The sequence below is a fragment of the Balaenoptera physalus genome (genome assembly GCF_965194825.1).
Source record: "Balaenoptera physalus genome assembly, chromosome: 13".
Taxonomy (NCBI): Eukaryota; Metazoa; Chordata; class Mammalia; order Artiodactyla; family Balaenopteridae; genus Balaenoptera; species Balaenoptera physalus.
In genome coordinates, this window is record NC_138892.1 from 65055485 (window position 1) to 65124111 (window position 68627).

A 68627-nucleotide genomic window follows, 5' to 3' on the forward strand; every position below is an offset into this window, starting at 1 on the left:
ACCCTGCATTATCACTTATTGGAATCTAGCCTTATAAAAACAAAAAGCACCAATACACATATTTAAAGATATTTATTGTAGCATCGCTCATGTTGGAAAAATAGAAACTGCTCATCAGTAGTTCCCGTTTGAATAAATTAAAATATATTTTTATAACAAAAACTCATAAGAAAATTTGAGAACAGTAAAATAATTTTCCAAATCAAGTAAAACCTCAATCACTCTTTTGTCTCTTTTTCCTTATAGACTATTTTTAATACATTTACATTTTGCAGATGTAGTACTACATATCATGTTAATAAATTATTAATTAATAGCTTATGAAAATGTCTCATTAAAATTTTGTAGTACTACATTTTGCAGATGTAGTACTACATATCATGTTAATAAATTACTAATTAATAGACTATGAAAATGCCACATGATAATTTGACAAATTATGTTCTTCAAAGGAAATATATATAAATTTCTGACAACTTTAAAAAGGTGTGACATTGTAAATTAACTATACTTCAATTTAAAAATACTGACAAAAAAACAAAAATAACTTGATATGATGAAACATTTGAGTAAATTAATAGTAAAAAAAAAAAAGTGTGAAAGTTAATTTGGTCTTTTTTTTTTTGTGGCTGCGCCGGGATTGCGGCATGCAGGATCTAGCTCCCTGACCAGGGATCAAACCAAGGCCCCCTGCATTGGGAGCACGGAGTATTAATCACTGGACCTCCAGGGAAGTCCCTAATTTGGTCTTAAAATCATGGTATATAAATTCATTGGCAAATTTTTTTAATATATAGATGCAAAAAAAAACACATCTACAAATTTCATTCCTCTCAATTGATCTGACCATTTTTTTTAATCAGTAGGGAAAACTAGTCAAAATAATTTTACTTTTTAAGAATACATATACTGGGGCTTCCCTGGTGGCCCAGTGGTTAAGAATCCGCCTGCCAATGCAGGGCACACGGGTTCGAGCCCTGGTCCGGGGAGATCCCACCTGCCGCGGAGCAACTAAGCCCGTGCGCCACAGCTACTGAGCCTGCGCTCTAGAGCCTGTGAGCCACAACTACTAAGCCGCGTGCCACAACTAATGAAGCCCGCGCGCCTAGAGTGCATGCTCCCGAACAAGAGAAGCCACCGCAATGAGAAGCCTGCGCACCACAACGAAGAGTAGACCCCGCTCGCCACAACTAGAGAAAGCCCACGCACAGCAACGAAGACCCAACGCAGCCAAAAATAAACAAATAAAATAAATTTAAAAAAGAATACATATACCACTCAGAGTTAACTTCCAGAAAAAAAGAAAAGAAAAAGACTGAGGGTTGTACACACAAATAAAGAAAAGCAAGAAAGCTGGAGTAAGTGTACATAATTTTAACATCGCGTTCCTGGTCTCCAGTCTTACTCTGCAAACTGAGGCATCCTGGGCTGTTCCTTCCACACTTGGGAATTAAATAAGGCCCCCTTGAGATGCTCAAGTTATTGGTTCCCTAGGGTTTCCCCAAAGTCCCCATAAAGGCATATGAGATACAAAATCATGAATTTTCCCATGAGTCCCCATAAAACAGTGTCATCTGTTCCTTCTGCAATTTTCTAATGCATTCTATTTACATCTCTTAGGACACAGTTCAGAACACTGAATGAGGCAGACTTTGATATCTGTACCTGTGTTATTATCCCCCACTGGACTGTAAACAACTAGGGAGCAAGGTGTGTAGCTCAGAATCAAATCCCAAGTTTCAGGAAGACCTGACAATTCAGCCAGTCTAACCACCCGTGTAGAGTTTGAGGGCTCTCCACAATACACCAAGCAGAAGAGTCTGTGATGGGGGATTACACCCTACCCCCCTACCCCACAGCAGCTTGTTCCTTCTTGGGAAAAGTATAGCTCCTAAAAAGTTCTCCTATAAATGGAATTAAAATATTTTTCTGAAATTTTGAAACTTAACCCCAGTCTTACCCCTTGGTAGCCCACAGAATAGATCAAATCCCTCTTGTCACAGGACACCTTGTCGAATATTGGAACCCTTATATTTTTCTTCAATCACCTAACTCAGTGCTTTGCACATTAAAAAAAAAAAAATTGTTAAGTAAAATTCCTCCATCAACCTTCAATGTACCAGGGGTGAAATAATGTGGTATAGACTCTAAAAGATATTTTATTGGTTTTATAATATGTCTTTCATTGCATTATCTCATTTTAAGAAAAAATAATCAGGAATATGATAGCCAAGAATTCAGAAATTCAAAACATAAATACATTCTTCTACCACAAAAGCTTTCTCACCCCTTTAAGATTTTCTCATCTCCACTGCAAGTGACAGTTTCTTTAACACTGCTGGGATACCTCATGTGGGCAAAGCTGGGCTGGGACAAGCTGCCCAGCTGTGCCAGGAAGAGTCCATCCTCAAAGGGAAGTTTCTTCTCACCCGCAGGATCCTCTTGGCTTCCTGGGCTGACTCAGGACTTCATACGCAGCCTGGATCTCCAGAAAGTGCCTCTGAGCTTCCTCCGCCTGGTGCCAATTGTGGTCTTCACTAGCTCCAGGTATCTGCAATGTATTTCTTCATTTGTTGCCCCCTCTGAGAGACCCAAAACCTTAGGGAGACACAAGCTAACAAATTAGAACCTCATAAGTTGTCAGGGCTCCTGAGCCTCTCCTTGCTCCCTTCCTAAATCAGGCTGGAATTGGCTTCCACTTGCTGGTGGGAAAGGCACAGAGCCTTACATTAGAATTCCAGCCTTTTGAAACATGGACAACCTCTGGATCTCATGGCAAGAAACAGGATTTGCTTTTAATCACAGATGCTCATATTCCAACCTGGAACTTGGCATCCCTGACAAGATCTCCTCCTTGCAAGAGAAATAAGCATATATGTCCACCAAAGACATGTACAAGAATGTTTGTAACAGCTTTATTCAGAATAGCCCCAAACTGGAAACCACCCAAATGTTCATTGACAAAAGTGGATAGATGAACTGTGGTATATTCATACAATGGGATACTATACAACAATGAAAACAAACAGTTTATAATCCCATGCAACAGTATGAATAAATCTCACAAACATAATGTTGAATGAAAGAACTCAGACACAAAAGAGTACACACTGAATGATTCCATTTATATGAAGCCCAAGAATAGACAAAACTAATCTATGGTAATAGAAGTCAGAATAGAGGTTTTTTCCCAGGAAAGGAGTATAGATTGGGAAGGGGTATGAGGGAACCTTCTTTGTGCTAGAAATATTCCATATCTTCATTGGAGTGGTGGTTACCTAGGTATCTACATAAAATTATTGTACTCTATATATGTTATACCTCAATAAAAAGTAAATAATATACATGTATCTTTCCCCACTCCCTATTAGAGCCTCTGAACCTTCACCCATTGCACACAGAAGCCCAAAGAAGCCAGGACACCCTTCTGGGGGCTGACCCAGCAGACATGAAAACAGTACTTCCACATTAGGGGTACCAGCTCCAATAAGGCTTAGCCTAGGGCTTCCCTGGTGGCACAGTGGTTAAGAATTCACCTGCCAATGCAGGGGACACGGGTTCGAGCCCTGGTCTGGGAAGATCCCACATGCCGCGGAGCAACTAAGCCCGGGTGCTACAACTACTGAAGCCCGCGAGCCTAGAGCCCCTGCTCCACAACAAGAGAAGCCACTGCAATGAGAAGCCCGTGCACCGCAACTAAGAGTAGCCCCCACTCACTGCAACTAAAGAAAGCCCGCGCGCAGCAACGAAGACCTAAGGCATCCAAAAGTAAATAAATAAATTTATTTTTTAAAAAAAGGCTTAGCCTAACTTCCGGAGCCATTCCAGACAGGAATGAGAGGGAAGAAAACTTACCTGGTAAGCCAGCTGACACTTCTAATCCTGAAAACTGTGAACAAACTCATAGAGCTTTTTACCACTCTTGGAAGTAGCCGCTGCTGAAGCCATGATCTCCCACCAGCAGCTTCTAGACCCAGCAAGGCAGAAGGAGGACAGACTCCATCAGGCGCCCAAGGAGGGGGAAGAAGCTGAACCAACTGAAGAAGGAGCCGAGGGCCTCTGCCACATAGCTAAGGGTGGCCGCTGTGTTGCAGAGGGCACTGTACACTAGCGGGCATGTGAAAGCAAGGTAAGCCAAGCCCAAGCAGTAGAGCCTCACACTGAGCATCTCTGACCCAACTGAAGCTTTGTAGAGGCGATGCTTCTGGGCTGTGATGCCAGCAGCCAAGATGATGGGCAGGATGGCTATGGGGCGGCCAAAGAAAATAGGGGAAGTAAGAAATGCTGCTCCTAGAGTGTTCTTAAAGTCTGAGGTCAGGTTACCAACAGCAGCCATCAGCAAAACCCCTAAGCCAACTGCCAGTGGGAGGCACACAATATAGAAGCTGCCCATGAAGGAGAGGCTAATGAGAGACACAAGGCCAAAATAAATGCCCACTATCATCTGGGCAGCAAAGTGAATGGGACTCAAAGAGCGTGTCCCCCCTCCTGAGCTCTGCCTCTGCCCCTGGGGTCTGTTGGCCTGAGCAACAAAGCTTGTGAGCTTCCAGAATTCCCAGAGCCAGCCTAGGCCACCCCCCCACCCCGCCCCCCAGGGTAAGCATTCAGAGCAGTGCGTGGCTGTCCCGCCCCAGGTACAGGTGATGGAGCCCCGCAAGGCCCCCTACAGCCCAGAGGGCATAGGTCATCAGGAGCCCCTTGGCCATCCTCTAGGAAAAGGGTCTCAGAACAAGTCCAGTGGCACCTGCCATTGCTCAGAATGCCAAAATCTGGGATCATCTGTGAGAATCATGGCAGTCATGGCCCCAGAGTTATCCTTAGACCCTAAGACATGGAAAAAAGCAGTCATAAGATTATATCCAGGTCCCCACACAGTAACCATTTCTCCTTCCAATATTAGTCAAGTCCAGATCTTCCTGAGTGTCCCTGAAATTGTGGTTCTCCCATACCCTTAAGTCTAGCACCTCATCTCTATTTTTTACAACCACAGTGACTCCAAATTTAGGGGAGAAGAATGTTTGAAATGCTTTCAGTTGAGTAACTGAGAACTCAGCACACGGACAAAAAAAAGCAGAAGCTTAAATTTCAGACCTCCCCTCAGACCACTGATCTCCTGGAATGATTCGTGGGGTTGGGGGGGAGAGGTGGAATGAATCGGAGTGAATACAATGTCCCCGAAAGTTCCTACACATTTTTAAAGTCCCCTGCCACACAGCCCGCTCCACCGGGCCCCAGCTCCGACTGTGGCCGCCCTCAAGACACTTGGCCGAGATTTCAGCCGCTCTCCAGCCTCCCATCTCTCCAGACCAGGACATCTTCCCACAAGTCAACCTTGAAAGAAGTCCTGAGTTCCCTCCAGCTCTGAAAAACTACATTTTGACCTAGACCCTGGCACCCCGCAATTCAACCACCTCCTTCCAGGGCAAACTTGTAAAGTCTCTCCACAGCGGCCCGATGAATCCCCAGAATATCAAACCAGATGTAAGTGCCCCAGCTAGTCTCTCGCCTCTACACAGAACGGGCCTCCTGACCACCAGCCAGTACCCGCTAGTCCCAGGGAGAGCAGCGGTACCTGGGCACCTCGGCTCCCAGAACCCATCAGATCAGTCATTTCCTTTGACCACAGAGTCAAAATGGCCCCTCTCTTTCCGCTCCCACTTCCATCCAAATGGACTTTGTCTTTCTGTGTTTGCTGTGTCACGGAAGTCCGGCCGTCCTGGCCAGGCCCCTCCCCAAGGCCCTCCCTGGCCCCTTAGGGATCACCTTTCAGGCTGGGGCTCTTCTCGCCCGCCCTCTCGGGTAAACTCGGTTTAAGGTGTTCCCGGCGTATTCCGCCTTCCCAGGCTCACCCCGGCTGGCGCAGGGCCCACTCCAGGCCGAGAGCGCCTACACAGTGACACCACGACCGCCAGGTGGCGCTGCCGCCTGCGGATGGGAGGTGCCGGGCGGGTCCCCGGACTCACCTTGTCCAGATGCCCGGGCAAAGCAGCCCAGGGCGGTCCCCTATAAAAGCAAAAACAAGCCCTTGATCTCCCCTTTCCACCCCCGCAAATGGGAGGGTGACTCCTCCCTCACCTCAGGCTGCAGTCCTCTCTCCCTGTTCCACTGCCGTTCAAGGCTGTCTTGGATGGCTCCACTTCAATCCCCTTAAGGCAGAGACACCAGTGGACAGGCTGCAGAGAGGGGCTCTCCCCCTGAGTTTGCCTCACTGCCCCGCCTCCAGGCCTGCCAGTCAGGGGCACTACGTCTAGATCTGAGCCTGAGACCTGAGGAGCCTCCCGTTCCCCCAGGAACCCTAAGTCAGCTGCATCTCGCCGACTTTGGCGAGAGGGAGAACCAGGAGCAAAAAGGGATGGGGGTGAGGGCCTCCCCACGAGGAGAATAGTCTGCGTCCTCACGCCTCGATGCTGGAATGGCCTTCGTTTGCAAGATGCCTTCGTTTTAATGTCGTGGGCTCCAACACTGCTACGTGACCTCGGTCAAGTCTTGCCGCTTCTTTGGGCCTGTTTCCTCCTCTGTAAAGGAAAAGCGTGGATCTCCAAGGTCCCCCAGCTTTGACTTGGGGTTGCGGTGGGCCTCACCCATGTTGCCTCCCCGCAGTCGGCCGAGTGCTTCTGTCCCCTCCTACATTCCCAGCCCCTTCAGTCCTTATCCCCGCCCGGCGAGGGAACGCGGCTCCCCACGTTGCCCCCTAGGGCTCACTGAGGGGCCAGGGCTGGGAGGGGCCTCAAAGCGACACTGGAGCCGCCAGCTGGGGGGCGGGGGCGGACGGGGGCGCTGAATAATGAATGAGACTTAATTGGGCAGGCACTGCGCAGCAGCGCGCTAAGCTCGGCAAATAGCTCCAGCGGCGGCAGGCGCCGCTGGACAAACAAACTGACTCCGGGCGCAGCGAGAGGGGTGGGAGAGGCAGCGGCGGGAGGGGGAGAGAAAACGCAGGCCGCCTGGGTCCCTGGGCCGCCGCGCGCCCCTGGCTGTGAGGCAGGAGGAACCCCCGTGTGCCCAGCTGCGCTGGCCTCCCAGAAAGTGAGGACCGGGGAGGAGGCTCAGGGCTAGACATCGGGAAGCCGGAACTGGGGCGGGAGAGAAGCGGATTGTGCGGTGGGAGCCAGGGCCCCAAGGGCTACTGAGCACGAGGAGAGGATGGAGAAACAAGTGAAGGGCGGAGGAGAGAGGGAGACGTGAGAGAGGAAAAAGCGCACCGGGGGAGGGGCTGCGGCGGGGCAGGGGCGGGAGAAAAGCCGTTACCCAGAGGAAAGGGAAGAGCGATGGAGGAACAAGCGAAGGGAGGCGAGGGGAGCCGAGAGAAAAAGAACTGGAGAAGAGTCAAGGAGAGGGATGGGAGATGACTGGAATGAGAACGAGAGGGCGGCAGGGCGAGCTGGCGGCGCCCCTACCTCCGCCTCGCCCCGCTGCGCTCCCGCCCTAGCGCTCTCTCCAGCCGCCCGCACTCACTTTGTCACAATTACGGGGCCGTCACTCGGCCCGGATTGTTTTCCCCAAATTGTTGTTCTATAAACTGGAGCAGGATCTGACAAGCTGAAGCGGGAAGGAAGGGTCTGAGCTGCGGTGGGGACGTGGTGGTGTATTTACCCAGGTGGACCCGGGGCGGGCAGGTGAATCCAGAGACCCACGCGGGAATTCTGGTTGCTGCCCCAGCCTCGTCGCTGACATTGCTTTTAACCTTCCTGGCCCTTCTCAGCCTCGGCTGCCTCTGTTTCCCCAAGAGAGAACTGAGAGGCTTGGAGGGCAGGAGCGGCGGAGGAGGCTGTAGGTGGGGCCCGAACTTGCCTTCTCACCCCATTCTCTTTTGTTCTCTGCTACCCTGGTGACATGAAGAGGGGGTCTATCCAGCTCGGCCTCCCCAGAGCGCCCTCGGGTGCCTGCTCATCCCCGCTGGATGGCCAGACTCTCAGCTCCGACAGGTCTGGGCCGCACCCCGCCCCGCCCGCGCCTGCAGCCCCGGCTCCGCGCCGCTCGGTGCCCACGCCACCTTGCTGTCCCTCAATTCCGCAAACATCTGTTGCGCGCCCACTGTGAGCCAGATCCGCGCCAGCCTTTCCCCTACCTCTCCCCCGCCACCCTCCCCTTCCCGGCCGGCCTGGCCTGTCGGCTTCGTGACAGCCGCCGCCGAAGCCCAGGCCCCGCGGGAGCGGCCGGAGAGGAGCCGCCGCATGGCTGGCTCCGACACCGGCCTCCCCGGCGGCTCCAGGGGCAACGGAGGGTGACGGCCGCTGAAGCGAGACCAGAGCCGGCCCGCAGAGCTAGAGCTGCGCTGGGGAGGAGGGAGCCCAAGGGCGGGCTTGTCTCTCGGTCTCTAAGGTCTGTCGGTCTCCTCATTCCATTGCCCTGGGGTTGGGCCGGGCCGGGACCTCGCCTAGCTCCGAAAGCCTGGGAAGCAATTGGCTCCCGCGCCCCCTCCCCCAGTTCGGGTGATTTACACTCCGGCTCCGCTCAGCGGCCGCTTCCCAATCAGGAATATCGACCCCGGGCGGGGCCCCCGGGCCGCATCGATCCCTCTAAGGCTCGGGATTTAAAAATGTCAAATTTGCCTTTTCCAGGCGGGTGGAGGGGGCGGGGGCTTGGAGGAGGGCTGCTTGGGAGTGTGTGGGGGGGTGGGGGTGGGAAGGCGGACAGCAGGACATCGACCAGGTGCCTGTGCCCTGAATGAGAAGCTACTAGGCCCAGGCCGTGGCCAGGCCCTGACATTACCTAGCCATCCTTAGGTTGCATTCCCCTCTGGATGGGGGCAGTAAGGAAGCCCTACGTGGCCTTCCCCATCCCCATGGGCCTCGCTGTTGTGCTGGGGTATTCCCAGAGGGAGAAGCCCCAGAGGAACAAAGAGAGACCCCTAAATGTAGGGAGACAAATTTGGAAGAGATTCCTAAACGTGGAGACATACAGATACAAGGAGGGGTGCAGAGACAAAGATATAGAGGCTCCAAGAGATACCCTATGTTTAAAGAAGAGCGAGGCAAAGGGAAGGTGGCTCAAAGACACACTGAACAAAACAGGGGACCAGAGACCCAGAATCACCTCAACTCCCTGACCTATAGACCCAGGAGATTCAGGACTGGGAAGGTCCCCCTTTGGTGTGTTTGAGAGTGGGGAAGGAGAGTGGAGACAAAGCCAGGTGAAGAAAGAGAGTTATTAGGGAAAGGAATTAGAATATAATTAGCATTATCCTCCCAAGGTGTCCACTAGTAACTGGACCTGAAATCCAAAAGGTAAGGGTCCTAGAAGCAATAGCCCAGGCCCCAAAGAGGTGGGCTCTCTGAGAGGTCTAATGGTCTGCCCTTTCCTGTCCTGAGATCTACCTCTTCCTCTCTGTCCACCACCAGCCTGGGGAAGCCAGATGGGTTGTGGCTCACATCTTATATTGGAGACTGTATATGTGATGGCAACTGCGTATATGTATGTGGACTGCAGAAAACTCTGTTGGTAACCACTTCCTTCCCCAGGACTTAGCAACTGGGTCTCCAGACTTTGGAAGAAACCATCCACTACTTTCAGGAAGCTTGGGAAAGGGATGATGTTGGGGTGGAGGTGGTGGAAGGGAGCAGTTGTGCAAACCAGCATCCTCACAGTTAACATCTATCCCCCCCGCCCCCCCTGCAGCACACCTCAGCTGTCACCGTGCACACTGCTGTTTCCTACAGAACTGGAGACAGAGGGCTGACAGCAAATGTGTGTGTGGGGGGGGGCACAGTCATGCAGGGAGAGGTGGCAGCTCATCCTCAGACACACGCAGCACACACCTCCACTGACAAAATCAGGCCGACACGTCCCTAACACTGACACACACAATCACTGACCCCCACACGCGACCCACACCCATCAATCCCTGTCACAACACACCACCTCTGCGTGCACAGTTATGCACGGTTCCTCCTAGGTCAGGTACAAGCGCCTAGTCTTAAAGCCTGTCTACACCCTGTCTTGACATCTTAGATCTTCAATCGCCTAACCTAAGCAGAGGGCTTAGGTCCCCGTCCTCGCTCCCCAAATTCTTCAACCATGGCCAGCTCCAACAGGTAAAAGGCTGAGCTTAAGGAAGTCAAGTACCAGGGTCGAGGTGAAGAACCGGGAGCTGACCGGGCAGTGGGGCTGCTATACGCCTCCCTTATTCTCCTTCCTGCCACTGCCTCTTTCCCGGCACGTCCACTCGCGGCCCGCCCGGCCCGCCGCCCGCCTGTCAGTCGAGTAATGAATGCGCGCTCGGGGCCCCGGGCCCCCCCCCCCCGAGTCGTTCATCACTGCCAGCACCGCCCACCTCTCTGCCGCCCGCAGGGAGGGCTAAGCGGCCCAGGCGGCGAAAGCCCGTCTCCCCCCACCTCGACTAATAATTGTCAGATTGAGATGTTGATTTGTCAGCGGGGAGCTAGCGCCAAAGAACCCGCAGTAAAAACCGGACTCCTTGAACTTCCTCTGGCTCCATTCGGACTCGCCCAGCCTTGCAGCTTTTTTGGATTTGATGTGCATGGGTTGGATTTCACTTAAGAGATCCGGGAATAGAAGCGCAGTATCATTTTATTCCAACAGGAGGCGCACCAGGCTACAGACCCTAGGGAGCTCGTCCTGGGCTCGGTTCCACTTCTTCAGACCCGAGGCCCTAGGGCTTCGTCCCGCAGCCTCCCAGCAGGGGGCGCGTTGGCCACCATCTTCCTCTCTCCCGTAGCTGAAGTCCCCGCTTCTGTACAGGAAGCCCCCAAGCAGCAGTCCCCCAGTCCGCCTTCAGGGATCGTGTGGGGCCATGTCCTGCCCTCTCTCTCCTCCAGGTACCTCCGGCCTCCCGCAGTCCTCCATTCTCCAGCAGGAGGCGCCCCTGTTGCAGGTCCGCCTTCGCCATGCCCTAGGCACCTAGGCTGCAGTCCCGCCCTCGCCCTCCCCCAGCCCCGGCCCCGGAGCTCCCCGGGAGGCCGGCTGAGTGACGGGCGGCCGGTGATTATGCGGAGGGGGAGCGGGGTGCGCCGCGGGCGGCAGCGCTGACCCTTCACATTTCCGATCCGCCGGGACCCTCATCCATCCGAAGCTGCTCTTTGTCTGGCCGCCTAATTGCCGGCGGACAGGATGGATGGCGGGACCGACAGCCGCGGAATCCCTAATAAAGGCCGCGGCCGCCGGGGAGGAAGCTCGGGAAGGAGGGGGAGAACGAAAGAAGAGATGGAAGGAGGTGGGAGGAAGCACCGGGCCGCGGCCGCCGGCTCAGAGCCGCTATGCGCAGAGCACAAGGGGGGCCAGATCCTCCTAGGGTGCGGGACCAGGAGTCCCGGGTCGACGCGGATCAGGGCGCCGTGGCTGTGGGGTGTGTGAAGTCTCCTGCTTGATGGAGAAAAGGAAAGAGCTAGGGGCCCCGGGCAGAAAGCATGCTACGGCCGACCTCGTTTCGCAGAGCCTTCGAAGATTCCAGCTTGGCGCTGCCCCCTGCGCTCCGGGCTCCCACCAGCCGGAGCCCAGCCCTCGGTTCCCCGCACCACCTCTCCTGTGCTCACCTGTCGGTCTCCCAGGGCAGGATCCAATATCCTGGAGGAGAAATGATGGGTCTGACAGCTGTCTGTGCGGCCGCTCGCCACATTTCATTAACTGGAGGCTGGAGTTGGTGGACGGCGCGGGGAGAGGGGAGCAAAAGGAGGTGGAGAGAGAGGCTACGGCGAGGAGCCACACCTGGCCAGGGGTCAAGGGCTGGCCTGACAGATACCTTGGAAGCAATCTCTAGCCCCTCCTTGTGGAGCCAAGAGCCTGTTCTCAGCCCCGTGGGCTCTGGCGGCGGCCCTTAGAACCTAAGGCTGCACTGAGCTGCGGTGCCAGGGAATCCGTGCGGCGGATGAGTAGAAGCCCTAGGCCCGGCGGCATATTTGCTCTCTCGCCCCTCGCTGAGGCCTGTCAACCCTCTGCGCCAGAGGGCAAAGTGTGCGCAGGCTCTTGGGCTGCTACTCTTTTCCCACCGGTGGTGAGTGGAGAAAGGTCCTCAGCACTCTGGCCAGCTTTTCTGCCTTTTGCCTCTTGAGCACATTTTTCTGCAGTTCGCTTCGTTTCCTTCTCCCTCCCTTTTCTCTTCCCTCTCCTCTTCGGACTGAACAGCTTTTCTCCGCAGCTGACTTCGGCCGACATCCTTTAGCTAACAACCGAGCACCTGTTGTGTGTCAGCGCTGGGGGTGGGGGATGGGGGACACCCTGAGCCAAGGCCCTGCCCTGTTGGCCTCACACACATAGGTCTCCCCTGAGACCAATCCAAATCTCTCTCCCCACTCCTGTCCTGCTTCTCTCACCCTTCCACTGCCTTGGGTGTCATTTCTCTTCTCCAAGGCAGTGAGAAGGAAGCCAGGAGATCGGAACTCCAGTTCTAGGGCTGCCACTTACAAGGTGATACAGGACAAGCCATTTCTCATTTCCAGGCCTCAGTTTCCTCATCTGTAAAATGGAGACAATACATCCTCTCAGGGATGCATTGAGGATGCAGTAACTCTCAAGTAAAAGCTCTAAAATACTGTAAGCACTCAATAATGTTATTTCCCTATCCATGTTATTCCTTGTCCTCTCAGGTGGGCATTTTTCCTTTCTCTTCATACCAGGGGTCTGGTACCAGGCAACCCAGGTTGCTTCCAGTTCTGTGTGATCTTACATATAGGAGTTGGGAGCCAGAGTGTGTGTATGGGTGGAGTGGAGGGAAGTGGAGAAGAACCACACTATGGATGGCCCTGAGAGGTGAGGAAGGAGAGAGTGCGGGGTGTGGCGGGGGGTGGAGTGCATTTCCTTAGATCTTAATGTAACATCAGCCAGCTGGTTCCTCTGCTCTTATGGATGAGGAAACTGAGGCTTGTGGAAGTTATACTGCAAGTGACAGGGGTAGATCACACTACCAGGATCTTTCCTCCCATGAGTTTTCTACTGCTCATTTCCTCACCCCCTTTCTCCCCTTGAAGGGGTCTGGGTCAGTGACAAGGAGTGTGGGAGAAGGAACAAAAAGAGAAAAACTCCAAGGAACCAGGACCTTTCCGCTAGACTTCATAAAATTTTAACAAGAAAACTTCCTCAGAGTAGAAGGCACATATCATATGCAAATCATATGCTAATCACATGCTAATCTAAAGTCTGGTCCTCAGAACTCTGACACACACCTGGCCCTAAGCCCTGGGGGAAATTCTTGGGAGACCCCTAGGTTCCAGGACAGGACAGGTGGGGATGGGTTCTATTTAGAGTCAGGTTATGGAGTTAGGATTCATTTTAGGATTGGAGAGGAGTCAAGTGTATACTTTGGGATTAGGGTCAGGGTTAGTGCAGAGTCAAGGGCAGAGGGTAAGGCAGGATTCAGACTGGGCTGTGCTTTTAAATAGAGGAGCCTAGGGAACTCAAAGTCTTCCTCTCCTCTCCCCTCCTCCACTGCGCATTCTATGTCCTGCAGCACACCTCTCTGCTTACATCCCATTCCCTACCACACAACCTCCCTGGGGCCTCCCAGTCTGGCTGCCCAAGGAGCTCTGGGTAGGTTGTCCCAGACCCCAGCCTGGGCTCCAGTATTTCCTCTTGAGCCCAGACACTTGGCTTCTGGCCCCAGGGGCACTAGCTGGCCTTGACCCTACCCAGGTCCCTTCTCGGCCGAATGTTGACAGCTGCAGGGGAAGCAGTAAGGACCTGGTGAGCTGGCAGCTTCATTCCAGAGCGTGGGGAAAGAGCAACAGAACATGAATAAATTCATGGAGCTGGCCCCTCGGCTCCCTGTGAGCTAAGCCTGCTTCCTCCACCATACACACCCGCTGCCGCCTGCAGCCCTGCTGGTCACCGAAGCTCACAGCCTGAGCTGGGGATGGGAGGAGAAGGGAAGCTCAGAGAGAAGAGGGCTAGGACCTGAAAGGGGCTGAGGTGAGGGGCTCAAAAAGAGGGGCTTGGTTAGTAGGAGAGAGGGGTGGGGAGCGGGGCTGAGCAGAGAGGGCCTTTAGTGAGTGGGTGGCGGGAGAGGGGGAAGGAGGAGGGAGAGGGATGGCAGGACCTGGGGCCGATGAGGCTTGAGGATCGGGTGGGGAGGTCAGTGTGAGCCCTGGCCTGCTCTCTCCTCTCTGATCCATCCATCATCCAGCCTAGGGGAGCAGATTCGGAATTAGACATGCACGGGCCGACATGGCCCTCAGCCCCCCGAGGAAGACAAATGGCAACAAAGACCTTGAATAAAATTTGTATTTATGGTTGGAGGAGGCCCCTCCCCCACTGACTGCCAATCTTTTCTCTCCCAACCCTTTCAAGCATGTAGGGGCCTCCCTCCACACAGGCCCATCCTCAGCAACCTCCTTCTTCCTGTACCATTATGGGCTGGGAGGGGCAGGGAAGGAGTACAGGAAACAAGAGATGAGGAAATCATCTTCCACCCAATAATTATGCCCTGATGTGCCCTGTGCTCTCCATTTTACATAATGTACTCTTATACATTACAGTACTGGCTTACCCTAGTCTCTAAGAGATCCTTTGCAGTTGTCCACCTCCAGGGCCTCCAAATACCCCACTTTTGCAGGTCCTGGAACCTCTTCTCCAGGCCTCTGGCCCTGGAGTCCCTGTGAGCAAGAAATTTCTCCCAGAGGGGCAAGACCCTGAGGAAGGATGCAGACCCCTCACAGAGACGGACCTATCAAAGCTTGTGTTTCCTCTTGGTCACCCGAATGACAGACACAGCCACCTCTCACAGGTGGGTGCCTAGCACCGAAACTGCGTATTACTTATATTACTTTGCATAAGCAGTTTCAAGTTTCAAATCCCTCCCCCAAACGTTTATTATGTGGGGTCCAACTTCTCTGAGTTTCCATCTAACCACAGCCCTTTGTGGAAGGGTGAAGGAGCAGAGATCCTGGGGCTGGACAAAGTCTGGGACCAGGGCAGGGGTGGGACTGGGCTGGGCTGCCAGGGCAAGAGCTGCCTTCTGACTCTTTCTCCCCAGTAAACTCTCTACTCTTCAGTCCTGAGATAAGAAAGATGACATTCATGGGGTTCCACATTTAGGGACTAAGAGGAAGACAAATATAAAACCTCCCTTCAAATAGCCCTCACGCATACACACACAAAGGCAATCCACAATCCACAATCCCACTCACCCAGGGACACACAAGGCCAGGGTCCCAGGGACACATCCACACTTGCCAGCACACTGTCACAATGCACAGGCCCAGAACCTACCACACTGCTCCAAGAAGCGCCCCGCCTCCGCGTCGTCCCTACAGTTGATATGTCACATTGGAGTCCGAACACGGACCTGGGTGTCTCTCTGCAGCGCGCCATTTACATTTCTCTCTCGATCTGTCAACCTGTCTTGGCTCCTGTCTCTCTCTCTCCGTCTCTGTCTCTCCTTCTCCCCCTCTGGGGCTGTCATTTAGTCTCTTTTTCAAGCTTTGTCTCTGTCTCTGCATCTCTATCTGGCTTTCCAGCCCTTTGATTTCTCTGTAGCTCCTCTGCTTTCCTGTCGGTTTCCTGATCGCTTTCCCAGGCTGGTCTGTTTTCTGACTCTTTCTGTTCCCTCACTCTCTCGATTGCTCTGCGGCCCCCTCCCCCAACACTGGGGGTCGAGGGTAGAGGTGCCTGGAGATTTGCCTTTTCCAGTTCAGGCCGACCCGTACCCGTTGAACCCTTTACCATATGTTATTCGGTCACGGGCACTGAGTGGCGAATTTCTATTTTTTTCTAGTCCTTTTTGTTTGCTCGTGGGCTTTTTTCTTTTTCTTTTTTCTTTTTTTGAGGTGGGGGGAGTCGGGGAGGGCTCTTTTTAGCTCTGGAATCCACCTCTGTATTCTGTGTGTGTGCATCTCCACCGCTTTTTATCCCATCCTCGTTTCTGGCCTCCTCCGGGCTCTGGGAATACCAAACTCAGGGTAGAGGGTGAAAGTAAGGATAGGGTAAGGGCAGTGAATCCCTGCAGAATTGGTTTAGAGCCGGTCAGGAACCGAGAGGCTGGGGGGACGCGGGTGGGGGCCGTGGCCTGCCGCGCCTCCACGCTTCCCTCTCTGGGCGCCAGGGGTCGCTCCGCCACCCCACCCCCACCCTCCGCCCCCCGGCCTCTTAGAGCGGCTCCCGCCGCGTCGCGGCTCACACCACCCGCACTGCCGCTCCGGGAGGGAGGGGAGGAAGGTTAGGGACGCAGAGAGGGAGAGCGCTAGCTGGAGAGAGACGCGGGGCCAGGGCTTCAGCAAGGGCTGGGGCCGCGGCTAGGGTAGAAAGGTGGGTCAAGGCTCGCCAAGAGCCAGAGCGCAAACCTGCGAGGAGGTCGCGTCCGGTGGGCGCCACCCGCGGCGCAGAGCCCCGGACGTCCAGAGCGCGGAGAGTAGTCCCATCTCCGGCCGGGAGCTATCCGTCTGGGTAGCCGGGGACCTAGGCGCCGTCATCCTCGAGAAAGCAGCTGTCCGGAGGGCAGGCATCCTAGATCCGTAAGAAACCAGCCGTCCGAGAAGCCACCGATTTCAGGCGCCCGGGAACGTTAGACTGAACAAGTGGGTAACAGAGGACCACGGACTCTGAACTGTCTGGAGCTGTCCCTGGTCCAACCAACGGGGGGGACCTCCGCCTTGACGGAAGGTTTGGGGAACGGCACCACTGAGGCGGGAGCCCATAGGGGCGGGGGGGCCGGGCGCAGCCGTCGGGGGTATCCCGACCCAGGCCCGAGCCCGGTCACCACCTCTGGGGCCCGCGGAAAGCCCCGGGCCTCCGCCACCATTGCACCCAAGAGTGAGGAGGATCTGCTGGCCCTGGCCGCGTCGCGGCTGAGCCGCCGCAAGAGGGTGGCGGGCGCGGCCGTCGGGGTGGCCATGGTGCTGCTGTTGCTGGTGGCCATTCCGCTGCTAGTGCACAGCTCCCGCGGGCCGGCGCACTACGAGATGCTGGGTCGTTGCCGCATGGTGTGCGACCCCCACGGGCCGCGAGGCCCAGGACCCGACGGCGCGCCTGCCTCCGTACCCCCCTTCCCTCAGGGTGCCAAGGGAGAGGTGGGCCGGCGCGGGAAGGCAGGTCTGCGAGGGCCCCCGGGACCACCAGGTCCCAGAGGACCTCCAGGAGAGCCGGGCAGGCCAGGTCTCCCGGGCCCTCCAGGCCCAGGCCCCGGCGGGGTGGCGCCCCCTCCCGGCTACGTGCCTCGAATTGCCTTCTATGCTGGCCTGCGGCGGCCACACGAGGGTTACGAAGTGCTGCGCTTCGACGACGTGGTGACCAACGTGGGCAACGCTTACGAGGCAGCCAGTGGCAAGTTCACCTGCCCCATGCCGGGTGTCTACTTCTTCGCTTACCATGTGCTTATGCGCGGCGGTGACGGCACCAGCATGTGGGCGGACTTGATGAAGAATGGACAGGTGAGCTGCCCCTCTCCCACCCAGCCCCAGACAGGGTAGCTTTCTAATTCTCCCTGCATTCATTACGCAACCCGAACCTCTTCCCCAAACACCGTCACTAAATCCAAGAAGGCCACGTTGCCAAGAACTTAGAAATCGCTTCATTTAGTCCAAAAGGAATTGGGGGGCCAGAGAAAGAAAACGACCTGCCCAGGGTCTCATGGGGCGTTAGGAATGGTGTTAGAATTAAAACTCAGAGCCTCACACTCCAACTATAGGCAACTATACACCAAACCTCTTTGGTATCTCACCCTGCCTCTTAGCCTCTTTTCTCCTGTCTTGGGCAGCCCTCCTGGCCTTTGGGTTACCCAGCCACTTGATGGGCGAGTTACCGGAGTCTGGCTCCTTTGATTTAGAATGGAATCCGGGTATCACGCCGTGGGCAGTTGGTAGCTGTTCCCGTGTGGGGGGCATTAAGCTTGGATTTTCAACGATAAGGTAAAAAAAGAAAGAAAACACTGTCTCATTTTCCAGGCAACTCTATTACTAGTCCCAGGGCCTGAGGTCAATTCTAGAGTGGGCCTTACCCTCAGCTAATACTGAGTCCGTAGGCAGATGTGGAAAATGAGGCAGCACAGGGGCCAGCCAGGAGGCTTGCAGGAACGAATTTGGGAGAAGGAAAGAGGCGAAGGACAGATAAAGCAGAAGCCTTGGACCCCGGCCTGGTCCCTGCTCCTGTGGTCGGAGTCGGAGTCACTGCTGCCTTAGCTTGGAAGAAAAGTCCCAAAGACTCAGCTCAAGGTCTAGGACACGCTTAGGGGGAGCCAGAGGCCACAGGGGAGGGGCTGGGGAAATGTGCCTGGGCCGCGCAAGCCGCAGGGTGTAAGGTTAGGGCTGAGCTGTGACCTCCGAATGCCCTGTGCGCGATGGGGTGATTTGACCGTGGCGCATCAGGCCTTCTTATCCCACCTGTCCGAACCCCAGGTCTTGCTACCGCTGCAGCACCCTTCCGCTTCAAGAACCAAAGGCACTACACTGAGGTCTCCTCCCAGCAGGGCCGCCCCAGGAACCCAGAAAAAGGGAGTGAGAGTGTACGTGTGTAAGACTGTAGCGCGTGTGTGCGTGATGCAAGTGTGTCTGTGGGTGCGGGGTGCGAAGGTGTGAGAGTAGAGCGGTGTCTGCTTGCCTGTGGCACTGAGTAGGTGCGTGTGGTCTGTGCGGGGTGTCTGTGAGGGGTGGAGGGGGTGAGTGTGTATCTAGAGTGTGTCGGTTCCCGAGGGGGCGGGGGCCGCGCGGCTCCCACTCTGTATTCCGCGGTGCGGGCGCTGCGGCTTTGGGGACGGTAAATAGTGATTAGAATAATGATGAATAATTAATCAGTTAATAACCAGCCCCCGCGGGACAGGAAGAGGGGGGCTGGGGAGGGGGCTGGCTGCGACGCTGAGGCGTCGCTGAGGCGACGTGCAGCAGCGAGGCCAGAGGGGAAGAGGCGCTATCTGTTGGGGCAGAAGACGACCCCCACGTCGGGGCGCCCGCGGGCACTAGGAGGGACAATCTAGGAGGGGCGAGAATACATCATGGCACCTTCCCACGGCCTGCACCCTTGCTTGCACACGCACAGACACACCTGTGCCCTATCTCTGGGGGAAGGGAGCACAAGTTTAGAAGGTCCGAGTGGGTTCAGAATCTTAGAAATTATCCTACGGTCTAATTTTATTTTTAAAATAATAATAATAGCAAAACCTATATAGCGTTTTCTTTGTGCAAAGCACTGTTCTGTAACACACTTCACACGTAGTAACTCATTTAATCCTAACAACCTGAGGAGGTAGGTTCTATTACTACCTCCTACCTTATAGCTCAAATTAAGGACCAGAGAAGGCGTGAAACTTGCCCGAGTCCCAGCAGCTAGTGAAGGGCAGTGCCTGCGAAGCACCTTGTCCTTCCCAAACCCTGCAGCCTGCTACCCTCGCGCCACCGTCACAGGCCCAGCTGCATCTCCTCCGCCGACCCCTCGTCACCCCAGCTCCACACAGGGCGTGAGTGGTTGTTCTGTTCCCCCTCGCTAGGTCCGGGCCAGCGCCATCGCTCAGGACGCGGACCAGAACTACGACTACGCCAGCAACAGCGTCATCCTGCACCTGGACGTGGGAGATGAAGTCTTCATCAAGCTGGACGGCGGGAAGGTGCACGGCGGTAACACCAACAAGTACAGCACCTTCTCTGGCTTCATCATCTACCCGGACTGAGTCGGGCCCCATCCCCCGCCCCCCCCTCCCCTCCTCACCCACCTTCAGCTTGCCCCACCCAAGGCGCCACCCCATCCTTTGAGAGACTGGGGGTGGGGCGGACCCTCCCCCTCCCGGAGGTGGCCTTTAATGGGCGGACTCTTGGTGCCCCGGGGTATACCTAAGTGGCTGGGGAGCTGAGGAAACCGGCCGGAGGAGCAGAGCGGCTCTGGAAGGGACCAGCAGCATCCGTGCACGCGCCTGTGAAAGCCGGGGCAGGAGCGGGGCGCAGGTCGTGGCCCTCTCTTCTGTCGGGAGCTAGGAAACAGTTTCACTAACTGCAGCACAGAGGCACGGAAAGCAGAAAACAGAAGGGAAGCCCTGGCTTTTGGGGAGGGAGAGAACAGAAACAGAAGGAGCCCTTCTAGGCGGGAGGAGAGGAGACATTAGGGCGGGTAGGCGCTGGTCCTCTGTCATGACAACTTCACTGCCATCCCCTCCTCCCCTCATCTCCATTTTCAGGCTTCAGGCTCCAGCCTTGGCAGCCTCCCTGTGAACTGGAGGAACCAGTGAATTCTTTCCTAGCATTTAAAACTCATCCTGCAGTCCCCATTTCACCCCCATCGGGGTTAGGCCCTGGGGCTACAGCTGCTGTTGCCTCTTCCAATAAAGTGAAGTGGGAGAATGTGTGTGCCTCTTAACTTGGTGCAGAGTGGGGGAAAGTGGCTGACCCTTTCCTCACTCCTCTCAAGGACCCCTACCCTATCACTCTCTGCCAGAGGCAAAGGTTGCATTATTCCTGGCAAGGCCTGCCTCTGGGGAAGCAGAGGAGGGGAGTAGCCCAGGGTTTCTACTCTGATACGGGGAAGGGTATCAGCTTCAGGAGAGCTTTGAGGCCTTACACTGTAGGGAGACACCAACCAGAGTGACACTAACAAGGGAGGATTCCCGAGATATGGGTCTGGTGCTTCTGTTTTCTGCTGATGCAGGGGGAGAGTTCTAGGGAACTCCAGGTGATGAAGGAGTTGCCGACGGCTCCTGGGAGCGGCCAAGATCTCAGGGAGCAAGGAGAAAAGCAGCTCCCCAAAGGCTCACATTCGCGCCCCCCCCAAAAAAAAACACTCACTCATAGTGCTTGCTGGGAGGGTGGGGTGGGCAGCAGTGGGATGACTTGGACAGCTTCTAGGTGAGGGAGCCTGGGGAAGCCTGAGAACCCAGGGCTGGCCTCCAAGCTGGAGGACACTGCCCCCATGTGGACAAGTGAGGAGCAACAGCAGTAGCTGGCCTAGGTAGGACCAGAGGAAAACAGACATTTGGACATTTTAGAAACTTTATTGAAGGACAAAAGGGTGTCAGCTCCCAGTCCATGGTGTGGAAAATAAATAAGGGTTAAAAGGAAGGTACAAGTCAGGACAGGAGTGGGTGGAGGCGTATGCCTCATGACGGAGAGTCCTGTGGGGCAGCAGAACCGACTGGAATAAAACACTGGGGAGAGAGAAGACGTCGTCACAGCCCAGCCGTCCTTGAACTGTAACCAGCTCTTCCCCCTGACCTCTTTAAAGGAGCCGAGGATGGGCCCCTGCCCCACTGCCTACTTCCCACAGGCATAGCTGGCTGTGGACCGGAGGCTCACCAGGGCATCCTGCCGTTCGAGCAATGTGGCCACAGGGTTGGTGCAGACCCGGGTGAGGCCTGAGGGAGGGGCTCGGCTGGTGTAGAAGGCACACTCGTCGTCCAGGCGGACCTCGTGGAAGTGGTGGATGGCGGTCAGACATGCTTTGAGGCGCTGCCTCAGGGCCAGGGTTCGAGGGGCCAGATTGCTGGGGCCTGAGGGCCAGAGGCCACAGAGATATCAGGGCAGACTCTGGAGTCCTAGACTCCCACCATATACTGCCCTTTCCCACTCCCCGACCAAGGGCCAAGCCAATTCGGAGCACAGGGCTGAAGGCGCAGCCCCCCACTTCTTCCTGCGGGAGAGCCAGACTGGGGCAAGGTAGGTAGGGGAAAGAAAGCGTAGGATCACCTGGTGCAGGGCAGGCCCTGCTCCCAGCGAAAGATGAGGACCTCCTTTGTTCACAACCCCTTCCAACCAACTCCTTACCTGCCTGGCCTGTTGGGGGCTTCAGAGGCTGGAGTGAGTGGATAGGGGGGCTGGCACAAAGTGGGCGTTGGGAGGAGAAGGTCAGGCTGGTGGTCGCTGGAGCCCACTGACTGCAGCAGGGCCATGGGCTGGACTCTGGACTTCTGGGTTCCAGGGAGCAGGCCTCTGATACCCCAGGCTCTACCCTAGGGGAGGGCTCTGGGAGTCCTCTCTGCCCCTGGGGGCAGGCCTGAAGGGGTCCAGGCTCTCCCAGAGGGCAGGGCTCTGATGCCTCAGGCTGTTCCTGGGTGGAGAGCTCTGATATTTCAGGCCCCCTCCTATGGTAGGACTCTGGGGGCCCTGGTTCTGCTGGAGGGCAGGGCAGAGATACCTCGGGCTCTGCTCCAGGGCAGGGCTCTGGTTCCCCACACCCCTCTGGAAGGTAGGGTTTTGGCAGCCCAGAGTGCTGTAACATTCCAGAAAGATGAAAAGCCCCAGATTTATTCTCTGGGACATTCAGAGTTCTAGAAATCTCAGCCAGCAGGGGCTGAAGTTCAACCATATCCAGAGAGGAGCCTCCATTAAGGGGGGCACACTTGCCCTCCGCCAGCCCCTCTACCTCCTGTCGCAAAAGCTGTTGCAGGATACTGATGCGCTGTGGGTGGGAGAGTGTGATGTCAAGAAGTGGGTGCAAGTCTTGTACCCACACTGTCCTATTTCCATGCCCCGCCCCCCCCGCCCATTTCTCGCTTTCCCAGCCCTGTCACTGCCCATCAGGCATCAAAGCTGTTGCCCACACCAGCCCACCTGCATCTTCATCTCCTGGAGGTTGGGGGTTCTACTGCAGTGGGGTCCATAAGGAGTTGACACAGGTGGCTTCCCAGGACCCTCCTGCAACCTTATACAACTCTCCTGGTCAAATAACCGGACTGCAATCTGCTCCTGCCACATGGGAGGAGAGGGGCCACATGAGGAAGCCAGGCTGGAGTAGGAGGAAGACTAGTTTGAGTCCCACCCTCATGAGGAAGGGATCAGGTCCTTAACTGAGTGGCCCTAGACTTGGATTAGGAGGGGCAGCAGAGAAGCAGGGAGAGTTGGAGAGTTAGGCAGCTTTTCCAAAGAGCCCACCTGCTTCAAAGCTGCTGGGCCTCAGGCCAACAGGACAGAGCGAGGAATCTCAGCATGGGAAGGTTTCAGATACTTACCCAGGGCAGGGCAGGCTCTTCGGGGCAAGGCTGAGGGGAGAGGCCACTCAACCACTGGGCCTGGGACAGAAGTGAGATGCCATGACTTTCCCTGTACCCATCCATCCTCTTCCTCCCCCAGCCCTGGCCTATGCCAGCTACCTCCCCTGCCCTCTCTTACCTGCTGAACTCTGGGGGCCGATGAGAGGGGTGTGAACTGGGTTTTGGGGCGGATGGCGAGACGCCGCAACACTGAATATGAGGTCTGGGGAGAGATGGGGGTGGCTGAGCAGGGACTAAACCGAGACCTAGCAGGCATCCCAGCCGGACTGTTCGGCCCCTGCCCAGCCCCCAGGAGTTGTGGATACAAACTGGAGCTGAGGGGCCAGGGGAAGGTACACGTTGAGCCCGTCCAAAGGGTGATGGCCGGGTGATGGCAGGTGGCATCACTTGGCCAGGGGAGCGCATCAGGCAGGAGTCACGGCCGTCCTGTGGAGAACGAGGTGGAAGAGTGATCCCTCCCGCTCGGCACTGCTCTTTCTTGTCCTCACTTCAGCAGCCAGTGTGATTCTTTTAAGATCTAATCAAATCATGTCCCTCCCTTGTTCATCCCCCCTCCCCATGGCTTTGCACTCATTCCAAGTAATAGCCAAAATCTTACACTGGTTTATAAATCCTTACCCAACCTGATCCTGTCATTGCTCTAACCTCTCACTTCCTTTCCTTCTTACTCTGCTTCAGCCTCGCTTTTTAGCTGATCCTTAAACACAGCAGGTACATGCCATCTTTGCACCTGCAGTTCTTGTGGCCTGGAACGTTCTTCCCCCAGATTATCTACGTGGCTCACTCCCTCAACTCTTTCTGCTCTTCACTTAGCCGCACCTCAGTGAGATTCCCCTGACCGATCTACCTGAAACTACAATACCAATCACCCCCTTCCACTTCTCCTTCCCTTTCAGTGCCTTATTTTCTTTTTTTTAAACAGATAACTTATCACCATCTGACCTACCATATATTTTACGCGTGTGTTTATTTTTTGTCTCCCTCTTCTAGAATGTGAACTTATTTCCTACTGTATATCCAGAACCTAGAACATTGCTTGGCACACAGTAGCTGGTCAATAAACCCTTGTGGAGTGAATGAATGAACTCTCAGATCTGTCTTTCTCTCAGCACTGATCTGATGGTGATACAAATGTATACCAGACTGTGACCTCTCACTCGCAGGCCCCGGACACCTGGTAAACAGAGGCCAGTACCACTCTGGAGAGGGCTTGGGTCCATCTGGGGCAAACCAGGACCCAGTTAACATGCTGAGATCCAGGCTGGGACTGCCTGGCTCTACCCACAATCCTCAGCACCGCTGCTGCTGGGGAATCCCCCCATGCATCTCCTCTGTGACCTTCCCCCAGCACAGAGGAGGAAGGTCCCAGCTCACCTTGGTGTGTGTTATCTCTCGGGTTTCTTTTAATGGTACTCGCTGAGCCAGACCGAGGGGGCCCCCTCCTCTTTCATCTGAGTGAGTGACAACTTCATATTCTCCTTCAGGGAGAGAGGAAGCTAGGAGGAAATAGAAAATTTGCTGCAGTGTCTGGAACACACATCAAAGTCTGGCACAGGGCTTTGCAACCCTAGTCGGAGGTTGCAACCTCCGAATAGGGTATGCCAGTTTGACAGCCCCCACTGCACCGTCAGGGGTGGGGACCCATCCAGCATCCCTTTGAAGCCCAGCACTATTCCAGTAGTAAATCATTAATCTGAATACCCTGAGTGGGCTAGGGGTGTGGTGATGGCTCTTAGGGGCTGAGGACAGAACAGTGAGTGGAAGGTAAATCCTACAGGAAGTGGCAGAGAGAGGGTAGAAATGGGGACCACCTCCTCTGACACAAGTGCAACTGGGCCAACCTCTGGCCTATCAAGAAGATCTCTTCCTCTCTGTCTCCTTCTGATCTGGCCTTCCCACCACAGCCTGCTGAGCTTTCTCTTGTTTTGCTCCCTACAAGCAGCCCCCCTGCCCCTGTTGTCTCCCCATGGCCAGACACACTCACCAGGCTGGACAAGGGTCTCCAGAAGCAATCCTGAGGCCTGGCTCACTGAAGTCCTGATGACAACAAGGACAGCAGCTAGCAGTCACTGAGTACCAAGTATGAGCTGGGCACTGCGCTAAGTGCTTTACAAACATCACCTCATTTAATTCTCACGATAACCTCAAATGATAATACAAACATTATCCTCATTTGACAGATTAAAGAAACTGAAGTGGGAATTCCCTGGCAGTCCAGTGGTTAGGACTCTGCGCTTTCACTGCCGAGGGCCCGGGTTCAATCCCTGGTTGGGGAACTAAGATCCCACAGTCCACGCAGTGGCACAGCCAAAAAAAAAAAAGAAACTGGAGCTCGGAGGGTAAGGCAAGCTTGCACAAATCATAAGTACTAAGAGTCGGGAATCAAACCCAAATCCCATTTATTGCCACGGTCTATGCTCTAGCCACTAAACAGAAGAGATGGCACCTCTCAGTTCTGTCCCCTTCTCCCCCCACAACCTGAAGAAACTGATGTCATATTGAGGCCTGGCTATGAAGGCCTGACCCCTATTGCAAGGGCTCACCCTGAGCACTCACAGATTTCCCCCTTCCGCCCTGGGTTGGTGGGAAGTCCTAAAGCTACTGGAAGGCCCCAGCTCTGAGGGACCCTTGTATCAGACATTGAATCATTCTTTTCCAAATGACCCTCTCCTCACTTGCTGTGGCCACCTGTCTCTCTTCTTAGCTCCTGGATTCGGGGAGGAGCGGAGGGGTGAGAGGAAGGTCCTGAAGGTGGAATCTGAGCCATAGGAGCAAGAGAAAACACAGAGTCAGAGGTAGGCCTCAAACCTTCAGGCTTCACCAAGAGCCCCATCGGCCTCCACACCAACCCTCCGGCTCATCAGGAGGTACCTTCCCTCCTAAGGCCCAGCTCTGTCCTTGGAAGGAGTTCCCAGAAGCACTGAGTATCAGCCCCTCAAGGGCACTCACCAGAGCCTCTAGCCTCTGGGGACACAAGGTCCGGCCTCGAGGTCCTGGTCCCTCCAGCCTTGAGAAGCAGGAAGCCCTGGCAGGGTCCAGTCGGTGGGTGGGGGTTCTGGGAGCCAAATATGCAGAGGCCCGGGCATCCTAGGACCCCAAGAGAGGCTATCAGTACAGGCTCAGGATTCCCTCCTCAGCCTACTCCAGCCTGATCTCCTCCTATCCCGGCTCATTACCTGGCCCCTCCGGATGGTCCCTCCCTGGTTCCCTCGAACCAGTACTCTCTGAGCCAGACTGGGCTGGCGCCCCAGGCGACAGCTCTTCACCCCCTCACCAGACAGGATGGTGGCCAGGGCTGCAGGGTCAGCCACAAACTCTATGGTCCCTGGAGCCTCTGCAAGGGAAGAGGAGAAGGAAAGGTGAGAAGGAACAGGAAGCGGGGAGGCTGAGGGGCCAGGGAGCCTAGCAGAGTCACCCTGAAGTGCAAGAGTGAGCCGAAGAGACTCATATAACTGAACTCAGCTCACCAAACGTTCACAGGGCTTTACTCTGTGTAAGACACTATTCTAGGCACTGACACCCTGAGATAAATAAGACAAAGCCCCCATACTCAGGAAAGTTATCATCAAACTATAGAGAGGCAACAGACTCAAGTCAAAGTATGGACATGTTATAAAAGAAGTACAGCAAAGCATTCGAACACAGAGCAATTGATTGTGACTGGGAGAGGCGGAAAAGGCTTTAGAAGAGATGACACTTTGCTGAAGAAAGCAAAGGGCTTCTAAGAGCAAAGAGCTTTCCAGGAGCAGGGACTAGGAATTATAGTAAGCAGGAGACCCAGGGACTGCAAAGCCCCCAAACCCCACTGCCACCAACCCATTCTCCTACCCAGCCAAGGAAACTGTTTTCAAGCCTCCAACAGGTACCTTTCTGGGGAGGGGGCCTAGGTCCCACATTTTGTCTCCCAGGGCTAGGCCTGAGCGCCTCCAAGGGGTTCCGAAGCTGAGTACTCCCCACCAATCTCTCCGATTGCTCTGTTTGACGTGTGGCTTTCGGCCTGGGGCCTGCTGAGTCAACGAGGGGGCGTTGATTACTGAGCTTCTGCACCAGTCTCTGGGGGAAGGGAGAACAAAAAGCTGGGGCTCAGCGTCGGGGTGCATTGCTGGTGTGTGCTGCCTCCTTGTAGCTACTCTCTTCACCCCCCACGCCCCTCTTACCCTTGGATCTTGGTTCTCCTGGTCCAGGGCGCTGGGTTTGACTGTGGGGAGAGGTGGGCGTCTCTGAGAGCGAACGGGAATCTTGCTGGGGGTGGGAGATACACCCCGGAGGAGAGGATCCTTCGTGGCTTGGAGGGTAGTCATGACGACTACAACTGAGACGGAGAAGAAGGCAGGATCAGGGATCAAAGGTCAGCCAGTTCGGGGCTTCGGTCCTGACATCCCTGATACTCCCACCTCCACCCAAATCCATGCGCCCAGAGGACCCGGCGCCTGCAAGGCCTCTTTTCTGGGTGTCTCCTCCTAACACTCTGAGCCTATTCTTTAGCCCCAGGACCCCGAACTGCTTCTCCTCCCTACGAGCCCCCGCAGCCCTCATTCCCTCCAAGATCCCGGTGCCGCACCTCCCCAGGAACTCCTCAGGGTCGCCCCCACTTTCTTCGCTTTTTCCCCGGACTCTCTCGGCTTCTGCTGCAGATACTTCCCCAGTTTGTAAAATACGCCAAGCTCCTGATTGGCTCGTCTGCGCTCCTGCTGAGGCGCGTGTCACAGGCTTCAGCTGTCCAATCCGCAGGCTTCGGAGGCGGGGCCAAAAGAAGGACTAGTTGTCGAGCCGCTTTCTGGCCAGGAAAGAAACTGACCCGACTCAACCAGCCAATCCCAGAGCGGAGCGCGGGGTGGAAGAAGAAGGAGGAGACCTTTCTGAGGCCGGGGAAGGCGTGGGCTCGGAGTCTGGGCGACAACGGGCGCCGGGTACTCTCGCGAGGTCTCGGGACTGGTGCGGGAAGGACCAGTCTCGCGGCATTGTGGGAAGGGCTGGCGTCCTGAATGAGGCTAACTGACGGAGTTGGAGGCTGGCCGAACCACTGACCCGACTGTGATAAGAGTTCGGCGTCAAGCTGTGGGGACTCCGCTCCAGACACATTGTAGGAAACGTCTGTACGTTGTGCCTAGGCCGAGGAACTGCCTCCAAACGGGCGGAGAGGGCTGGAAAAAATTGAACTGAGGCTAACAATAAAAAAAATAAAAAGAAACAATCGTTTTTTCGCTCCAGCTTTATGAATGGTGAGGTGTGGTCTCCATTTCACAGATAAGAAAACAAGACTCAAAACAGTGTCATTGAAACTCAACAGGCCTGGAGGACTGGGGAGAGTTGTGGCCTGTTGTTGGCAGGCAGGGGTGTGAAAATGAGGGAACCTAGAACACTCTGGTTAGAATGGAAGGGGTTAACCTCTAATGGGAAATGGGCGATGGTTTCAAGTGTAAAGGACTCTGATAGGTTCTCTCCCTGACTCGTGCTTCCTATTATACAAGCCAGGAGCGTAGGAGTTATTCTTGAATTCCTCTTTCCCTCCCCTTCCAGTTTCTCCTTCACACCTTTTCATTATCTTTGGATTTCATTTACCTTCTTCCTCTTCATTATCTCCACGCTAATCTCACCTAGAGGATTGCAAAAGCCTCCCACCCTCCATTCTCTCTTGCTCTCCACAATAATCCATTCACCATATAGCAGCTAGAGTAATCTTTCCAAAATGCAAATCTGGTCATGTTACCACTGTGCCTTGACCTCTCCCCACTCAAACTCCCCATCTTGTACCACTTTCCCCCTCGTTCTCTGCTTTTCAACTCCATTGCCACTTCCAATCCCTGCAATTTGTCATGTTCCTTCTAGTCTCTCTGTCTGGAATACCTTCCACTTTGCCTATTCATGCCTCCAAATGGATGTTCGCTGTTACTTTCTTGTAGAGGCCTTCCTTGAACCCCTGTACTCACAACCCACCCTAATCTAAGAAAAGTTTCCTTAGTTGTGTGCTCTCAAAGAACAGTGTTTCCTCAGAGCATGTATCTCAGTTGGTAATTGTATATTCACCAGTGTGAACCTAATATATCATGTTTATTAAACCTGATCTCTCCTGCTAGACCTCCATGAAGGTGGTGACCTTTTATTTTTGGCTTACATTATATTTTCAATGCCTTGCATTGTGCCTGCCTGTAAGGGTGTTCACTATTTGTTGAATGAGTCAATGGATGAATGAATGATTGATCAAATGAATACCTGGAGAGATAGGGAAGACCTCCAAAAAGAAGTAATATTTGAACTTCCTGTTTAAAAGAGAGAAGGCTCTTCTAGTCACTCGGAACAGCACTTGCAAAGGCAAGGAAACTTGGAGTGTTCAGAGAAGGGTAAGTCCTTAGGGATAGATGGAACGTAGGATAGTAGGAAATAAAACTAGAAAGATGGTCTGACTGGAAGGAAGGGGACAGTCACCTGATTCCACTAACAGGTACTGTGAATGTGCCAGATCCTGATACTAGATTAGCAGGGATGGCTACTGACAAACATTGTGCACCTACTGTGTGTGAGGCCCTTTGTCACACATTTGGGGTACATGGAGGAATAAGGCCGAAGTTTGAAGGATGGGGAGGCACCAGGATGGAGGTTGGCTGCACAGTGGCTTTACATGATTTTAAGGTAGTCAGCACAGTCCAGGTCCAAGTTCACAAACCTGGAAACTTGAGTTTGTCAGGCTACCCAGAGTAGATCTTGGAGTCACACTAATCGAATTCGTAAGAGAAATTGAGTGATTTACCATGAGCGATATGCCTTTTGGTGACCAAAATATGTATGCCTGCTCCTCAGGGCACCACCTTCACAGAATCGAGGTACAAGGAGACTGATTTTATATCATAAAAGTCTTTCAAAGAGCCAATGTGGGCTTCCCTGGTGGCACAGTGGTTAAGAATCTGCCTGCCAATGCAGGGGACACAGGTTCAAGCCCTGGTCTGGGAAGATCCCACATGCCGTGGAGCAACTAAGCCCGTGCACCACAACTACTGAGCCTGTGCGCCTAGAGAACGTGCTCCACAATAAGAGAAACCACTGCAATGAGAAGCCCGTGCACCGCAAAGAAAGAGTAGCCCCCGCTCACCACAGCTAGAGAAAGCCCACGCACAGCAACGAAGACCCAACGCAGCCATAAATAAATAAATAAATAAATAAAAACTTAAAAGCTTAAAAAAAAAAAAAAGGCCAATGTTCAGAATATCTGCTATGCCTGTCATAGCATCCAACCTGTTTTCTATACAGCAGTCAGAGCGACCTGCTTCTGTTTGGCTTTGCTGGACCTCGAATATGGGGAGGTGCAAGCCACCTCTCTTGCTTTATTCTATCAATCCCCCTTTACTCCCTGTCTGCTCTCCCCCATAGACACCACTCTAATGTGATTGATGTAAGTTCTTAACTATGCATGTGTGCTTATAAAATATGTAGGGTTGTATATTTGTTTCCTGTTGCTGCTGTAACAAATTGCCACGAATTTAGTGGCTTAAAACAATACAAATTTATTCTCTTACAGGTCTGGGGGTCTGAATTCTAAAATTTGGTCTGGTTCCATTCCTTCTGAGGCTTCAGGGGAGAATCTGCTTGCCTTTTTCAGCTTCGAGAGGCTGCCAGCATTCCTTAGCTTGTGACCCCTTCTTCCATCGCTCTAACTGTAACAGGGAAGAACTTTTTGTATTCTATTACAAGTTAATCACTAAAGGGATGTTGCCTATAAGCTTAAATTATACATAATGGTCCATCTCTGGGAACCCTGCTCCCCAGGTAATGAGCATTAAGCTAAAATACCTTTGTTTAGCTCACAGGAAACATCTTGACCAGGTCCACCTGTGAATAACTGCAGGGAGGAAGAAATGAACACATCCCCTCTTGAGGCAGATGGGAACCAGGAAGCGTTTGACTTTACTCCCTCCCCTTTTAGTATAAAAGGAGCCTGAATTCTAACTCAGGCGAGATGGTTCTTTGGGCGCACAAATCCACCATCTTCTCAGCTTGCCGGCTTTTTGAATAAAGCTGTTATTCCTTGCCCAACAACTCGTCTCTCGATTATTGGCCTGCTGTGTGGCGAGCAGTATGAGCTTAGCCTTGGTAATACAACTTCTTGCTTCTGTTATCACATATACTACATGCTGTGATCTCCTGCCTTCCTCTTATGAAGACCTTGTGATTACATTGGGCCTACCCATATAATCCCGATAATCTCCCCATCTCAAAGTCCTTAACCACATCTGCAAATCTCTTTTGCCATATGACATTAACATTCAGAGGTTCAGGGGCTTAAGATGTGGACATCTTTGGGGGTCCATTATTCAACCTACTACAGGTTGTTTAGTGTATAAGTTTTTAATTTGCATAAATGGCATTGCCATATGATTTTTTTTTTTTTTTTTGCCATGCTGAATGGCTTGTGGGATCTTAGTTCCCTGACCAGGGATTGAACCAGGGCCGGCAGTAGAAGCACTGAGTTCTAACCACTGGACCACCAGGGAATTCCCTCCATATGATTTGTTTGTTTGTTTTTTATTTATTTATGGCTGTGTTGGGTCTTCATTGCTGTGCGCGGGCTTTCTCTAGTTGCGGTGAATGGGGGCTACTCTTCGTCACGGTGCGCGGGCTTTTCATTGTTGTGGTTTCTCTTGTTGCAGAGCACGGGCTCTAGGCGCGCAGGCTTCAGTAGTTGTGGCACGTGGGCTCAGTAGTTGTGGCTTGTGGGCTCTAGAGCTCAGGCTCAGTAGTTGTGGCGCACGGGCTTAGTTGCTCAGCGGCATGTGGGATCTTCCCAGACCAGGGCTCGAAACCATGTCCCCTGCATTGGCAGGCGGATTCTTAACCACTGCGCCACCAGGGAAGCCCCCTCCTCCATATGATTTTATTTTTACTTTTTTTGTCAACTCTGTTTCTAAAATCCATCCTTATTGCTATATATAACCTAGTCCATTGCTTTTAACAGCTGCATAGGATTCCATGGTAGGCATCCATCATACTTTGCTTATTCATTCCCTACTTCTACAAACAATGCTAGAAAATTATCTTATGTTGCCCCCTGTGAACATGTTCAAGAATTTCTCTGGGACATATATCCAGGAAACTTAATGCAAACTTAATTTCACTAAGTACCTCCAGATTATTTTTCAGAAAGTCTTAAGCTGTTTGCACTCTTAACAATGTTACTTGAAAGTTATTACCTCTATCCTCTCCAACACTTGATATTATACAACTTTCTAATGTTTACAATTCAGTGGGTATTAAGTGGACTCTTGGTTATTTTAAAGTACATTTCTCTGATTACTAGTAAGTTTGACGGTTACTTCATATTCTTATTAGCCCATAGAACTCTCCTTCTGTGAAATGCCTACTCGTATACTTTGTGCATTTTTTCCTATTGGTTTTCCTGTTGACTTATAAGATTCCACTGTATATTCTGCATATTAATTCCACGTCTGCTTTAAACACTGCAAATATATCCTTTAGGTCTGTAGTGAAATATAATTGATTTTCTATCTGACAACCTTAACGAACTCTTGGTTTTCCTAGTTTGTCTATTGATTCTGTTGGGTTTTCTATAGACATAATTAATGTCTTCTGCAAATCAAAACAGTTTTATAAATTCCCTTTCAGTCTTAAACTTTGTTGAGTTTTTCGTTGTTTTGTTTGATTTTGTTGGTTTTTTTCTTACATCATTGTACAGAACTTCCAACATTATATTAAACAGTCACAGTGCCAGGGGCAACCTTGACTTGTGGGAAACCATCTACAGTTTCTCCAAAGACCAGCCTGTTTTTTCTCACTTTTTTGTGTGAAACAATCTCAAACTTACAGAAAAGTTGTATGAGTAGTACGCAAACCCTTTTCTCTTAGCCATTTGAGAGTAAATTGCCAATATGTTGCCTTATCTTCCCCCAGTACTTTAGTGCATATTTCCTGCTAACAAGGACATTCTCTTACATGACCACAACACAACCATCAAAATCAGGAAAAGAGGGACTTCCCTGGTGGTCCAGTGGGTAAGACTATGCATTCCCAATGCAGGGGGCCCGGGTTCGATCCCTGGTTGGGGAACTAGATCCTGCATGCCACAGCTAAGAGTTTGGATGCCACAACTAAGAAGTCCACATGCTGCAACTAAAGATCCCACATGCTGCAACTAAGACCTGGCACAGCCTAAATAAATAATAAATAAATATTTTTTTAAAATCAGGAAAAGAACACCAATACACTCCTGCCATCTAACCCTCAGACCCCATTCAAGTTCTGCCAGTTTTCTAAGTGATATCCTTTATAGCAAAAGGATCCGGTAAAGAGTCACGTGTTGCATTTAACTGTCATGTCTCTTTAGTCTCCTTCAATGTGGAACAGTTCTTCATTCTTGACTTTCGTGACCTTGACACTTTTGAGGATTACATGTCAGTTATTTGCAGAATGTCCTTCAGATTGGGTTTGTCCTGATGTTTCCTCATAGGGTATGCATCTCTGGCAGGACTGTCACAGAAATGACGCTGTTTTCTTTCTACTGCGTTCTATCAGGTGGTGCCTGTTTCCATTTTTCCTGTAACTTTGATTACTTGATTAAAGTGGTATCTGCCAGGTTTCTTCACTGTAAATTACTCTTTCCCCTTTGTAATTAATATTTGGGGTAGAGTATTTTAAAATTATGTAAATATTCCATTCCTCATCAAACTTTCACTTTATTTACTTAATTATATCACCATGGATTCATAAATACCTATTATTGATATATTCAGTGAATTGTTATCCCATTACTAATATTATTTATTCTGTTACACAAGTCATCTCTGGTTTGGTTTTCCACTGTATCCTTTCAGCATGTCTGTATCTTTTAGCATTCATCATTTTTTAGCATTTTTTTTCTTTCTGGCACAGAAACATGTTTCAGGCTCAATTTATACTTGCCCTGCATCAGCTCTGGAATCAGCCATTTCTCCAAGGAGCTCTGGTTCCTTTAAGAGGAAATGTTTTTTAGAAACCACGAGCTGGACACCAGCTGTGCTCATTGCTATTAGGGTATTTCTGCCCCTCAGGCCCTCTCAGTAGACAGAGCTGGGGCATGTAATCTACACACACACCCACACACGTACATGCACAAATTCAGCACATTTACATCCGTATTTCTATATCTAAATGTATTGAAAACCATGAGTTCAAGACTGGCATTTATAAACTATGGCATTTACCTGCTTTAAAATACATCAAAGGCTTTCTATTGTCCTTACCAAATATCTTAGGAACTTGCCAAAATAAGGTAGTCTCCCTTCTCTTTGCCAGACTCCAAGTAATGAATCGAGATTTAAAATTTTGCAATAAAAAGAGACAGAGATCAGCCAAAAAGGATTTTCTATAGTTGCTTTATTTAAAAATTAATATACCCAAGTGTTAAATAATTATCAGACATAACCTACAGTGGTTTCTTAGCCCTCTGGTGGTGAGGTTTAGTCTTTCATTTCAAATATTTGAGACTCCTTTGTCTTAAAAGAGGTAACAAAGAGACGTTCATTTATGGTCAAGTTCTATGGCCGTGGCCTGGTAACTGTTTCCTAGAGAAGGGTGTTAGTATTCCCCTTTTATAATCTTTACTAGCACAGAAATGACTGACAATGATGACAACCATTTGCAACTTTTCCTTCCTCGTTTAAGAAGCAAGCATTTTCTAAATCAAAACTACAGTGAGGTACCACCTCACACCAGTCAGAATGGCCATCATTAAAATGTCTACAAATAACAAATGCTGGAGAGGGTGTGGAGAAAAGGGAACCCTCCTACACTGTTGGTGGGAATGTAAATTGGTGCAGTCACTATGGAAAACAGTATGGAAGTTCCTTAAAAAACTAAGAATAGATTTGCCAAATGATCTAGCTATCCTACTCCTGGGTGTATATCCGGAGAAAACTCTAATTTGAAAAGACATGTGCAAGACAATGTTCATAGCAGCACTATTTACAAAAGCAAGACATGGAAGCGACCTAAATGTCCATCAACAGACGACTGGTTAAAGAAGATGTGGTATATATATATACAATGAAATACTATTTGGCCATGACAAAGAATGAAATAATGCCATTTACAGCAACATGGATGGACCTAGAGATTATCGTACTAAGTGAAGTAAGTCAGAGAAAGATATGATATCATTTATGTGTGGAATCTAAAATATGATACAAGTGAACTTATTTACAGAACAGAACAGACTCACAGACATAGAAAACAACCTTATGGTTAACAAAGGGGAAAGGGGGTGGGGGAGGGATAAATTAGGAGTTTGGGATTAACAGATACACACTACTATTTATAAAATAGATAACCAACAAGGTCTTACTGTATAGCACAGGGAACTATATTCAATATCCTGTAATAAACCATAACGGAAAAGAAAGGGGAAAAAAGAAGCAAGCATTTTCTATTCTCTAACAGAAATCTTTAAAAGTAGCAAGTATACTAGTCTGGGCAAGAGATAAAAGAATTCTGTTGTATGTTGTAAAACGTATAAATTATCTTTTGGACTAGACAGACCTTAATCCAGTAACAGGAGTGATACTTTATCAGTCCATTTCTTCTGCAGAAAAGGAAACATTGTAACACGGTTTATTCTAAAGAGACCTTTGCAGTTGCAGTCAGAATCAACCAGTTTTTTCAGAGTATCATGGTTTACAAGGTCCTGTATTGTCTCCTGCCCTTCCTCCTCTCCAACCGCATCTCACACCTCTCTTCTCTCACTGTGATCCAGCCACACTGGCTGGATCCACTAGGAGAAACTCCATGTAACAGTGGCTTAAATGAGATATACATTTATTTATCTTTCACTTGAAAAATCCAATACTACACTGTGGTGCAGGATGTCGATTGTGGTGGAGGTTGTATTGTGGGGAAAGGGAGTGCTATGGAATGAATTGTGTCCTCCAAAATTCATATGTTGAATACCTAACCCCCCATGTGATGGTATTTGGAGATGGAGCCTTTGGGAGATTAATTAGGTTTACATGAGGGCATAACGGTGGGGCTCTCATGATGAGGTTAGTGTGCTTATAAGAAAACACATTAGAAAACTTGCTCTTTCTTTCCCCCATCCCATGTGAAGCCACAGTGAGAAGGTAGCTGTCTACAAGCCAGAAAAAGAGCCCTAACCAGAAGCTGACCATGCTGACACCTTGATCTTGGACTTCTCACCTCTGGAACTGTGAGAAAATTCATTTCTGTTGTTTATGCCACCCAGTCATAGTATTTTAAAAGAATTTGGCACCTTTGTCAAAAATTAATTGACCATAGATGTATGGGTTTATTTGTGGACTCTCAGTTCTATCCCCCTGGTGTATATGTCTATCCTATGTCAGTATCACACTATTTTGATTACTTTCATTGTAGTAAGTTTTGAAATCTAGAAGTGTGAGTCCTCCAACTTTGTTTTTCTTTTTTCAAGATTGTTTTGGGACTTCCCTGGTGGCGCAGTGGTTAGGAATCCGCCTGCCAATGCAGGGGACACGGGTTCGAGCCCTGGTCTGGGAAGATCCCACATGCCGTGGAGCAACTAAGCCCATGTGCCACAACTTATGAGCCTGCGCTCTAGAGCCCGCGAGCCACAACTACTGAAGCCTGCATGCCACAACTACTGAAGTCTGTGCGCCTAGAGCCCGTGCTCCGCAACAAGAGAAACCACTGCAATGAGAAGCCCGTGCACCGCAATGAAGAGTAGCCCCCGCTCGCCCCAACTAGAGAAAGCCTGTATGCAGCAATGAAGACCAAACGCAGCCAAAAATAAATAAATTAAATTAAATTTTAAAATTTATTTAAAAAAAAAGAGATTGTTTTGGATATTCAAGGCCCTTGTAATTCCATACAAATTTGAGGATCAGCTTTTCCATCCATTTCTGAAAAAGACTTTTACTAATGCTTTTCCTTCTCCTGTCCTGCCTTCTTCTTCTTCTTCTTTTTTGTTTTTAATTCTTTTGGCCATGCCGCGTGGCATGTGGGATCTTAGTTCCCCAACCAGGGATCGAACCTGCACCCCATAGCAGTGGAAGCGTGGAGTCCTAACCACTGGACCACCAGGGAAATTCCTCTTTTTACTTTTTCATTTATTTATTTATTTATTTTTGGCTGCGTTGTGTCTTCGTTGCTGCACGCGGGCTTTCTCTAGTTGCGGTGAGTGGGGGCTGCTCTTCATTGCGGTGTGCGGGCTTCTCATTGCAGTGGCTTCTCTTGTTGCAGAATATGGGCTCTAGGCGCGCGGGCTCAGTAGTTGTGGCACACGGGCTTAGTGGCTCCGTGGCATGTGGGATCTTCCCAGACCAGGGCTCGAACCCGTGTCCCCTGCATTGGCAGGCGGATTCTTAACCACTGTGCCACCAGGGAAGTCCCCCTCTTTTTACTTTTAAAGTCAAGTTTATCTTCTCTCTTTCACAGACTTGGCTTTCTTGAAATATTTAGTGATTCTTAATTGTGTGCTCACCTTTGTAACTGTTACTACTGGTTAGACTGTCTTCCATTTCTCTTAAAGAGCCCACAGGGGGTGAGGAGGGTGCTGCTTCACATGCTAATTTCACTGTTAGCCTATTTTCAGTGAAAACAGGGAAGGAGCAGGACATGGCTTCCATCACTGCTGCAGGGGTCAAGCCAATGGATTCTTGCTGCTTTGATTTAATCATCTTGTTTATTGCTCCTGGTCTGCTGCTTCTAGCATTCACCCTTTTGGGCACGGAACATCCTTTGTGCTACTCCTCATCTCCACAGAAGAACTCTTCTGTCAAGAGTTCTGCACTATAGTTTACCTTTCCAACTAATCAGTGCCTGTGGCAGAAAGCCTCTAAGATAGGCAACAATTATCCCTGCTACCTGGTGGACATGCCCTTGTGTAATCCCCTCCCCTTTAGGGTGGCTTGGATGTAGAATATGACAGAAGTGATGGAATGCCACTTCCAAGGCTAGGTCATAGAAAGACTGTTGTTCTGTCTTGGGCGTTCTCTCTTGAATAACTCACCTTTTTAGGGAGATCAGCTGCCAGGACAGGAAGCCGCCCTGTGAATTCTGAACTTGCCTAGCAAGCCCCTGCAACCGTAGAATCTAATTCCTTGCAATAAGTCTCTTAATATATACCTCTTACTGGTTCTGTTTCTTTGGTTGAACCCTGACTGGTGTAGATTTTCATGCCTGAAAATGGGTGTTATTGTAACAAATACCTAAAAATGTAGAAGCGGCTTTAGAATTTGGTTATGGATAGAGTCTGGAAAAACTGAGGAGCATGATAGAAACTCTGCAACAGGCTTCAATATCAGGGTTGAAACTGTTGGATAAATAAACTATTTATTAAAAATGGGGGGAGTTCCCTGGTGGTCCAGTGGTTGGGACTCTGTGCTTTCATTGCTGAGGGTGTGGGTTCAATTCCTGGTTAGGGAACTGGGATGCCACGCGGTGCCTGGGGGAGAAAAGGGGGGGGGCGGAACCTAGCTTGTCTTGAACAGACTGTTAGTAGAAATATGAATGTTAACTCTCTTAGCTCAGAAGGAAGTGAGGAGCACGGTACAGAATACCTATACTACCTTAGAGAATATGTAAATCATCACAAAGAGACTGTTGGTAGAAATATGAACGTCAAAGGTGCTGCTGGTGTTGAGGGCTCAGAAGAAAATGAGGAACATGCTGTGGAAAATAGAGGAGAGGGGATTTTTTTAATTTAGTAGGAGAAAGCTTAGCAGAATTGAGTCTTACATTTATGCGAAAAGCAGAATTTGTAACAATGAACTTGGGTATTTATCTTTGCTGCCAAGTTTTGAAGGTGGCGTCTGGTTTCTTGTGGCTTACAGTAAAATCTGAAAGGAAAGAGATAAATTGAGGGAAGAAATGTTAAGCTAAAAGGAATCAGAACATGGTATTTGGGAATTCTCACCCTACCCATATTGCAAAAGATGCTAAAATTAGGTCATTCACTGTCAAGAAAGTGTGCTCTGAAGAGAAATCCAAGGATGTACCTGGGCAATCTTTTGTTAGTGCCTAGGAAGGATCAAAGGTCAGAGTATTCAATCACACAAAGGGCTATTTGGAGAGATTAGCCCTGCGACTCATGGACCTCCTTAGCCATCTGAGCAGAAACCAAGCATAGAAATGGGATTATCCAAAAAGATTTATAAAAGATTCTCTTGTCTAATGGAGTAAATCGCAGAGACATACACAGGAAACACACACAGTTCTTAAGGATGTCCTACAAGCAGAGACACTGCCAGCTTGTAGTGAAAGGGACAGAGAGAGGGCAAAATTAAAGAAAGCTGTCAGACTCCCAGAATTATACAACCAGGAAACAAACAGATGAAAACACATGGAAAAGGAAAGATGACTCCAAGGGCAGGGCAGTGAGTCCAGAAGGTGGAGCCAGGAACCAGAAAGGATTATTCCCAGGCCTTGAAACCTAACATTGTTTTCCCAGCTGGATTTTTCATTTTGAATTTTATTTTATTTTATTTTTTCATACAGCAGTTTCTTATTAGTTATCTATTTTATACATGTTAGTGTATACATGTCAATCTCAATCTCCCAATTCATCCCACCACCACCCCCGCCCACCCCCGCTTTCCCCCCTTGGTGTCCATACGTTTGTTCTCTACATCTGTGTCTCTATTTCTGCCTTGCAAACCGGTTCATCTGTACCATTTTTCTAGATTCCACATATATGCATTAATATACGATATTTGTTTTTCTCTTTCTGACTTACTTCTCTCTGTATGACATTGCTTCAGAAACTTTTTTCTTTCCATTTTCTTCCTTTTTGAGTGGGAATGTCTATAACTGTTATCCTATTCCTGTCTCACCATTGTATTTTAGGAACAAATAACTTGTTTTCTAGTTTCACAAGTCCACAGATGGAGAGTAATTTCCACCCAGGATCAGTTATATCCAGAGCCTCACCCATAACTAATTTAGATGATCAAATGATGAAATTTGGGACTTTTGAGCCAATGAGACCTAGATGAGATTTTTGCTCTTCAGTTGCTCCTGTAACTGAGACTTTCGGGAACCTTGAAATGGGGTACATATATTTTGTATGCGAGACCAACATGAATCTGTGGAGGGCAGAGGGCAGACTATGGTAAACATAATAATGCCCTCCCCAAGAGGTGTCCACATCCCAATGCCCAGAACCTGTGAATGTTTTATTACATGGCAAAAAGGACTCTGATGATGTGGGTAAATTAAAGATTGTGAGATGGCAAGATTATCCTAGATTATCTGGGTACATCAATGTAATACAAAGGATTGTTGTAAGAGGGAAGCAGGAGGATCAGTCAGAGAAGATATGCTAACTGAAGCAGAGATCAGAGTGATGTGATTGCTGGCTTTGAACATGGAAGAGGGCCACAGGACAATGAACTCGGGCAGTCAGTCTTTAGAAGCTGGAAAAGGCTCCTCTAGAGCTTCCAGCAGGAACACAGATCTGTCATCCCATTTTAGACTTCTGACCCCCAGCACTGTAAGATAATAAATTTGTTATTTTAAGCCACTGAGTTTGTGGTAATTTGTTACAACAGCAATAAGACATCAATACATTATGAGGAAAGTCTGCAACACACGCTCAAGCTGTCCCCTTCAAACAGAAAACACCTTTGATGCTTACACTGTTGAAGGATAACTAGAACTGTGATCCCTGGTTTACAATTCATGACAGGTCCCACACTACCCTGCTGAGGGAAGCAGTTCAGGAGGCCATATTCTGAACCATGTCACCTCATTCTCCTGCCTACAAGATTGCCAAGGCTACTCAACTATGCATGAATCATCTCACTTAATCTTCACAAGCCTAGGAAGTAGCTACTATTGTTGTCTCCATTTTACAGATGAAGAAACAGAGGCAAAGAGAGGTGCAGTATATTTTCCAAGGTCATGCATCTAGTAAGTAGAAGATCCAAGATTTAAATGCAGATTCTTAAAATTGGACTTTTCACATTCTTTCATTAGTTAAAAAAATATTTGCTTCAACACTGGGATTCTATAATGAGTATAAGTGTCAAAGGTTTCGGAACAAATACAACCAACATTTGGTAGGCACCGAACAACATTTATTAACCGTGGGAGCGGAAGTGCACAGGGGACTAAAGCCCATCAGCCTTTGGGTATCTGTCCGTGTGTCTCGTAGAGGACGTGGAGAGTGTTGATGAACCTGTCGAGGCTGGTAAAGTGGGCATCTTCTGTGATAGGAAGTGAGAGCAGAGCCAAAGAAAGCTCCAGAAGTCAGTGCGCAATTGCTATCTGGTCATGGAAGCCGTAGGACAATTGAAGCCACGAGTAAGAAGAAACTGAGTCAGCAAGAGCCAGGGCAGAGGGTGAGGTCATTTGCTTATTGTGACAGGAGCAGTCGGAGCACCGGTCAGGGAGCCTTGTGCCCCTGCTGTGGAGGGCGCTCCCTTTCACCTGGCATGCTCCGTGAGGCCTGATGGGGCTGCAGAGCCCGTGTCACACAGGTGTCTCTGGGTTCCTGTGAAATGACTCCCACTCCACCCCAGGCAGCTGCAATTCTCGTCCCCCTTATTTCCACGTGTAACTTCACAATGAACTCCCGTTCGCTTGAGATATTCATTTAGTCTCTCTTCTTCGCAACTCAGATAACTGAACCCCCTTTTCCACCCACGGCAGATGCCCCCTGAGGAATTATTCCACTACAACAGTGGGCACCTCCCTGGGGTCCAGGATACCCACCACAACTGGTTCACTCTAGGAACTGCTAAGTAAATGTGGTCACATCCTCACTTTTGAGGTGACCTTCTTGCAGATGACATGAAAACTACTTCCCCTCTTCCAACAAGCAGAATACAATAAAATCAATACGGTATAGGCTTTCTTAATCACAATCAAATCCCAGCCCTGTCTTCTTGAGGTTAACATCAGATCCCTTGATTAGAATTGGATTTTGAGTTTTCCTAAAACTCTTCAATCACAGCCACGTCTGAGGTTGTATAATTTCAATAGGTGGCTGGATCCACCCGTGACAAATTGATTCTTTCAATTCTCCCTAGCACTTAAACTCGTTCAAGTCTGGTCTTTTTCAATTTTTCCCCCCCTGCAATCCAAGATAAAAAAATGTATTTTACATGAAAACCCAGAACACACGTATATACACTGAAAATAAAAGTTTCACCATACCCTAAAGTTTTCTATTCCTTTTATTTTAAAATGTTTGTCTTGACCCAATAATTTTTTATTACAATGTTTCATGACCCGCAGCTTGAAAACGATTGGTGCAGTCTCTCCTTTCTTCAAAATTTCACTTCTCAAACACAGATCTTTCTTGGCTCTGGCTCTTTCTTTTCTTTTAACAATCAAACATCTCATGAGAGTGGTCTGCTCTCCACTTCCCCATCTCTCATTCGCTCTTCAGTTGACCATGTTTTGTCTCTGACCCTACCCTGCCCTGAAGCTGCCCTCACTGAGGTCTAACATCTTCTTTGCTGATAAATCCCACATTTCCCACTTGTTACTTAACCTGGGTTCCCAGCATCCTCTGACGCAGCTAGCCACCCCCTCTGGAAAGCTCTCTCTTGCCCTGGCTTCCTGAGGCCTCCTACCTCTCTGCCAGTTAATTCTCAAGATTCACTTCCTCTGCTCCCCTACGAGTCTCCCCAAGCAAGGCACTTCTCTTTTCTCACTTAATACACTGTTCTTGAGTGGTTTCATTTTTTTCTCATGTGGGACACCTGAGAAACCCAGCTCAAACTCTTCCTTCTATCCAGTACAAATCATAGGCCACAGGCTCTGATGTGAAAGTTTCCAAACGGGAAATTTTGCTCACTTGAAAATCTAAATATTTGAAACTCCAAAGCTTTTGTCTGCTTTTCTTCAGTGATATTTCTCCTCTGAGATAAAAAATGCTATTGAATGAAAAGGAGAGAAGGCAAGGGGTGGAGGGTGAAAATGGTGGGAAGCTTGAGTAATATTTGCAGTGGACATTGTGGTTGATCCCCAATGTCCATTCCATACCAGACAATTAGCCCAAGTCAGTGAGTGGCTTTCCCCTGATGACTGTTACTGCTCCAGGAGCAGACACACCAATGATCCTTGCCAGACAGTCTGAAGGAAAGGATTTATATCTCATACTTGGGAGGAGGGGTTTCTCTTTCTTCCACTGAATATGAAGACAGAAGCATCACGCAGTAGCTACCAGCACCCACCTTCAGACAATGAGAACCATCCCGAGGATGAAACTTCCCTCCAAGGATGAAGGCTGAGCAGAACCATGGACAGAGCCTGGGTCCGTGATATTATTGAGCTGCTGAATCAACCAACTTCAGAGCCCACCTACCTCTGGCTCCTTGTTACATGAGGTAGTTTACTTTCTTTTTTAAAAAAAAATGAAGTTGTATGTTACTTGTAGCAGAAAGCATCCTGATAGATTCAGCATCTCAAAATATTCCATCACACCTGAACTCCAGACCTGTGGACCCAAATGCCTGCCAGCCCTTCCCCCGGGCTGTTCCATAGCATCTCACACTCAGTAAGTCTAAAACTGACTTTGTTGTCTTGGGCCCCCTCGTCCCCCTACACCAATCTTCCCTGTTTCCATGAAAAGTCCCACCATCTGCCTGGTTATTCAACTCAAAACCTTGGGTAATCTTTGCTATTTCCCTTTCCCTCACACTGACAATCCCCACTTAGGAACTGCAGATTCTACCCCCCGAATAGTTCTCAAATCCATCCACTTCTTTGCCCACCACCGTCTCTTGCATGTTTCACTGCAACAGTCTCTGAACTGGTCCTCCATCTCCTTCCAACTGTGTCTGCACACCACAGCCAGAGTGACCTTTCTAAGATGCAGATCTGAATACTTCACCCATTAAAACCTTTTCTTTCCCTTTTCCTTAGAATAAATTCTAAGTGCCTTAATATGTCATATAAGGCCCTCAGTGACCTGGCCCTCGTTGCATCTTTCCAACCTCAATGCAATTTCTTCCTTTCTAGCCTTCATTCCAGCAACGTAGAACTACTTTCACTTTCCAGACATGCTCCCTCTTGTCTTCTGGCTGACGTATCTACCTAGAAAGTCCTCCTCCTCTCCCTGCTTCACCTGAATAACTGCTGTTCATTCTCCAGCGTTCATTGTGATGGTGCCTCCTTTGGGAGGCCATCTCTACCCTAAGGCTGGGTTAGGTGCTCTTCTTCATGTTCCCACAACACCATCTCCTTATCCCAATCACATCACTCGTCAGGAGGTTGGAATTGTATGCTTATTTGTCTATGTCCCCCACCCAGACTGTGAGCTCCTTGAGAGCAGGGACTCTGGCTTACTCCCTGCACTTAGAACTATAATTGAGTGAAGAAGATCATTCAAAATTCAGAAGTAAATTTTGACTTCAAGGCAAGGGTAGGATGGAATGGAGTTGGAGGACAGCATGGAAATAGACATTTTCAAGCAAGGGGAGGGGTGGTGGTAGCAGAATCTGATCTGCTGGCTAAGTGTGCTGAAAAGGTTTAGGTGGGTGGCAGGGCCAGGCCAGGGGAAAAGACCACTGAGGCAGACAATGTAACCCAGGCAAGAGATGACGGTGGCGGGACTTCCTTGGTGGCGCAGTGGTTAAGAATCCGCCCGCCAATGCAGGGGACACGGGTTCGAGCCCTGGTCTGGGAAGATCCCACATGCCGCAGAGCAACTAAGCCTGTGCACCACAATTACTGAGCCTCACTCTAGAGCCCACAAGCCACAACTACTGAGCCCGTGTGCCACAACTACTGAAGCCTGCGTGCCTAGAGCCCGTGCTCCACAACAAGAGAAGCCACCACAATGAGAAGCCCATGCACCGCAACAAAGAATAGCCCCTGCTTGCCGCAACTAGAGAAAGCCTGCACGCAGCAACGAAGACCCAACACAGCCAAAAATAAATAAAATTTTTTTAAAAAAAGAGGTGATGGTGGCCTGGACTAGGGTGGTGGGAGTGGAGATGGGGAGAACCAGACAGGCTTGAAAGAGTTATGAAGTAGAATTAACAGAATTGGGGGTAGGTGAAGAAAACAAAGGAGTATAAGATGAGGTGAGTTCTAATTTGGGCTACAGAAGTTCTAGTGGTGCTTCATCTTAGGGCAGGGAATCCAGAAGGAAGAACATGACTGCAGAAGGTGGAAAGTGAGGTGAGGGGCTCTGCTTCGGACATTTGGGGCTGCAGATGGGGCACAGAAGTTGAGAAGGATTGGACAGAGAGGTAGGAGGAAAACCAGAAGGGTAGACAGGAGTCATAGATGCCGAGATAGTGGGAGTCAGAAGAGAAATGACCTGAGGCAGGGGGAAAATACTGCTGAGCCTCCTTTGCATTGACGCTCCCATGACACAGACACAAGTGCACTAGGGAGGGTCCCCCCCCCGCCCCGCCCCGCCCCACCCCGCCCCCATTTACTATTCTATGATCTTTTTTAAATCGAAGTATAATTCACTTACAATATTATATTAGTTTCAGGTGTATAACATAGTGATTCCATATTTTTATACATTACAAAATGATCACCACTGGAGAGGGTTCCCTTGATAGCAGTTTTATTTGATTTAAAAGTGAAACTCAGACCCTGACCCACCCACTAATCTTGGGGTCGTGGCAGGAGTAGACTCATCCTGGGGATGGTCAGCCTCTTACCAGGACAAGAAATGGGGGAACATATAGACTCTTACCAGGACAAGCAATGGGGGAACATATAGACTCTTACCAGGACAAGCAATGGGGGAACATATAGACTCTTACCAAGATAAGAAACGAGAAACATATGGATCATGTCTCTGTGGGCCTGGAGAGGCCCCGCTGTGGTGCTGGGTAGGGTTTGGCCACGGCCAGGGAAGGGGTGACTGGAGCCATCTGGTGGACACATGCAGAGGGGGAGGAGACGAATTCGGGACTGGTGTTAGGATGGGGGCTTAGAGATCTAGGGCAGGGTCAGGGAGCTCTGGACCAACAAGTTCAGTAGCTGTGAGTAGAAGACTTGTCCAGCTCACTGCGCTGCTCCTTGTGAGACTCTGTCACCACCTGCTGGGGGCCGAGGTACGTGAGGGGCACAAACCATTCACCACCACCCTCCTTCCAGCTCCTTTGTGGCACGGTGTCCCCCCTCCCTGGCATAAGTTGAGGCTCCAGTCTGACCATCCACCTCCATCTCCCTGTCTCACTCCCACCCCAAGAATCACTAACCCACAAACACCCTAAGATTACCTGCAGCCAGGCTGGGCCTCAGAAATACTATGAGAAATGATGAGGTCCTACGCTCAAGTGACCCATCTCACCTCCCCATTCCGGGTCTCAATGGTCTTGATCAGAACCATCTTCCGGCTGTGGCTCTCCTGGGGAGGCTCCACCTCAGGCACTGGAAAAAGCAAGATGAGAGGTGGAAGGGAGGAGGCTTGGGATTTCTCTTCTTTTAAGCCCTCACTCCGTCTGGGAGGTGAGGGAGGGGTGGGGAGGGGCAGATCCTGAGGAGCGAAGGCGAGTGTAGACCAGGACTCAGAAGTTCACGGAGAGAATCAGTCCTTGAGCAGAGCCATAGTAAGAGTCCAGCCAGGGCAGAAATGGACAAGGGGACAGACAGTTGGAAGTCAGACGTGAAAGACTCACCAGTCGTCTTTATACTTAAGGATGCAAAGGAATGGACTGGCACGGAGATCCTGGGGGCGAAGCACTCGGTCAGCTACTCCGCTGAGCCGCTGGCCTCCCCCCCACTCCTCCCCCACCCCAGTCCTGACCACACCCTATCCGACCCGCCCCTCACCGGCTCTCCTCGCCCTCAAGTAGCTTCCGGTAGGTGGCGATCTCGATGTCCAGGGCCATCTTGACGTTGAGGAGCTCCTGGTACTCCCGCAGGTGTCGCGCCATCTCCTCCTTTAGCTGCCGCAGCTCCTCCTCGAGCCGTGCGGTGCCCGCCTGGTACCCGCCAGCTTCCAGGGCAAACTGCTCCTCCAGCTCCCGCAGCTGTCTGAGCAGCGCCTCGTTCTGGGGGTTGGGGGTGAAGGGGGGGCGTCAATGGGGGGAGCAGCCTTCATCCTCCACCCCCTGGGCGGGGGCGCGCAGCCTGGTACTCACCGTGCCGCGAAGCCCGTCCACCTCGCACGTCAGGCTCTGTATCTGGCGTCGCGACTCGTTCATCTCCTGCTTGGCCTGGCGCAGGGCCTCGTGGTTCCGGTTGGCAGCGTCGGACAGGTCCGCGTACTGCGGCCAGGGGGGAAATCCGGACGTGAGTGGACCAGATGCGCCCTGTCCCCAGCTCCCCACTCTTCCAGGTCCTCCCAAACCCTCCCGTGCCCTCGCACCTTGGACTTGTACCACTCTTCTGCTTCCTGCAGGTTCTTCGCCGCAATGCTCTCGTACTGAGCACGGATGTCCCTCAGCGCCGCCGTCAGCTCGGGCTTCACGGTCGCCTCCACCTCGACCTGCTGCACCTGCTGGCTCTCCACGCTCATCTGCAGGTCTCTCAGCTCCTGCCGCCCAGGGCGAGAGGCCGAGTTCATCGCGCAGATCCCACGCGGGCCGCGCGGTTGGTGCACAGAAAAGAGAAGAAACACTTGAATGAACAGAAGGGGGCGCCAGGGAGTGCAGCGCCCCTGGTACTGCACGGCCCGCGCCACGCCCGTACTAAGCCTCTGGCCAGGTTACGGGGGTGCAGCTCCGCTGCTTGCCACCAGGCGGCGCAGGGGTGTGAGTCAAACCACCTGTAGAGGGGGTTGAGAGCCTGCGTCTACCCTACGAATCTCACTTCTCTTCCTCAGGTCCACTCGCCAGTCTCTTCCAGAGCTTGTACTCCAGCTCCAACGAGACCACCCCCAACCTCCTGACACCCGGGTCCACCCACCTCCTCGTGCAGCTTCTTGAGGAACTCAATCTCATCCATCAGAGACTCAATCTTGCGCTCTAGCTCCAGGCGGGACAGGGTGGCGTCGTCCACGTCCTTCACGGGGTGGCAGTGGGGGTTCGAGAGCAGGGAGGGGTTGCTTAGGTCGACGAAGAGCCTGGCCCTCCCTGTCTGCCTCTGGAGGCTTCTGGTCGCCTCCCTTTGCCCACAGATGCCACCCTGGATACCCAGGCCGGGGGTAGGAATGGGGAGACCGAGCTCACCTTACGGAAAAGCACGAGGCTGTGCTCCGCATCCTCGCGCTTGCGAGTCTCCTCCTCCAACCTGGTGAAGGAGTGTGCAGAAGCTGAGCTCCGGGGTCACCGTCCAGCCTTAAGACCGCGACCCCCAGGATCTGGGTCATAGGCTGCTACTGCCCAGGACTCTGAGGAGGGGTCTTCAGGCTGCCTGATGGACTTGCCCCATTTTCCCTTTAACCTGCTGGGAGCTGAGATGCGGCCCTTTTATACACTGGGGAGACATAGTAACTCCCCCTTCCTCCCCTCCCCAGAGACTCAGCAAAGTGGTAGAGGAGGGGTTGGGGGTGTTGCCCGCTGGCGAGGATGCTGTCTGCACACGCCCAGGTGGATAAGGTGGGCCACTCCCTCTGGCGGCCGTCTCGACGGCCGTCGCCCAGCCCCGGCCCTGTCCCCTGACCTCTGCTTGAGCGCCGCCAGGTCCTCCGCCAGCCCGTCGCGCTCCACCTGCACCCGGTCGCGCTCGCGGCCCAGCAGCTCTAGCTCCCTCCGCAGCTCGCGCAGCTCCTGCTGGCACAGCTGGTCGGTGCGCGCCGGCTCCTGGCCCCGGGCCTGGTTCAGCTCCCCGCGCAAGGCCGCGTTCTGCTGCTCCAGGAAGCGCACCTTCTCGATGAAGTTGGCGAAGCGGTCGTTGAGCTCCTGCAGCTCCTGCTTCTCGTTGCTGCGCGTGGCCAGGAACTCCTGGTTGAGGGCCTCGGCCATGGAGAAGTCGAGGCGCTCCGAGGGCAGGCGCAGGAGGGCGCCCGCGCCCGCCCGGGGACTGCGGAAGCTGCCCAGGCGCACGGAGGAGCCGGGGGACGCCGAGCCCAGCAGGCGGCTGCTCGAGAAGCGGGAGCTGGAAGAGTAGGAGAAGGCCCCCGGGGACAGCGAGGGCGGTGGCCCGAAGGCACGGCGGTAGTAGGTGGAACTGACGCCGGACCGGAGGCCCGACGGGTGGCTCATGGCGGCCGAGGATGGGCAGTCACCGCTGGCAGAGCTTGTCCGGGCGCTGGGAAGGAGCCGCAAACCGCTGCGAGGCGGCTTTATAGCCCTGCGGGCTCGTGGGGGCATGGGCTGCTCCTCCCACTGGCCTGACTGTGGGGCTATGTGGGGAGGGGGACGCCCCACCCCTGCGGTGCAGCGGGAGCGCCGCGCCCTCCCTCCCTGGTTGCCGGCGCCCTGCCTACTTGATTCCCCCAGTTGCTGGTGGGGAAGGAAACAGGGATGGCTACCACAGGCCACAGGCAGGCGGGAGCGGGGGGGGGTCGGGGTGTTGGGGGGGGTCAGTGCGTTCCAGCAAGCATCCGGAGCTGGAGCCTAGGGTGGGAGGGCCTCACTGGAACTGGGGTCCCTGCCTGAAAGAGCTGGTAAAAGCTGGGGGCTACGTGGACTGAAGGTTAAAGGGCAGGCTTCTGACACATGGGCAGGGAGGAGGTAGCCCAGGTGCAGGGAGAATTGGCCTGGCTTAGGCCCCAGAGGCTGTGCCTCCACATGGCCCCTGAAGGCTAGGCTCTGCTTTCACATGCTGTCAGCTGCCCCCTCTGTCACCACACCCAGGGAGATCTGGGGGACAGGAGTGCAGCGGCAGCTGAGGTGGGTGAGGAAGGGCTGCTCTCCCTGTAATCCCCAGGGCTCTGTGAAGGGTTGCTGCCTGGCGCCAGCCCTGCTGCTAATGGACTTGCTTCTTCCCCTCCCCCTCCCCTGGACACTTGGCCAGGAGGTTGCCTGCTGATGTCTCAGCCTTAAAGACACAGATCCCAAATCTACCCCAGGCCCCAACAAGGTGGGCACATCAGAGGGGGCTGAGGGTGACTAGGCCCAGCTCTGGGTCCCGCTTGGGAGGGTCTGTGCCATGCCAGAGGCTGCACTGTGTGAGCTAGCGTGTGCTGTCTGGCTTTACTGGATTCTCCCTTCCCCCAGCCACCGCTGCTCAGTCATGGCCTCACAGGAACCGGGGCGATTCCTGAAGTAGGAAGGGGAGGGGGCTGAAGGGGAGCAGCTGCTGCCAAGGCTGAGAGATAGACACACTGGCAGGAACCGGTTTCCAGTACTGAGGAGCTGCAGGTACCCAGCGATCAGTGGGGCTGGATGGGAAGAGAAGGGGAAAGAGAAAGTGCCCATCCCCAGCGGCTCAGGGACTGAACAAGGAGAAAAAGGCCCAGAACAGAGCCACAAGCCTGTGCACACACACAGATGCATATGCATAATAGCACCGTGTACCTATGTGCACACACATTAGACACACCCAACCACAGGGCCCTTCATACCCTCCCCCACCCCAGAGTTAGCAGGGAGGCTGATGTCTGGCCTTTGCATGTCAAACGGCTTCCAGAACGCAGGCACAGGCTGCCCAGGAGTGGACAGAGGCAGCTTGGATGGTCTGCAGGAGTCGAGGTGCTGAGGCCTGTTGGGCTTGCCAGGAGCTAAGGGGCTGCCGCTGCTGGGGACTCCGGGGCTCTCCAGTAAGGACAGGTCCGCGTAGGATTGGCCCTGAGGACAAGAGCTGGGCATCTGGGGAAACAGGTCTGGGACTCCGGACTGCACCTCTGGCTGAGGGGATGAGGAGGGCGGCTCCCTGGCTGGCCATCCCCTCAGCACTGCAGGGCAGAGGAGCCGCCCCGCCTTTGTGTGTCCTCTGAGATGGGCCAACGCCCTCACGCTCACATCCCTACTGCCTTTGCCTTCCTCTTCTCTCCAGGCCCCTCCTTCCTTCTGGGCTATTAGTCTCTCCCTGAACAGCTGCCAGGTCCTTCTCCTTGATGAATCTGGTTTGGTTGCCAGGGGAATGGGAAGAGGGAGGATGGGAGAGAGGGGTGGGATGGATAAACCAGGGCGGGTCGCCACTAACTCTTGGAAGTGGGGAGGGGAAGGTCCTGCCTGGGTTAGGGTAGGGGGCTTGATAGGTGTGAGGAGGGGACTGGGGAAGCCTAGGTGCTTTCTGCTGCAGCCCTGGGCTCTGAGCCCCAGCTGCCACTGAAGCCCCATCCACTCCAGCCTAGGCCCTGCCCTGCCCTGCCGGCTGTCCTCCGGGTACAAACTGGGAGTCTGAGCTGGTACTTCACGCAAAGGGACAGGTAAGGCCTGGGGAGGACGAGCTCAGGCTTTATCTTTATAGGGAACTGCTGGCAGACCTGGGCCTTTCAGAGTAGAGGCCTCTAGGGCTGGCCCCGGGGAGTTACCTGTGGGGTTCCCATCCTCTCCCCTGCTTAAGCTCCCAGCTCACCACCCAGAAGCCTCAGAGTAGAGGGAACCAGGACCACCTCGGCAGGGCTCTGGGACCTGCAAGGCCAGGGTCTGGCCTGGGTTTGGGAACCAGGCCTGCTGGCAATGCAGAGAAGACTCCTCCCCCGTCCTCAGAAAGAGCTGGGCCTGGGAGGTCTTGTGGCCGGAAGAAAAGTAGGAAAGGGTCCCGGTTAAGAGCCAGGGCTCTGGCATCCAACTACCAAGCTTCCCATCTGATTCCAACGCTCTGTTGTACAAATGTAGTCTCATTACTATGTCTTCTCATGTGCTCCAGCAAAAGGGGGAAAATTGTAGTTTCCACCTCATAGTGTTGTTGGGAGGGTTAAATAAATACATGTAAAATACTTAGGACACACATAATAAAAGCTGAAAACTTAAACTAATTTTATTACTACTACTATTACAAATTGTCAGCCCCCAAGTACAGTGAAGAAGGATCTGGACTTCCTTTGGATTGTCCCCACTAAGAGCAGTGCTGGACCAGGGTGGCAGGAGCCCAGTACTTCCTGGCTGATGGAAGGAGGGAAGGGTGGCCTCAGTGCACCGGGCAAATAGTATACTGATCAAGACACGGACTCTGGACAGACTGACTGCATGAGTTTGATCATGGCTCCTCAACTTAATTAGCTGTATGCTTTGAGTTTGGTTGAGTGATTTAACCTCTATTCGCTCCATTTTCTTTGTCCATCAGTGGGGATGATAATAATAGTACCTAGCCCATAGTGCTGGAGGAGTAATTGAGTTCCAGTATGTGAAGCACTTAGTGCTTGGCACATAACACACGCTATGTAAGTATTAGCCAGCGTTATTACTACCCCTCCTCCTTCTGCTGTCCTTGGCTGCTCTGGCGAAGGCTCAAAGAGAAATAACCATTGTATTCAGAGGTTTGCAAGGCAAGTAAGCAATGAAGTTTAGGTTACTAGCAAGAGAGCTGCTAAATGACAGGCCATGGACTCAAAGCTGGATGAGGAGGGGTGTGTAGACAAGAGAGGGTGGGGTATTGGGAGAGTAAAGAGGTCCATAGCTGGACTTCCAGGCAAGGCCAAAGAACAGTCACAGTACAAGGAACTGAAAGAGGTACTGAGAGGGTAGGAAGTTGTTTTCAGAGAGCAGGGTGCATGAATTCGTGATTCTGGAGCTGGGGTATTTATGGATAAGATTCCCAGGGTGGGGCTTCCCTGGTGGTGCAGTGGTTAAGAATCCGCCTGTCAATGCAGGGGACACGGGTTCGAGCCCTGGTCCGGGAAGATCCCACATGCCGCGGAGCAAATAAGCCCGTGCTCCACAACTACTGAGCCTGCGCTCTAGAGCCCGTGCTCCGCAACAAGAGAAGCCACCGAAATGAGAAGCCTGAGCACAGCAATGAAGAGTAGCCCCCGCTTGCCACCACTAAGAAAGCCCATGTGCAGCAACGAAGACCCAACGAAGAGCCAAAAATAATAAATTAAATAAATTAAAAAAAAAAAAGATTCCCAGGGTGTTTCTAAGGGAGTGAGCAGCTAAGGTGGAATGGTGGGAAAGGTCATGGGAGAAGAGATCAGGCCATCAGACTGGGCACTTACTAGCTGTGTGACCCTGGGTAAGTTACATATCCTCTCTGAGCTTCAGTTTCTTCATCTGTAAGATAGGAATGATGATACCTTCCTTCCAGAGGTGTCATGAGATCTAAATGAGGTATTATGCATAAAGCGATTAGCATGTTGTGAGGCTCACAGTAGGTGCTCAACACTGTTGATTGCCTTCTTCCCCTCCCATGTGACAGAGAGGAAACAGACACACAGAATCAATGACATAACCCTAATTACTTGTACCTAAGTGTTAGCTGGCATCTCCCTGCCCCTTGAGGTCTAGGATTGGCTCAACCTCCACTCCACATCCTGGGGAAATTCCAATGTCCTCCCCAAGATCTCTTTGCCTTCCTGTTGCTTCCTCTTTGCATGCCTAGCTCCAGGTCCCTGCTGCCTCTGAACTGGCTGACTTTACAGCTAACTCTCCACAGTGTCTCAGATGTGGAACTTGGCACTGTCCCTCGGGTCCTGTGATCCCCTTTCCCATCACTTGGGTAGGAGCTGAGGCTCAGAGGGACAAAGTTGCCTGTCTGAGGTTGCGCAGTGAGCAAATTACGGCTTCCTCTCCAGGAAGACACGTCCTGGTTGGTCAGGGCCTGCTGGTGTTCTGTGTTCTGGGCCTGCAGGATCCCAGATGAGCCCCAGCCAGAAGGAGTCCAGCTCCATTCAAGGTGGGCTCTCCCAGGCTGGTCTGGCTGCAGGGTCCCTATTGACAGAGTGGCTCCACTGGCGTGGAATCCTTTCCCCATTATCTCCATTTGGGGGCTCCACTCATCCCTGTTAGGGGGCACCCTGGGTATCTTCTCCATCGCATCACTTCTCTCACTGTATAATATAGCAATAGCTAACATTTCCTATGTGCCAAGCACTATGCTAAGCATTTTACACGTGTTATCATTTTTAATCCTCACAATAACCCTATGACATAGGTACTACTACTATTCCCATTTTACAGTGGGAGAAACTGAGGCACAGAGAGGTTAGGCAACTTGCCCAACGTCACACAGCTAGTAAACTAGTAATCTGTTTATATGTCTGACTCTCCTGCTCCCTGACAATATGATATTTGAGGGCAGCCATCAGATCTTATTCACTTTTGTGTCTGTGGTGTCTAGCACAGGACCTAAGTCAAACAGCTGTTGGGTAAACTGAAGAGAACCCAGAGGCACCTGAAAAAATTTTTCCCGTGGTTGTCGTGTCAGGAAAATAGAGAGGTGTGTTGCTGCCACCTTCTGGCCAGATGCTAGAATGACATGTCTGCAGTCTGAATCCATCCACGTTTATTGAGTTTTAACACTCAAGGCTCAGGAACATTGGAATTTGGGGGATGCTCCAAAACTATTTATTATGACCTCCTTTTTAAAGATGAGGGGACTTCCCTGGTGGTCCAGTGGTTAAGACTGCACGCTCCTGATGCAGGGGGCCCATGTTCGACCCCTGGTCAGGGAAATAGATCGTGCATGCCGCAACTAAGAGTCCGCATGCTGCAACTAAAGATCCTGGGACTTCCCTGGTGGCGCAGTGGTTAAGAATCCGCCTGCCAATGCAGGGGACACGGGTTTGAGCCCTGGTCCGGGAAGATCCCACATGCCGCGGAGCAGCTGGGCCCGTGCGCCACAACTACTGAGCCTGTGCTCTGGGGCCCGTGAGCCGCAACTACTGAGCCCATGCGCTACAACTACTGAAGCCCGCGCACCTGGAGCCCGTGCTCCGCAATGAGAGAGGCCACCGCAATGAGAGGCCTGCGCATCACAACGAGGAGTGGCCCCCGCTCACCGCAACTAGAGAAAGCCCACACGCAGCAACGAAAACCCAACACTGCCAAAAATAAATAAATAATAAAATAAATAAATTTTAAAGATCCTGGATGCTGGAACGAAGACCCGACACAGCCAAATAAATAACAGTTTTAAAAAAAGAAGCACTTCCCTATTCTTTAAAATAAATAAATAAATAAAATAAAGAGGAGAATTATCCAAGAGTGTGTAAAATAGAATAGCAGCACTGGTATTAGGACTTCTGAGCCCTGATTTCATTCTTCCCCTGGGCTCTAGGAACCTCCTCTGCACCCCCAGAAGCCCAAAGCCAGGGAAGGAGGCAAAATCTGTCCTCAACTCCCCCCTTATCCTCTACTCTGTCCACAATCTCCTGTCCTGCCCTCACTGTAAAATTGCATCTCCATCCATCTGCCTGCCTGACCCTTCCGAACAGTTACTGGTCAACTGGAGAACAGGAGAGCAGCTTATGGCCACAGGATGCTAAGTGAACCTTCCTCCTCATGGTGTGGCCTAGAGACCTGACTCAGAATCACCTGGGGGCCCATTAAAAAGCAGATTTCAGTGCTCCACCTAGATCTTCTGAATCCCTAGAATTCTGCATTTTAACAAACTTCCTAGGTGATTTTTAATGCACATGAAAATTTGAGCAGGGACGTCCCTGGCGGTGGTTAAGACTTTGCCTTCTGATGCAGGGGGTACTGGTTTGATCCCTGGTCGGGGAGCTAAGATCCCACATGCCTCGCTGCCAAAAAACCAAAACATAAAACAGAAGCAATATTGTAACAAATTCAATAAAGACTTTAAAAATGGTCCACATCAAAAAAAAAAATCTTAAAAAAAAAATCTGAGCATACCTGGATTGATTTTTTTCTTTAAATTGTCCACTTCCCCCTCCCCCCTGCCATTTTATTTTGATTTTCAAACCCAGAGAAAAGTCAAGAGAATATTGGGACTTCCCTGGTGGTGCAGTGGTTAAGAATCCGCCTGCCAATGCAAGGGACACGGGTTCGAGCCCTGGTCCGAGAAGATCCCACATGCCACGGGACAACTAAGCCCGTGCGCCACAACTCCTGAGCCTGAGTGACACAACTACTGAAGCCGGTGTGCTAGAGCCCGTGCTCTGCAACAAGAGAAGCCACCGCAGTGAGAAGCCCACGCACCTCAACGAAGAGGGGCCCCCACTCATCGCAACTAGAGAAAGCCCGCGCACAGCAACGAAGACCCAACGCAGCCAAAAATAAATAATAAATAAATTTATTTTTAAAAAAGAGAATATTGCTATCGACACCAATATATCTTTTCCCAGGGTATAACAATTACCAGTTGTTAATATTTTGCCACAGTTCCTTTGAAAGTAATTTCCAGACATTATGTCTTACCCCTAAGTACTTCAGCATGCATCTCATAAGAATAAGGACATTTTCCTATATAACCACAGTACTATTAACCCCCCAAGAAACTTAACATTGATACAACAGTGTTATCTAATATATAGTTTATATTCATATTCCCTAACCCTACAATGATCCCAATAATGTCCTTCATAGCTGTTTTCGCCTGATCCAGGACTCAAAGATAAAGAATTGTATTTGGTTGTCACCTGGGCAGGGATAAGTCTGGGATGAACTTGGCATGTTTGCGGGACTGTAGAAAGGTGAGGCTGGAGTGAGATGGCTGGGAGGAGAGAAGGGAAGGTGACGTGAGAGGAGTGGGGAGGAGTCAGACCACAGGCTTTCTAAATCAGAGGAAAGGGTTTATAGCTTATTTTTTAAATTTATTTTTAAAATAAATTTATTTATTTTTAATATTTATTTATTTATTTATTTATTTATTTATCTAGGCTGTACCAGGTCTTAGCTGTGGTACTCGGGATCTTCGTTGTGACATGTGGACTCTTAGTTGCGGCACGCGTGCAGGATCTAGTTGCCCGACCAGGGATCGAACCTGGACCCCCTGCATTGGGAGCACGGACCACCAAGGAAGTCCCTATAGCTGATTTTAAATGCAATGAAAAGCCACTGAAGGGTTTTATTTTATTTTTATTTATTTATTTATTTTTAATAAATTTATTTTATTTATTTATTTTTGGCTGTGTTGAGTCTTCATTTCTGTGCATGGACTTTCTCTAGTTGCGGTGAGCGGGGACTACTCTTCGTTGCAATGCGCAGGCTTCTCATCGCGGTGGCTTCTCTTGTTGCAGAGCACGGGCTCTAGGCATGCAGGCTTCAGTGGTCGTGGTGCATGGGCTCAGTAGTTGTGGCTCGTGGGCTCTAGAGCGCAGGCTCAGTAGTTGCGGCGCATGGGCTTGGTTGCTCCGCAGCATGTGGGATCTTCCCGGACCAGGGCTCGAACCCGTGTCCCCTGCATTGGCAGGCGGATTCTTAACCACTGCGCCACCAGGGAAGCCCCCACTGGAGGGTTTTAAGCAGAGGAATGACTTGATCAGGTTTATGACTTTAAAGGGTCAATCTGAAGACAATTTCAGATTTGGGACATTCTATCAGATGATTCCTAGGCTCTAAGAAGTCAAAGCCATTTTTTTAAAAAGTGAGTGTATTAGTTTTCTAGGGATGTCATAAGAAGTTACCACAAACGTGGTGGCTTAAAACAATAGAAATTTATTCTTTCACAGTTCTGGAGACTGAAAGTCCAAAATCAAGATATTGGTAAGGCATATTCCCAAAGCCTCTAGGTGAGAATCCTTCCTTGCCTCTTCCAGCTTCTGGTGGCTCCAGGAGATCCCTGGCTGCAGCTGTATTGTTCTAATCTCTGCCTCTGCCTTCACATGACCTTCTCCTCTTCTGTGTCTATGTCTTCTCTTTCCTTCCTATAAAGAAATTGTCACTGGATTTGGGGACCCTCGTAACCCAGGACGATCTCAAGGTCCTTAACTACATCTTGCAAAGACCCTTTTTCCAAATAAGGTCATATTCACTGGTTCTGGGATATGGACATATCTTTTTTGGGGGGGGGCCTCCAGTCAACCCACTACAGTGGGAGATTGTTCTAGACAAGAGACTAAGAGATATAACAACTAAATTCAATGTTCAAACTTAAATTGGATCCTAGATTTGAAGAAGAAAAAGGCTACTGGAGAAATTTGTGTATTATATGCTATGGAATGATTATTACCGCTTTTAGGTATGAGGACGGGAATGCGGTTGTATAAGAGAAGGTTCTTGTTCTTAGGAGGTGCCTGCAGGAGCATTTAGGGGTGAAGTGTCACATTGTCCACAACCTTCCTTCTAGTGGGTTAGTTCCATTGTCCTCGATATCGTTATGGTGCAAGGCAGTGGTCTGGCTACTGGGTAAGTGTGACCGAGAAGGAGCAGAGTTAGTCACAGCGCTTATTAGAATAGAACCCGGGCTTCTCATCCTGGTCTCCGCTTGATTCTGCAGGTCTCTTATAAGAGACTGTGCCTGATACGAATCTCTTGAGCGCATGCTCATGCCTGAGATGAGACAGGACAGGGCTCCTGCCCCTCAGACCAGCCACCAGGAGACTCCTTTTTGCAATCATAACACTCTGCCATCTACGTTCCCCCCACCTCCTGCAGGGAGAGGCCAGGTGGCAGCTGAACAGACAAGTTCAAAGAGTCTGATGCCCTACAAATGGCCCTGTCTGCCCTCTGCCTGCAGGCCACACAGGTGCTCATCTGACAGCTGGGTCTGGCTGGGCCCAAGCTTTCAGAGTTTTCAGAGCCTGTGGATCTCCCAGCCATTGAGGGCCAATTGTCAGCATCTGTTAGATGTTGTCTCACTCTCCAGGTGAATTCTCTCCGCCACACACTGTTGTGTTGGCACCTGGCCGGAGGGGAAGGAGGTGATGGAGGAAATGAGGATGGGGAAGGAGGAGATGAGTGAGAGAGGGAAGGGAGAAATGGAAGTGGAGGGAGAAGATGAGGGTGGGGAGAGAGGGGAGCAGTGGGGGAGAGTAAAAGAAACCAAATGGGCCAGAGAAGGAGAAAAAGCCGCTCAGGCTTTTTCCTTTCAAGGATCCAAGGGCCCCCCACACAAGAGAATAACTGGTCAAATGACCCCTGTTCATACCCTGGAGCCCCCAGAACCTGGCCTGGTCCCTCTCCCAAGAGTCCCCCAGTGCCACCCCCTTGTCTGCAAGGGCAGCTCAAAGCTCCTTAGGCTCTGGAAGATTTGGGACTGCCCCGGGGCTGAGCTCCTTCTGGCTGGTTCTTCCAGAGTGGGCCTCCTTGGTCTTCTGTATCAGAAGGTATCTATGTCTTCTGATCCACAGATCAGGCTATGGCTCCATTCACCGCTGCATGTAAAAGGGAAGAAGGTTTTTCAGGCCTGCAGACGTTTTCTGTGTGCTTTTAATCTGTGGCTTAAGTCCATCCAAGACTCCTGGAAAGACTGAAAGGAAGCAGCAGATCAGTTTGGTTGACCAGGCACTGCAGACAGAGGAAGGCCAAAAACCAAAGAAAGGAAGGGAGGCGTGGAATCTTTACTCTCCCAGGCCAGTGATTGCACTGGAAAGGGGATTATACAATTTTAAGAGTTTTAATATTTTTATTATTTCACTAAACGCTTCTATGAACTATTGCATGAGGCTTTTATATTAGTTAGAATACTTTTGGCAGGAAGCAATAGAAGACCCAACTCAAAATGACCCAACAATAAAAGGATTATTATCTCACATGATGAAAAATCCAGAGGGAGAGAGGTTTCAGGACTAGTTATTGAGGGGCTCAACATCCTATCCAGGACCCAGGTTCTTTGCATCTTTCTGTTCTGTTAGGCTGGGAATGTTAGCTTTTGCCCTCATATCTGTGCAGTTGTGGTCACAAGATAACTGTGGCAACTTCAAGTATCATGTGCTCACAAAATAATGTCAAAGGTTCAAAAGAGAAAATCCTTTCCGTGTTCCTTTTTTTTTTTTTTTAATATAAGCAGGCTATTTTTTTTTTTAACTCTAAAATATTTATTTATTTATTTATTTAGGCTGCACTGGGTCTTAGTTGCTGCACACGGGATCTTTTAGTTGCGGCATGCATGCAGGATCTAGTTCCCCGACCAGGGATCAAAGCCAGGCCCCCAGTATTGGGAGCAAGAAGTCTTACCCACTGGACTACCAGGGAAGTGCCCCCTGTGTTCCTTTTTTTTAAAAAGTAAATTTATTTATTCATTTATTTTTGGCTGCGTTGGGTCCTCATTGCTGCGCACGGGCTTTCTCTAGCTGCCACGAGCTGGGGCTACTCTTCGCTGCGGTGCGCGGGCTTCTCATTGCGGTGGCTTCTCTTGTTGTGGAGCACGGGCTCTAGGCACGCGGGCTTCAGTAGTTGTGGCTCACAGGCTCTAGAGCTCAGGCTCAGTAGTTGTGGCACACAAGCTCAGTTGCTCCACGGCATGTGGGATCTTCCCAGACCAGGGCTCTAACCAGTGACCCCTTCATTGGCAGGCGGATTCTTAACCACTGTGCCATCAGGGAAGCCCCGCTGTGTTCCTTTTTAAGAGCAAGGAAATTCTTCCAAGAATATCTTCCCATCAATCCCCATCCAGAAGACTTTACCTCCCCTCTCATTTGCATAATTGCATCACCTGCTGCTTCCTTAACCAGTCCCAGGCAAGAGAACTGGAATTACCTTGATGAGCTTAGACTAAGATTTGCCCTGGTGGTGGAGGGGCCCAGAGGGTGTGTTGGCAAATAAAACCACCGGCTGGGAATGGCTTTGGGGTAGATATGCGATAATGGCTGCCACAATTGCCCACCTCTTCTGACATGCGGCATATACTGCCTTGAATTAGGATTGTGCCTATGTGATCTGTCTCTAAAAACTGATGGGGACAAAAAAGCTAAATATATTCCCTATAGAACCCAGCACAGTGACTTGCACCAAACAGGTTCTTCAAAAATAATGAATAAATTAAACTTAAAAACTGCAATAATTGTTATAATAGTATAATTGGACAAGATTACCTTTGTCAAAGACATTTCAGTATTAGTTTACTGTTGGGCTAGACATCTCCAGTGAGCCAAATGAAATATTTAATAAGAAGAGAGTGGAGCGGGGGGAAGGGGATGAAGTGTGACAGCAATGAGATTGTACTTATACCCACCTCCCCAATGAATTAAACTAATTTGTGAATGTAGACAAAATTCCCATGTAATTAGGAATGCTTTATATTCTGTTCTCTTTTTTATAAGAGAGAGAAAAAGAAGTCTTCTGGTGGGGAGACCAGTGTTCAAAAGCATTTCCTGTATTATGACTAAAGAAGACATGTCTCTAGTTCTGTAAGACTCTGCTGCTGAACAGTTTTCTCCTGCTGCAGAATCAGAGGGACCATCAGAGGAGGAAATAACAGTTTTTCCAGAACCTGATCAGGGCTGACAAACTCAGAGACACCAATCTCTTGCAATGAATGGGGCAGTGACAGGCTAATAAGGTGTCAGCAAAGGGGACTTTCTCCACGGGACTGAAGATGGGAACCTTCCCCACCCTAACACACTGGGTGTATTTTCCCTTCACCTTCTGCTGCCCTGTGACTGCCAGACAGATACTGTGGCAGTGGGCTGCAGGAGCCATCTGCCTGGGTCATCTCTGCCAGCTTCACCTTGTGGCCTTGGTTGGCAGGAGCTGACCATCCTGGCCCCAGTGCTTAGGGGAGCCATGCTTCAGGTGAGAGCTGTCCTGTCTGCACGAGTCCAGCCAGGTGGTAGCAGCTATCCACCAAGGACAGACTCCGTATCTCTACGATCTGAGAATTGATGCCCTGAGATCAGAAGGAGGCCTGAAATAAAGGTCCCCTCACTAGGAAGCTGCAGCCTGGACAGTGGCGACCAGCTGACTTTGCCCCTCTGGATCAGTGTGCTGCCACCTGGTCCCAGGAATGGGGCTCCTGGGAGGCGATCTGACAATAGCAGAACGAGATCTCCTTTCTCCAACAGCTGTTCCACCTAGAGCTCCACACAAGGGCTGGCCTCCGTGTCCCTTCTCCCTGAGAACTGGACAGGCTGCCAGGCACGGTGACGACTTCCCCTCCGTGTGCTCGGAGGCTGCTCGGCAGAGTGGAGTGCTGCTTTGGAGTCAGAGTTCTGGGCTCAGATTTCAGTTCGGGCCACTTGCTCTGTAGCCTTAAGCTAGATGCTTAATTGCTCCAAGGTTTGATTTCCTCAGCTGTGGAAAGGGGTGTGATGACATCACCTCACGGGTGCTGTGAAGATCATGAAACACCCAAGACGTGAAAGGGTCTTCCTGCCACCCTGACAGAGCCTCCTCCCCTCCCTCCCACAACCCCAGGCAGGGCTGCCACACCACACCTTCCAGAAGTCAGAGGCCTGAAGACAGGCTCTCTTTAAGCTCTACCCCATCTGGCCACCTCTGGCCTGAGAGCGGGCTGTTTGACAGATTCCTACTGGAGCAGAGACATCTGCCAGCTGTCTCCCAAACACTTGGGATGACAGGTAGACCAGCCAGCACACTGGTCCTCGCAGCTATTCTCTCCTCCTCCTCACCCCAACTTGAACCACAGCTCTGCTGGAGTGCCCACTGGCCTCTCCCAGGGTGGGCAGCCTCCGTGGGGTGGAAGCAGATTGCTCCACGGATCAGGTCAGGTGAGGGCAGCGTATAAGCTGCACAGCCAGAATCTGGGGCCCTAGCCAGTCTTGGAGCTGCACCCTCTTAGGCTTTCTCCATTTATCCCCATCAAGCCTCAGTGGCCTCAGCAATGGCTGCAGTTCTGAGCCCAGACTTTCCATTTGTGCTCAAGGGCAGATCAGATGATTGTCATCCACAAAGCAGTGACCTAGACCTTGGGGTATGTTTGTTCTTGCTGCAGGCTAACTTCTATTCACTCTCTCGCCAGCACAGGAGGGAGAAATCATCACTGCAAGGACAGATCCCTCCCCAATCTCTGGCACTTTGCTCTTTCAATTCTTCAGGCTCTGTTCTACCGGAATATTTTTTCTCAGCTAAACTCTTCTTTCACCTTCTTTCCCTGCCACACCGTAGAGGCTGCTTAAAGGTTTCCAACCCTTTTCACATCTTGGCAGAAGATAATTCACCTGTAAGGCTTACAGAGGTCATTGGAGGGGCTCGCTACTGGCCAGGGGTGACCGGCCCAGGGGCTTCAGGCTCTTAGTTTCCACCAGGCTGTTCTGAAGGCTGAGGGATGATAATCGGCAAGGCCTGAATCCCATTTCAGGGCACCCAGCTTGGTACATGTGGGTTCAGAGAATGGACCTTTCAGGTGTTGTGGGGTATCATGCCCAGCTGAAGCTGGATGATTTATCTGTTCCTTCTCACACCCGAATGTCCTCTTCCCTCCAGAGCTCGCACTGTGGCAATCAGCAGATACCCCAGGTTGGGAAGGTCTCTGAGTACAGCTGGGGTGACCAGCCACTCCAAGGCTCATTTTCACCCCAGAACTCCCATGCTCAGGCTGCAGAAGGAATGTGGCCCATCATTTTGAGTAGCAATAGCTGACTTTGTACTCAAGGATGGGGCTGGGCTGGGCCTTGCCCTGAAGGGCATAAGACCACGGTTGCTCTCATGATGAATGCTGCAAGACCCTTCCAAGCACAAAGTCGAAACAGCACAGGCTGGAAGCTGTGCTGTGCTCCAAGACAGAATGTGCTTTTTTTTTTCTTTTCTTTTTTTTTTCTGGTGTGCTTCATGGCTTGCAGGATCTTCGTTCCCCAACCAGGGATTGAACCCTCGTCCTTGGCAGTGAAAGCGCCAAGTCCTAACCACTGGACTGCCAGGGAATTCCCAGAATGTGCATTGTATTTATTTATTTGTTTGTTTATTTTTGGCTGCGTTGGGTCTTCGTTGCTGTGCCTTCATTGCTGTGCGCAGGCTTTCCCTAGTTGTGGAGAGCGGGGGCTGCTCTTCATTCCGGTGCGCGGGCTTCTCATTCCAGTGGCTTCTCTTGTTGCGGAGCACGGGCTCTAGGCGTGCGGGCTTCAGTAGTTGTGGCGCGCGGGCTCTAGAGCGCAGGCCCAGTAGTTGTGGCGCACAGGCTTAGTTGCTCCACAGTATGTGGGATCCTTCCGGACCAGGGATCGAACCTGTGTCCCCTGCATTGGCAGATGGATTCTTAACCACTGTGCCACCAGGGAAGCCCCAGAATGTTCATTTTTAAAATGCTCTCCTTGGCACGGTGGATAGGACCCCGCGCTCCCAATGCAGGGGGGCCTGGGTTCGACCCCTGGTCAGGGAACTAGATCCCACATGCATGCCGCAACTAAGAGTTCACATGCCACAGCTGAAGAGCCCACCTGCCCCAACTAAGACCTAGTGCAACCAAATAAATAAATAAATATTTTAAAAAATAAAATGCTCTCCTTAAAGACTAAGGGGGCAGAGGTGAGCAATGGGTAAGAGATGAAAACACCAGGAGGAAAAGAAAGATGGTAACGGAGCACCATCGGAATAAGCTCAGGTGAACAGGTCTGCACCCAGCTCCCCCCTCCTGCCACTTGTTTGGCCTCCCCTCTCAGGCCAGGACCTAAGCACCAAAGCTGGCTCCTCCCTTCGGCATGACCTGGCCCTCTGATCACCCTTGTCATTTTTCATTGCTCGGTTCAACATTATAGGCCACACCACTGGTCCCTGAGCACCAATCACCAACTCTCCAGCCACCCGCACATTCATGTGCATTCTTCCCCCACCCTCAACTTCTCATAGTTGCCTCCTGCCCCCACCTCAAGAACCACACTGCTTCCAACAGGTTCTCGGAATAGGGTCCGAATTAGGGAGCTCTCCTCTCCAATCTTTCTTACACACACATTCCTTCAGTTTTCCTTATTATTCCCCTACTTCAAATATTCCCAATGACATACACTGGGTCAAGGACCAACACCATAACAACCTGAGACTATTGTAATTTTGTGTCTCGGCCTGCTCCACTTTCTCCAAGCAGTAACTTCTACTTATTTATTTAGCTGTGCCGGGTCTTCATTGCAGTACTTGGGATCTTAAATTGTGGCATTCGAACTCTTAGTTGTGGCATGTGGGATCTAGTTCCCTGACCAGGGATCGAACCCATGCCCCCTGCATTGGGAGCACGGAGTCTTAGCCACTGGACCACCAGGGAAGTCCCCAAGCAGTAACTTCTTTTTTTTTTTTTTAGGACTGTAGCATTTTTTAAAAATTAATTAATTAATTTATTTATTATTTTTGGCTGTGTTGGGTCTTCGTTTCTGTGCGAGGGCTTTCTCTAGTTGCGGCGAGCGGGGGCCACTCTTCATCACAGTGCGCGGGCCTCTCACTGTCGCGGCCTCTCTTGTTGCAGAGCACAGGCTCCAGACGCGCAGGCTCAGTAGTTGTGGCTCACAGGCCTAGTTGCTCCGCGGCATGTGGGATCTTCCCAGACCAGGGCTTGAACCCGTGTCCCCTGCATTGACAGGCAGATTCTCAACCACTGCACCACCAGGGAAGCCCCAGCAGTAACTTCTTAAAGCACAATCTTATCTGCCATTGTAGGTTTTGGCTAAGTATGGAATAAATCAGCACAATTCCAAGCCCTCCCCATATGACTCCAATATTTTATGAATAATGACGGCAATAGTTCTGGCAGCCTGGCTGGCGACTTGAATTTTGGCTCCACCATTTATTAGCTATGTTACCTAACCCCTTGCTACTCCATATATGGTCTCAGCCGACCAAGAACACCTGGGAGCTTTAAAAAAAAAAGAAAAAAGGCAGTATCTGAAGCTTCACCTCAGACCTACAGATTCAGATCTGCAGGAGATTCACATCCACATTGAAGTTTGAACACTGGCCCAATGTGAGCCTGTTGCCTCACAAAATGATTTTATAACCAGTCATCAATTCAGGTCTAAGTGAAATAGACAAACCCCTTGGCACAGTACACAGAAGCCACTTGAAACACTGAGCAAATGATAAGATGGAAACTGCCAGCCTCCTCCATCCCAAACTGGCCTTGAATAAGCAGAGCAAATATTTACTATGATACAGCTTGACACTGAAAACAGAAATATCACTTTTATTGACAAGATAGGGCCACAATGGGCAGCTCCACAGAACACAAATAAGACAGTCCCAAGACAAGAGTGTAAAATTACAGCAGACAGGTTAATATTCTTCACCCTCCTCCTCTCCCTCAACACTATCAGCTCCAACCTCCTCATAATCCTTCTCAAGGGCAGCCATATCCTCACGGGCCTCAGAAAACTCTCCTTCCTCCATGCCCTCACCCACGTACCAGTGAACAAAGGCACGCTTGGCATACATCAGGTCAAACTTGTGGTCCAGGCGAGCCCAGGCCTCAGCGATGGCTGTGGTGTTGCTCAGCATGCACACAGCTCGCTGTACTTTGGCCAGGTCCCCACCAGGTACCGCAGTGGGAGGCTGGTAATTAATGCCAACTTTGAAGCCAGTGGGGCACCAGTCCACAAACTGGATACTGCGCTTGGTCTTGATGGTGGCAATGGCAGCATTGACATCTTTGGGAACCACGTCGCCACGGTACAACAGGCAGCAAGCCATGTATTTACCATGGCGAGGGTCACATTTCACCATCTGGTTGGCCGGCTCAAAGCAAGCATTGGTGATCTCTGCTACAGTAAGCTGTTCATGGTAGGCTTTCTCAGCAGAGATAACAGGGGCATATGTGGCCAGAGGGAAGTGGATGCGGGGATAGGGCACCAGATTGGTCTGGAATTCTGTCAGATCAACATTCAGGGCTCCATCAAACCTCAGGGAAGCGGTGATGGAGGACACAATCTGGCTCATGAGGCGGTTAAGATTAGTGTATGTTGGGCGCTCAATATCGAGGTTTCTACGACAGATGTCATAGATGGCCTCATTGTCTACCATGAAGGCACAATCAGAGTGCTCCAGGGTGGTGTGGGTGGTGAGGATGGAATTGTAAGGCTCAACTACAGCTGTGGAAACCTGAGGGGCAGGGTAAATGGAGAACTCCAGCTTGGACTTCTTGCCATAATCAACAGAGAGACGTTCCATCAGCAGGGAGGTGAACCCAGAACCAGTTCCCCCACCAAAGCTGTGGAAAACCAAGAAGCCCTGAAGACCTGTGCACTGGTCAGCCTGCAAAAGAAAGGAGTTTTAATTTTAGCCTTGGTGAAAGGTGCAATGACTTCTTTGAATCCATAATCACATTGACTGAGATCTTTAAAAAAAATCTTCTGAACAATACCTGCTAAGAAAGCAGTCCTAAAGAGCTTCTAAGTGCTAAGTGATTCAGAGAAACTTTTCACAATCAACTCTTGGGAGCTGGAGGGAGGGGATCTGTTAAAAGGCTATTTTAAATGAACTGTTTTCACTTCTGCAGGCAGAGGAATCATGAGGTCTGGAATGAATGCAGGGCTCAAGTTTTGGTGACTGGGAGGGCAACCTCTGGTGCCCTTGCTGTGACCGCAGAACAAAGGCAACCTCTTATCAGTTGGAGAGCTACCAACAGCAGGCCTGGGACCACCAGCCCCGTACAATGGATGTCTTACAGATTTCGGCAGCTGCTTTCTGAGCTGGAACACAACAGAATAGCCAAGATCCAATGCCCCGGTGCTGGAGTAAGGCCGGGTCTGGATCTGGCTCTACCTGTTCCTTGCCGTGTGACTTTGACCAAATTCATTTCTCAATCTCAATTTTCTCATTTATTAAATGAGGAGAATAGTAACCTACTTCAGGTTGTTGAGAATTAAATGAGTATCTGGAACAGTGCTTGGCACAGCAAGCACTAGTTACCAGAAAGTCTATTCATTCTGGGAAAGGCGATTTACTATCACAATTCCATGTCCTTGTGTCACTGGGGCTTTCCACCACTTAACTGAGCTATTCTGGCTATTGTATGAAAGGATGATTTTGTCATTTCAAACAAAGTATTCTGTTGACAATCTTCACTTCTCAAGGTGCTCAGAGATTTGTGGACATTCTCTACTGAGCCCCTAGTTCACTTCTCCTGTGGGTCCATACTCTGAATGAGATCAATGCCAGGGTAGACCCTAGTCTACCAATTTCACCCATTAAGCCTCATGTGGACACAGCAATAACACCAAGAACAAATGCAATTGTTTTGGTAGTTAATGAACTTCACTCCAGAACCCTCAATGGCTTTTACTAGGTTTATCTGTCCCTAAAGGCAGGTCCTGATTTCCAAGTCAGTACTTGTAGCTGAAGCTTGATTTGCAAACATAGGAACCATTAGCCCAGTTTTGCTGGGAAGACTATGATAAACATCTGAAAAAGTATGAAGCCATAAATGATGTAAGGCCATTCTTCTTAGAATAGACCAGTTGTTGCTGGGCTTAGCATAATGTGATTTCCCGACAAGCTATTCCACCCAGGCCTTCATTCTTGATTTTTAATTACTTACAAGCTGCCCACATGCCTAAGGAGCAGAGTCATCTGATTGTCAGACTCTTAATTAAAATGATCCAAACAGAACACTTATCAACTTTACCGATGTGAATAGTTGCCTTAGATTTTTCTGCCCCAGGGCCAGTCCACACTGCCCTGAGCTCTAGGAGGAAAACGAGGGTACTGCTTTTTCTGTGATTATATCTTAATACTTTCAAAGTTCCAATGACTTATACTTGCTTCTGTAACAAGCGAGCTCCCTTGACTCCACTTTCAGTGTTGTTGGAAGTTTCCAGTGTCAGCTATTTCTAGTCAGTGTTACACTGGCTTCTTTTGCTATGACCTTTCTGTAATAACATGTCAGCAGTCCAATTTTTATGAGTTTGATCAATTAGTTACATGCCAGTCAGCCACCTACTCACTGTGACTAAGATGACCTAAATAAAAAGGGATGTCTCAGCCTGAAGCCGGGAAGCTGCCTGATTAATATGAACAAGGATGTTTAATGGTCTTAAATGTCAGTAAAACAGTTAAGGTGTCCTGGTACTCACCTTGACTTCAGGTAAACTGCCCTCACTGAATGAGAAATTGCCCAAATCTGCCTTGTTAAGACACAGAAAGAGGCAAAAGAACACTATCCCCACCCCAAATAGTTGTCCCATAACTCAGGACCATCTGGTTTAGAAGTCCGGTTATTTAGTGGGCAGTATAAAGCTCATTTTAGTGTGCAAAGAATGACTCTTGTAGTTTGGTCTCTCAAAACTGTAAGAGAAAACTCTCATCTACTTTAAATAAAGTACTGTGTTTACCAGTTT

The 68627-nt window shown here is 50.8% G+C and overlaps 5 protein-coding genes and 1 long non-coding RNA gene across 15 annotated transcripts in view; 1 reads left to right on the forward strand and 5 right to left on the reverse strand.

The window, feature by feature from the left end:
• Positions 1–2407: 2407 nt before the first annotated feature.
• On the reverse strand, positions 2408–5755 carry DNAJC22 (DnaJ heat shock protein family (Hsp40) member C22; the record flags this gene model as incomplete). Its single annotated transcript, XM_082421515.1, is given in 10 exon segments — positions 2408–2425; positions 2429–2535; positions 2538–2598; positions 3856–3876; positions 3880–3915; positions 3917–3967; positions 3971–4591; positions 4593–4604; positions 4608–4824; positions 5573–5755. Coding segments are annotated over 9 exon segments (1026 nt in total). The 5' UTR covers positions 4707–4824; positions 5573–5755.
• An 11023-nt stretch (positions 5756–16778) lies between these two features.
• C1QL4 (complement C1q like 4) lies at positions 16779–19543 on the forward strand (the record flags this gene model as incomplete). Its single annotated transcript, XM_082421495.1, has 2 exons — positions 16779–17315; positions 19364–19543. 2 exons carry the CDS (start codon positions 16779–16781, stop codon positions 19541–19543), a joined length of 717 nt encoding a protein of 238 aa, XP_082277621.1.
• Positions 19544–20792: 1249 nt separating this feature from the next.
• Positions 20793–27657, reverse strand: TROAP (trophinin associated protein). Of its 4 annotated transcripts, none has more exons than XM_082421331.1 (15): positions 27411–27647; positions 27007–27161; positions 26716–26902; positions 26026–26183; positions 25799–25936; positions 25525–25607; positions 24834–24886; positions 24224–24345; positions 23159–23275; positions 22968–23051; positions 22808–22867; positions 22410–22544; positions 21624–22257; positions 21156–21349; positions 20841–21007 (listed from the first exon to the last, which is right to left on the reverse strand). In XM_082421331.1, the coding sequence occupies exons 2-15, from the start codon at positions 27148–27150 to the stop codon at positions 20960–20962; spliced, it is 2157 nt and encodes a 718-aa protein (XP_082277457.1). In that variant the 5' UTR covers positions 27151–27161; positions 27411–27647; the 3' UTR covers positions 20841–20959. The 4 variants fall into 4 exon arrangements, with proteins under 4 accessions (XP_082277455.1, XP_082277456.1, XP_082277457.1 ...); XM_082421332.1 differs by having other exon boundaries at positions 20851–20974; positions 27411–27650; XM_082421329.1 differs by having other exon boundaries at positions 20793–20974; positions 21156–22257; positions 27411–27657.
• A 4281-nt stretch (positions 27658–31938) lies between these two features.
• Positions 31939–52554, reverse strand: PRPH (peripherin). Of its 7 annotated transcripts, none has more exons than XM_082421402.1 (9): positions 48347–52554; positions 47914–47974; positions 47651–47746; positions 47112–47279; positions 46885–47010; positions 46574–46794; positions 46420–46469; positions 46092–46171; positions 45340–45669 (listed from the first exon to the last, which is right to left on the reverse strand). In XM_082421402.1, the coding sequence occupies exons 1-9, from the start codon at positions 48994–48996 to the stop codon at positions 45586–45588; spliced, it is 1536 nt and encodes a 511-aa protein (XP_082277528.1). In that variant the 5' UTR covers positions 48997–52554; the 3' UTR covers positions 45340–45585. The 7 variants fall into 7 exon arrangements, 6 of the variants coding, with proteins under 6 accessions (XP_082277531.1, XP_082277528.1, XP_082277530.1 ...); XM_082421404.1 differs by having other exon boundaries at positions 45340–45837; XM_082421403.1 differs by having other exon boundaries at positions 45340–45840.
• Positions 52555–56319: 3765 nt separating this feature from the next.
• LOC309641489 lies at positions 56320–58819 on the reverse strand. Its single transcript, XR_014252633.1, has 2 exons — positions 57647–58819; positions 56320–57341 (listed from the first exon to the last, which is right to left on the reverse strand). It is a non-coding gene; the product is annotated as an uncharacterized lncRNA (long non-coding RNA).
• Positions 58820–65452: 6633 nt separating this feature from the next.
• LOC309641416 (tubulin alpha-1C chain) overlaps positions 65453–68627 on the reverse strand; it is a 6637-nt gene continuing 3462 nt past the window's right edge. Inside the window, exons 3-4 of the mRNA XM_082421442.1 lie at positions 68622–68627; positions 65453–66543 (exon numbers count right to left, since the gene is read on the reverse strand). The exon at positions 68622–68627 is cut by the window's right edge and continues 143 nt beyond it. Coding sequence (XP_082277568.1) covers positions 65569–66543; positions 68622–68627 — 981 coding nt within the window. The 3' untranslated portion in view covers positions 65453–65568. The remainder of the gene's footprint in view (positions 66544–68621) is intronic.

Excerpts from the sequence above, each read along its gene's own strand:
- TROAP (XM_082421329.1), bottom strand. The coding sequence starts at position 27,150 with ATGACTACCCTCCAAGCCACGAAGGATCCTCTCCTCCGGGGTGTATCT. Across the intron at positions 26,903-27,006 it reads AGGAGAACCAAGATCCAAGG|AGACTGGTGCAGAAGCTCAG; the intron begins GTAAGAGGGGCG and ends CCCTTCCCCCAG. Across the intron at positions 20,975-21,155 it reads TCGAACGGCAGGATGCCCTG|GACTCTCCGTCATGAGGCAT; the intron begins GTGAGCCTCCGG and ends GCTGCCCCACAG.
- PRPH (XM_082421401.1), bottom strand. The coding sequence starts at position 48,996 with ATGCCCCCACGAGCCCGCAGGGCTATAAAGCCGCCTCGCAGCGGTTTG. Across the intron at positions 47,975-48,346 it reads CTGGCGGCGCTCAAGCAGAG|GTTGGAGGAGGAGACTCGCA; the intron begins GTCAGGGGACAG and ends CTCCTTCACCAG. Across the intron at positions 47,747-47,913 it reads GCCTCGTGCTTTTCCGTAAG|GACGTGGACGACGCCACCCT; the intron begins GTGAGCTCGGTC and ends CACCCCGTGAAG.